A 72,089-nucleotide genomic window follows, 5' to 3' on the forward strand; every position below is an offset into this window, starting at 1 on the left:
CATCGAGTTCTGTGCTGACAGCTTGGAGCCTGGAGCCTGCTTCGGATTCTGTGTCTCCCTCTCTCTCTGCCCCTCCCCTGCTTGCCCTCTGTCTCTCTCTCTCTGTCTCAAAAATAAATAAACGTTAAAGAATTAAAAAAAAAATATTACCTTTCCCACCCCTAATGGTTCATATCCCCTTATCTGCCTTTATTTCTTTTTCCATAGCACTTATTACTTATACTGTTTATTTTACTTAATTTTTTTCCCCACTGCTTCTCTCCAAAATAGAATTTAACTTTCTCAAGGACAAGGATTTTAGTCTTATTTATTTATATTTATGTACATATGCATGTATCACCAATACCTTAATAAATATTTGTCAAATGAACAAAAGATGAGTGAATGCCGTTATCAAAGTAAGAATTATCCATCATTAGAAGACCAATAGTTTTGGTTAAAGTAAACTCAAGTAGCTGGACGAAAGCCAACTTAGGTATTTTCTATAAGCTCATTGGAATCAAAATTATTAGAAATAATGCAAAATAAGCTAATTTCATTGTCAAGCATTAAGGAGATTTTTGTCATAAAAGTCTCCAGTGTTAAATCTTATATATCACGGTGTTACATTGGTAAGTTTTGGATGTATTTTGTTGTTAGATAAAGAAATAAGCAAATATACATCTTTGAAGGCTTAGAGGCGGTATGAACAATTTTCCGAAGCCATGTGAAAGTTGCCTTCCACTGGAAAAAAAAAAAAAAAGTGATAATTTGGCCAATTCAAGTAAGAGTAAATTATAGGTAAGATAGCTTACATCTTTAAAAGGAAGAGGTCTGTTGATGATATTGGGAATAAATAAAGTATCTTTACTCTGTAAATAATTAGTACTCTAGTTAGGATGACTGTATTTGATTAGGAAAACTCTTTTCAACTTGAAGTGCGTGTACCTACCTGTCTATGGCCTTGCTCTGTAATGTAGGACTAGGCTTCTGCAACTCACATTGCTTTCCTGCCAGCTGCCTTCCTGTTACGTTTTTGTCAACTGGGTTCTGGAGAGAGTCTGCAAAGCTGATGGAGGGAGATCTGACCGAGCTCCTTTATTTTTGTTCCTGTGGCTTTTGTATCTGGTTCCTTTTCCTGCCACAGTAGTTCCAGTTGATTGAAGTTTGCATTTTTTTTTCTTGTATGTGCAGAATCAGCTTCACGGCACTTTCGGATTCACAGCTGACTAACACCTTCTTCTGAGATGTTCAGGTCCAGGCGCACAAGATCCCTCTTCTGAGCTCTTTCTTGCAATTCCTCCTCTGGGATACCTTTGAGTTCTCTCTTTGCCCCACTCAGTTGCTTAGTTAATAACCTCTTACTTGGTTAAGATTTGTTTTGTATATTACATTCTTTAAAGTAACTGTCACGATTCTGTCTTCTGACTGGTCCCTCACTGATCTCTCATCCATTCCTACTCCCTGTACAAGATACCAACCGTCAGCAGGTTGTTCTGAATTCTTCAGCGTATTTTGCTTTGCTTTTAGAATTGTGCATGCATGCAAATACACGTGCACACACACACACACACACACACACACACACATACACACACACCATGCAATCTATACAGTCTTTCTGATAGGTGTGTAGAAGTAGCTTATTGTTTTAATTTTCATTTCCCTAATGACGTATGGTGTAGAACATTTTTCCATATGCTCCTTTACCATCTCTATGTGTTCTTTAGTTCAGTTTTAAAGGTATCTGGCCCATGTTTTAATCGGGCTGTTTGTGTTCTTATTGTTGAGTATTAAGATATTTTGTATATTTTGAAAAATCCTTTATGAGATGTGTCTTTTATAAATATTTTCTCCCAGCATGTGACTTGTCCTCTCATTCTCTGAAACACTCTTTCATAGAGCAGTTGTGCCTTTGGTACTACATCTAAAAAGTAATCACCATATCCAAGGTCATCTAGATTTTCTCATATGTGTTTTTCCTAGGAGTTTTATAGTTTTATGTTTTATATTTAAGTCTATGATCTGGGGCACCTGGATGGCTCAGATGGTTAGGCATCCGACTTCGGCTCAGGTCACAGTCTCGCAATTCATGAGTTCAAGCCTTGCATCAAGCTCTGTGCTGACAGCTCAGAGCCTGGAACCTGCTTCAGATTCTCTCTCTCTGCCCCTCCCCCACTCACGTGCTCCCTCCCTTTGTCTCTCTTTCAAAAATAAACATTAAAAAAATAAAAGAGAAAAAGTTAAATCTATGATCTATTTCAAGTTAATTTTGGTGAAGGGTGTAAAGTTAGTGTCTAGATTCTTCTTTTTTTAATGTGAATGTCCAGCTGTTCCATCCCCATTTGTTGAAAAGAGTATCTTTTTCTCCATTGCGTTGCCTCTGCTTCCTTGATAAAGATCAGTTCAGTATATTTCTGGGCTCTCCATTCTGTTCCATTGATGTATTTGTCTGTTCTTTTGCCAATACCCCACTATCTTGATTACACTAGGTTTCTAGTAAATCTTGAAGTCAGGTAATCTTAGATCTCCAACTTTGTTCTTCAATATTAAGATGGCTATTCTGGGTCTTTTGCTTCTCCATATAAACTTTAGAATCAGTTTGTCAATATCCACAAAATAATTTGCTGAAATTTAGATTGGGATTGTGTTGAATCTATAATTTGAATTGGGAAGAGTGAGCATCTTGACAATATTTAGTCTTTTTATCCATGAACCCAGAATATCTTTCCATGTATTTAGGTGTTCTTTGATTTTGTTCACCCGAGTTTTGTAATTTTCCTAATATAGTTCTTGTACATATTTTGTTAGATTTACGACTAAGTTTTTCACTTTGGGGAGGTTCTATTAAAATGGTATTGTGTTTTTAATTTTAAATTCCACTTACTCATTGCTGGTATATAGGACAGTGATGGACTTTTGTATATTAACCTTATATCCTGCAACCTTGCTATAATTGCTTATTAGCCTTTGGAGTTTAGATGAATTTAAAAAGTTAAAGTATAAACATGTATATAGAAAATTAAATCAAAAGTGTATAGTATAATGAGTTTTCAAAAAGTGAGCACACTATGTATCAGCATCTTAGAATATTTTTTGTTCTTTTTCAGTCACTTTTCCTTCCCAAAAGTACCCCTAAATGTTGGTATTTTTGAGCCTATGTTTTTCTGTCGCATTTGTATCTACAATCTCTTATGAAAATAAAACCTTTGCGTTTCTAAAAATTTCTATTTGTCCTCCTCTGCTTCCTAAGACCTAGATTTGATATTTATAATTTTAAAAATCATTTTAGGCTCCAGATTTTTTTTAAATGGTTTTAAAATTTTATTTTTGAAATTTAAAATTTTATTTATTTGTCTTGTTTATAAAAATTATGTGTTCTGAGCAACTGCATTAAACTCTAGAAATGCATTGTCACCCTTGGTGATGTAGTTCTAAGATTTACTAGTTGCTTTTATCTCTAGTATGTTTTTATATCCAAAGTTTTAGATTTTTCTTTTTTTGGATATATACATGTATATATCCAAAAAAAAAAATATATATATATATATGTGTGTACATATATGTATACATGCAGACACACACACAGACACACACACACACACACACACACATTAATTGACTAGGAAATATAATTGAGCAATATTCTTTTTCAGAAAAGCAAACCTTTGGTGTGTTTTCTGAATCCTTACACAACTGAAGAAATGTTTAGTTGGTCTTCATGTGCAAATGATAATATGGCTTGTTAAAGGATTCAAGATTCACAGCATTTTCTTCAGAACAATGTAGATATTTCTTCATTGCATTTTAGTATTTAGTATTTTATGATAAATTCATCATGTGTTTATTTCTCTTTCCTTTTTAATAAAAGAGTTTTATCTTTCTAAAAGTTCTTAGTGGTATTTTTTAGAATTAACCTCTGAGTTCAGAAATAATAGCAGGATATATCTAATAATATACAACTACTTTCAGTATTCTTTTTTAGTGTTTAGGTGGCACTTTAGTTATGAAAACTCAAATCTTTCTCAAATAATTCATATTTCACTTGTCTTTTCCTTTATATTATCAAAATGGGCTTTTAAATTACTAGTTGGAGGTTGGGTGTATGTACATCTTGTTATTCTGTCCCCCATTGTGTTTTTATATTGTGTTAATCGTATTTTTATTTGTCTAAGAATTTTTTTTTTTTAATTTTTTTTTTTTCAACGTTTATTTATTTTTGGGACAGAGAGAGAGACAGAGCATGAACGGGGGAGGGGCAGAGAGAGGGAGACACAGAATCGGAAACAGGCTCCAGGCTCCGAGCCATCAGCCCAGAGCCTGACGCGGGGCTCGAACTCACGGACCGCGAGATCGTGACCTGGCTGAAGTCGGACGCTTAACCGACTGCGCCACCCAGGCGCCCCAAGAATTTTTGTTTTGAAAAAAAAAAAAAATTTTTTTTTTTTTTTTTTTTTACTTTCTGATTGTGCCTTTTTACCAGCCTGCTTTTATTATATGACTGCACATTGCCTTCAATATCATAAGGGATATTCAGATTTGGGGCCACATATTCTTTTCTTCCCTTTGTTAATGCTGTTTCCTTTGGGAACCATTTGTTTTGCTTTTATGGGGTGACTCCTTAATTTTATGCCTTTATTTTTTTTAATTTCTAGTGACTCTTGGTTGTCAGTATACGTATACTGACATATACATATACATACACATACATATATGTGTATATATGTACACATATAAATGTCTAGAGTAGTTGACATTAGCAGCTGATGTAGAGCTACACAGCAACTGTGGGTTCATTTTTTCTAGCCATGAATGAGAGTGTTATCTGCAGAGTCCTAACGGAATGAGGGGATGCGGGCCAGCTTCTTTATAGATGCATAAGCCTACATCCATTGTGGTGGCCTGAAGTTGTCTGGGGAACAGCCCCTTTTTCCTTTGGCTTTAATACCCATCAGGAGCCCACCAAGAGCTCACAGCCTGATACTGCTCCCTGAACTGGCTGACTCTGTACTTGAAGATTTGGGGGGCTTTCTTATAAAAAGTATTAGTCACTTTTCAGCCACATCCTTGTTTTCCTGGAATAGGTCACAACTCAGTTTGGTCTCACCCTCAGTTCAGTCCCACCTGCGTTGGGTCCTGTAGATAATTTCCAATGTTTCTAGTCTTCTGGGAGAAAAGTCCTTGGCCTTTCACTACTTCTATCAAATATTACTTTTATTTTGCCTTTGTCACCTCAGTGAGATGTTTGGAGGATGAATGGGTAATTTTTTAGGCGTGTTGTTTTTAACCCGCATTGAATGAATTTGATCGGTTTTAACCAAATCCAACCAGATGGGACAAATTCAACCTAGTATCATTTGTCTGATGAAGACGCAATGCGTACCTGGTACACATGCTTTGAAAATTTGGAAATTCAGGAAGACTGACCTATTGCTAACACCTGTCATGGGGAAACAGGATCTTTACTAGATGCTTTTGTATCACTCAGCTCTGGGCACGAAAGATATTTGATCTACAGTCTTGGTGTTACCCAATTACTGAGCCTAGAAAACCAAAGCTGGCTAGATCAGCAATTTGAAGCAGACCATCATTTGGCATATCTGACAGTTATTCTGCCTCAAGTTTTGGGGGAGTCTCTGAAAATCAGGTTCCTCATTCAGCTCTGCTAAAATTCATCCTGCTTGAATGGGGCCCTAAACCCATGACTGACCCGTAGGTGGCTTTCTTGAAAGGCTTCGAAGCTATCCCAGTAATTCCAGCTGCTGCCTGGAATCGTGTCCTAATCCAGAGATGTGCTCAAGCAGGAAGCTGTGTCTATTTGGCATTGATTCGCTATCCAGAAGCTTCAGAGATTCTGACCTGGCTGTTTGGGCTGGTTCATTGGACATTGACTGGAACTTTTACACACAACAGTGTGCTTGCTAACTACTTTATTTGGAGGTCAGATTCTACTTCCACATCACAGACTCAACCTTTGCTCCACAAAATCCCGTGTCCTTTGATGGCCCATTGTTGAAATAGAAGCAAGTTTCTTGATTAAGGCAATTTTATGGTTGTATTCAGGGGGTGGTTTTAACAATGTCCTTGATGGTCAAGAATGGTTATCTATGGGTGTTAGTATTGTCAAAGATTATCTCTCTTTTTTAAAATCTACAATAAGGGTGACTACCTTTTAAAGAATATAAAGGGCTAAGGTTATTTTGAATTATTATTGTCAAGAATTAAAACTCTACCTAGAACAGACAGCAAGGACACTAAAAGATGAAATAACAGTCGAAAGAAACAGCTTTGCAGATTGAGAATCAGTAACTTGGGATGCCTCCCTGCCTGTCACTTCTCTCCAGAGACTCCCAGGCCGGTCTCTCTAAGGAGTTATCAGAACTGGAGAAATTGAAGCCGTACGTCATTAGTAGAGGGTAGAAATTTAATGTGCTATAAATAGTTTTAGTGACTGTGGGGTTTGCTACGTATGTTTCAGTGGTAGAAATGTTTAAATATTTAAATTCTTGACTTTGACAAATTAATAATGTATAGTCTATTGACATTTCCAAAGGTCTGTTCCACCCCAAATCACAGTACCTGCTGAATAATTAATATTTAAAGCTTTTTATTCTTCCCCTGCTCCCCTGCTGGTGTCACTCGAGTTTTGGACCACAGTTGGTGCAGTAGGAATAAGATGAATTTTGTCAGCTTTCTTATTCGAATCTCAGCATCGTCACTTATCTAGGCTGATGAAGTTGGTCAAGTCACTGAGTAGTTCCAAGCTTCTGGAACTGTTAGCGAAGATAATAATATGACATCTAATAATGCAGGGAGTAACACCTACCTCACAGGGTAAGGATTAAGAGAGTAGGATCTGGAATTATGTCGCATGAGTTTGGACCCCCACTGAATGCCTTGCTGCGTAACTTGTTAATGGCGCTAATCTCTCCCTGGCTCAGTTTCCTTGTGGATAAATTGAAGAAAGTAATGGTAGCTTCCTCACAGAGTTGAAAGCCAACATATAGACACATAATGTTTTATTTCAGAGTTTAGCACATGATAAATATTTCATAATTTTAAATATTTTAGGACCATTGTAATATACTAAAAATTCTAGCTATTGGTTTTTCCTATCTTTCTCACTTTCTTCTTTCATTTCATTTTCTACTTGTTCTGTGCACACTGGGCACAATCACATCCCTCTATCTACTATTTGTCTACACCACATGTTGATGGGAAATCCAGACATAACCAAAGCAGACAGGCTGCCACACAGGCAGACAACGGGAACTTGAGAGTCTAGGACTGGACGCTTACTGACTGTATCGTGCTTGGACAGTTTGCCAAAGAAATAAGCATTTATTCCATTTTTATTCCGTTTTTATTTTATTTTGTGTCCTTCAAAACTAGTTGACTCTTCTTGCAAAAGTGTGACATATTTTGCTAGAGGCCGTATATTTTGCTTACTTACTGATTTTACTGTTACTGTGAGAAGTCGCCCTTTTTGTAATGCAGCTCTCGAGTAGATGGTACAGCGCGGAAAGAAGCTACTCGTTTTCTGTACATTGATCTCGGGCCCAGAAACTATTCAGTATTATTTTTCATTCTACTAGCTTGCTTGTGGATTGCTTGATCTACCACATATTTATTATTATGTAGACCGGGGCGTGCAGACTTTTTCTGGAGAAGGCAAGATGGCCAATTGTTTGGTCTTTGAGGGTCCAGCAGTCACTGCTTTTAACTCTGCTGCTGTAGGTCTAAAGCAGCCATAAGCAATATGTAAACAGATGGGTGTGGCTGGATTTGGGCTACAATAGGCTTCGTTTAGCCCGTGGGCTCATAATAATCATTTTATTTATAAATTAGGACGTTTTGTTCTTTTAGCCATACCTTAAGCCTTTTGCTTCTTTTTCTTATATTTTATGGGCTAGGATTTCTAGCATAGTATTATGTAGTGAGGCCAACAGTGGGAATTCTTGACTTTTTTCCCAAATTTACTGGAATCTGTTAGAAAGTTTGATATTAAGAATAACATTATCTTTGGGGCGCCTGGGGGCTCATTCGGTGAAGCGTCCGACTTCAGCTCAGGTCATGATCTCCCAGTTCGAGGGTTCGAGCCCTGTGTGGGGCTCTGTGCTGACAGCTCTGAGCCTGGAGCCTGCTTCAGATCCTGTGTGTGTGTGTGTCTCTCTCTGTCCCTCCCCTGCTCGCACTCTGTCTCTCTCTGTCTCTCGAAAGCAAATAAACAAACAAAAAGAATGACATCATCTTTGAATTAAGAAACTTTCTCTCTATTCCTATTTTGCCAAATGCATTTATATTAAATAAATGTTTCTATTTACCACTTTTCTGCATCTGTTGAGATAATCATCTCATTTTTGGTCTTTATTGATTGATTTCATAATTTTTAAATATCTTTGCCCTAGTAATAAAAGTCCAATGCACTTATGATGTGTTAGGTTTTTTTAGTGTCTATTTATTTATTTATTTATTTATTTATTTATTTATTTATTTATTTTGAGAGAGAAAGAGAGAGAGAGAGAGTGCTCAGGGGAAGGGCAGAGAGAGAGGGAGAGAGAGAATCCCAAGCAGCCTCTGCGATGTTGGCACAGAGCTGGAGTCGATGCGGGGCTCAGTCTCCCAAACCCTAGAGACCATGACCTGAACCGATATCAAGAGTCGGATGCTTAACCAACGGAGCCATCTAGGCGCCCCTATGATGTGTTAGTTTTATACACTCTTGATTTGAGTTGACACTATTTTGTTATTGTTGCATTTATACTTATAAATGATTTGGATCTTTTTGCACTCCCCTAGCCAGGTTTCAGAATAAGGTTATAGTAACATCGAAACATCAGTTGGAGAGCTTTCTCTATTTCTTTATTCTGTTTTTTTTTTTTTTTTTTTCAACATTTATTTATTTTTGGGACAGAGAGAGACAGAGCATGAACGTGGGAGGGGCAGAGAGAGAGGAGACACAGAATTTGAAACAGGCTCCAGGCTCCGAGCCATCAGCCCAGAGCCTGGCGCGGGGCTCAAACTCACGGACCGCGAGATCGTGACCTGGCTGAAGTCGGATGCTTAACCGACTGCGCCACCCAGGCGCCCCTATTTCTTTATTCTGAAAAAAAAAAAAAAAAGTTTGTAAAAACAAATAGAGAGTTTTGGGCTTTGTGGAGTTAAAGTTATCTTGTGAAATTGGTTGAGGAGAGATAGTTTTTGTCTTTTTTTAATAGTTACTTATTGAGAGACAGAGAGAGACAGAGCATGAGCATGGGAGGGGCAGACACAGAATCCAGAGCAGGCTCCAGGCTCCGAACTGTCAGCACAGAGCCCGACGCAGGGCTTGAACTCATAAACCATGAGACCATGATCTGAGCCAAAGTCAGATGCTTAACTGACTGAGCCACCCAGGCGCCCCAAGGAGAGATAGTTTTTAGACTGCTGATTCAAGTTACTTAATGGCTGCTGGCTTGTTCAGAATTTATTTGTTTTTGAGTCATTTTGGTGATTAAAATATTTTGGGGAAATTGGCATTTCATTAGTGTTTTCAAATGTGTTGGTACAAAATTGTTTATAGTATTAACTTAGAACTTATCTATAGCTATGGGGTTGCCTGGCTGGCTCAGTTGGTAGAGATTGTGACTCCTGATCTCTGGGCTGTGAATTTGAACCCCACATCCAGGGGTAGAGAGTACCTAAAAAAAATAAAACTCTTTTAAAAAAATAAAACAAAATAACTTATCTATAGTTATGTTTCTTTTACATTTCTTTTTCTTAAAATTTTTTTTCTTAATGTGTATTTATTTTTGACAGAGAGAGAGAGAGGGACAGAGCATGAGCAGGAGAAGGGCAAAGAAAGAGAGGGAGACACAGAATCAGAAGCAGGCTCCAGGCTCTGAGCTGTCAGCACCGAGCCCAATGTGGGGCTTGAACTCACAAATCACGAGATCATAACCTGAGCCGAAGTCAGATGCTTGACTGACCGAGCCACCCAGGTGCCCCTCTTTTCCATTTCTAATTATGTTAATTTTTGGCTTCTCTGTTTCCTCTTGATCAGTCCTGCTAGAGATTTGTAAATAGTACTCACCAAGGAACTACATCTTGATTTTGTTGTTTTACTTCTCCCCATTAAAAAAAAAATGCAGTTTTGCTCTCATGCTTAGTCCCTTTCCACTACCTTATTTGGATTTGTTTTCTTGCTCTTTTAACGTCTGCTTGGTTGAATACTTCATTCACTTATTTTCAGTCTTTTAAAATGCACATTAAGGCTGCATTTCCTCAAAGTACTCACTTAGCTGTATCCTACAGGTTTGATATTTGCTATCACTTAGTTACACATATTTAATAATGTCTAGTATTTAGGAATGTGTTTTTTGGTTCCTGTTGTATGGTGGTATTTTAGGACTTTCCTGGTAAAATTTTAATTTGATTGCATCATAGTGAAATAATACCTTTATCGTATCAAGTTTGGAACGGTATTGAGACTTTCTGTGTAGTCCTGTGTAAGTTAGAAGCATCTGTCCTACGTTTCGTGTATTCCTTGGGGTGCTGAGGTGGTGTGGGCTGAAGGATCAGGGACACCGGCAGGCTGAATGATGCCGCGGGTCTCAGCGCGTCAAGGAAGAAAGTCTGGTTGCGTTTGTCAGGAGTCTATTGCCTTTTCATTTGTCAACCTATCAAACTTTATGATACAGGTTTCTGTCGTATACCGCATTGCGTTTTTACATTCCATACCTTGGCATCAGGTATGTATTTTACTTAAGGACAATTTACAAATCAAAACAGAAACTTGCAATAAACTCCCTTTACAGTTGTGGTTGTAAGAAGCCTCAAATTCCCTTAGGCTTGATTGATAAAACATGGCATTTCTCCTATTCCTACGATAATGTTCGGCAAACTTTATGACGGAGGGAAACAGCTGGTAAAGTGGGTTCATCGAAAGGTGAAGGTAATATAGTCATAAAAAACAAGACGATAATGATTTTAAAAGGGATAATAGTTGTAACAACACCATTAACCTTTTGCTTCAAATTATCGAATGTGTGGTCTCTTTTAGAGGTCTAGTCAAAGGTTTTCAGTAACTGCAGTAGGGGAACAAGAAGAAACAACATAGAATTTGCCATAATTTTCCCCTTCAAATTACTCTTTTCCCTAATCCATTAGGAAATCAAGACCACTGCTGGGCTTGGACTTACTTTGAAAATTTATGTAACTTGCTTCATAGTAGAGAGAATGTTCAAGGATAGATAGATAGAGATAGAGAATACATATAGGATATTATATGTGTGTGTATGTATATATATGTAATATCCATATAGTAGACCAGAATTCAAATACCTGCTGGTAAGAACAGATACCCTTGCTGAGGGGAGAAGGCATTTTATGAAGCTTAAGCATAGAACAATGTTTCCTATTCTAGGTTTATCAATCCATTTAGGATTTCGTATGCCATTTGGGCGATAGTGTAATTTAGCGGAAATTAGAATTAGTCTCCTTTTAGACTTTGTGATTGTACAGCTGATGGAGGTTACATGCATGTGGCAGAGGTGAAATTAATTGCGGACTGCATGGCTCAATGAAAGTCAGATAATGTAAATATTGGTTGGGCCTAATTTAGATGAAAAACTATGATAACAGAATGTTTGTTGAGGGAAGGAGAGTTATCGAGACTGGGGCTCTCAAGCTGGTGTCCAGGGTCACGCCGACGTTCTTGGGCTCCAGAGGTTTTGCAAACCTCTCCAAATAGTACGCACAATTTTGTAAGAAGATACCTGAGCAAATTGTTTTGGGAGAAGTTCTAGAGGGTTCAGCAACTTCTCAAGGTTATGGGGGTTATGGGTCTTTAACCCCCATAAAGTTTCAGAACAAGTGATCTAGATTTTTCTTTCTGTGTTTACCTTGTTGCCTGGTAACGGTTCCATTTTTCTGCTTCTAGAAGTTTCTGTAGCTAGAGATTTGAGATTTGGTGCTTCTCCGCTTTTTCCTGTCCTGTAAAAGGCTATTACATGTCTTTTTGGCCACCTTCTCAGAGTGGCCAAATTTCTTATAGGAAATTTACTTTTCAAAATATTTTTAAACATTTATTTATTTTAGAGAGACAGAGAAGGAGTGGGAGAGGGGCAGAGAGAGAGGGAGACACAGAATCCAAAGCAAGCTCCAGGCTCTGAGCTGTCAGCACACAGCCCCACACAGGGCTTGAACTCACAGACCGTGAGATCATGACCTGAGCCGAAGTCGGGTGCTTAACTGACTGAGCCACCCAGGCGCCCCTAGGAAATTTACTTTTCAAACCAACCTTTGGGATACATGGTCCATACGTTAGATAGCACTTGGAAGTTTAGGGAGATGCTGGAAGAAGGGATAGTGATACAGTCTGATTCATCTTGGAAAATCTGTGGCAAGTCTCCTACGCACACATGAGTCCTTCAACTTTGTGTGTATACAATATGATCCAAATATAGTTGACCTATTGTTAAGGCCTTTGCTTGTTTGTTTTTATTTTTTTAACTTTTTTTTTTTTTTTTTTTTCAGACAGAGAGAGACAGAGCGCTAGTTGGAGAGGGGCAGAGAGAGAGGGAGACACAGAATCTGAACCAGACTCCAGGCTCCGACCTGCCAGCCCAGAGCCCGGTGCGGGGCTTGAATCCACAAACCGTGAGATCATGACCTGAGCTGAAGTCGGACGCTCAACCGACTGAGCCACCCAGGCGCCCCAAGGCCAGACATTTTTCAACTTTAGAATGTTATTGTCCTTCTTGTTCTGGGTTTCACTAAGAACCTTGGGGAAAAGGCACAGAGCTTTTCCTCAGAGACATGCTCATTCCTACATTTAGGGCACATAATCTGAGAGCTTCCATAAATCCTACAAAACATGTAGGTCCCAGAGGAAGAACTTCCGTTTTAGGTTCTGCTCATTTCTTGCCTGGTTGTACTGCCCGTGACTTTGGTAACTCCAGCTGAGTTTCCAGGGTGGTCTTTTTCAAAGGCCAACACAATTATTTTGCACCCCTGCTGAAAACCTTCTCGTGGTTTCCCGGTGCTTACAGGCTAAAGTCCATAAAGCCCAATCTCATCCAGGCACTTGAATGCTTTTCATGACCATCTTCTTGTCTACGTCTCCTGCTGTTGCCTACCTCTCTCTGTATACCCCAGTGAACACCCTGCCTCTTGCTTGCCTCTGTTACATGCACACATCCTGCCTAGTTGTTGTTGTTGTTGTTTTCTGGAACGGCCATGCTATTCTAGTACCCAGTCCCGCCATTTGCTTCTCCTGGCTTGGCTGGCTACCCCTTGAGTATGCTTGGTGATCACCCCCACCCACCCTTCAGGACCCTTTCGCCTCTTCTCGGATGAGGCCACTGTGGCACCCTCCCTGCCCACTCACACCTGGTATGGCGGCTGTTGGCTTTTGTGCACCACTGTGGGCTTTTCTCATTGTAGTTCTTAGCACACTGCAGCTCATTTCTTTGTTTACATGTTTGTAAGGTTACTATAGTCAGAAACTAATTTTTTATTCATATCTGTAGCTGAGTTCCTAGTCAGTTTCTTGTTTAAATTTTAGCTTTGTTGAATGAATGGTTCATCTGGGCTTGTGGGGTACCATGGAGAATTTATTAGCAGGAAAGATGCAAAAAATCTGAAGGGAGAATCATTAGTAGATAATATATAATCACTCTGATCCAAGATAGTCTATCAAGAGATTAATTCTCTTTCTCTCTCTATCATTTTTTTTTTGAATAGTATTGTATAGGGGAGTGAAAAGAATATCTTGTTTCTAAAAGAATTAAATTCAGGGGAGCCTGGGTGGCTCAGTCGGTGAAGCATCCGACTTTGGCTCAGGTCATGATCTCACTCTCTGTGAGTTTGAGCCCTGCATCAGTCTCTGTGCTGACAGCTCAGAGCCTGGAAACTGCTCCCAATTCCGTTTCTCCCTCTTCTCTCTGCCCCTCTCCCGCTTGTGCTCTGTCTCTCAAAAATAAATAAACATTAAAAGAAATTAAAAAAAGAATTAAATTCAAATTCTGAATTTTTCATTTATTAAAATTTTTTTAAATGTGTATTCATTTTTGAGAAAGAGAGAGAGAGAGAGAGAGAGAGAGAGGGGGGGGAGGGGCAGAGAGAGAGGGAGACACAGAATCCGAAGCAGGCTCTGGGCTCTGAGATCATGACCTGAATTGAAGTCGGATGCTTCACCGACTGAGCCACCCAGGTGCCCCTGAATTTTCTATTTATTATTAGGTGACCTTAGTGGAAGCCCATTGTTCTACTTAACAATTATACCCTTTGCCTCCAAATTAGAGATCATAAATACACTTTTTTTTTTTTTAATCTTAGAAGAAAGCTGTTAGGATGGAAATAATACCTGCATGCATGTATTGCTTCGGGTAACATGACATAGAAGTGTGAGTAGCATTTGTTATTAATATGCTGCTGGATTATAGAACCGTTACATTAATTTGAAAGTGAATGCCAAGTAAGAGGGTCAGACCAGGAATAGAAAAGAAGCACCTTCATCCCTACCCTCTTTTCTGTACGCATTGCAGGCATCACCAATGGATAGCAGAACTCTTCATCCTGGAGGCCACACTTCGTTTCAGACTCCTTCTCAAGCAGTCGTGAACTACGGTTGATGATTAATCAAGCCGTCACTCATCAGGTTAAGCTATTAATCAGAGCTGGCTCAAGAGATAAAACCCAGGTGTTGTTTTTAACACTAGAGCCCGTGACCTGTGAAGGAAGCCATGAGTAAGGAAGAATCTCGTTAGTGGTCAGAAGTCCACAGACAAATGCCCATTTCTCTGTCAACAGCACCTATGTTGTTCCATTCACTGTCTTCCTTCGTAATGGTGGGATTTTGTCTGGGTGCACGGTTCCTCAGAATCAAAATGGAATATTCTGTTCTCTTCTCTGCAGCTGGATGTGGCGATGGGAGGAGGGGTTTCGGCCAGTGGGACAGAAGCCACTATGTTCAGTGGCAGTTTCTGGGAACCCTTCTCAGGAGGCAGTCACACCAGCTCTTTGCCTCTTCTCTTCATCTCTTCCCGCATTCTGCGGCTGGCATGCGGACTCGCCCCGAGGAGCGATGACAAACAGTGAACTGGGGGAACACCCTGCTTCTCTCTTGTTTAAGACACCGTTCAACAGTCAGGGCAATCCAGTGAGAGTCTGCCATTCCCCCTGCCGGTTTGTTTATTTAACCCCCCTCATGGGGAGTTCCAAGCACCTTCAGATATTAAGGCAAAACCCATTTACTGTAGGCATAGAAAGGCCAACAGAAAGACTTTTGTATACTTTTCCAGGTTGGAAAAACATGGCACGTTGATGTCCACTGGGACAGTTGCCATAAGCAGCAGCAGGAATGTGATGAGGTAATGGAGCGACGCACTGGGCAACTGGGATGTCGGATTTTGACTTGGGCCCCGTGTAAGTTGTCTGAAATTGTTCTAGGTACATAGAGCCTCAGTTTTCTATTCAATATGATGTGTACAGGGGCGCCTGGGTGACTTAGTCGGTTCTGCCCCTTCCCCATCTCGCGGTCTGTGAGTTCAAGCCCCGCATTGGGCTCTGTGCTGACAGCTCAGCGCCCGGAGCCTGCTTTTTATTCTGTGTCGTCTCCCTCTCTCTCTCTCTGTGTCCCTCCCCCGCTCATGCTCTGTCTCTGTCTCAAAAATAAATACACACTTAAAAACATTAGAAAAAAATGATGTGTGCACCTGAGGGAAAACGGGGAAAGGTTTGTGCTGGTGTGGGAGGTGGAGGGTGTGGGGGTATGAAGCAGGGGCAAGACCAGGAGCCTCTCCAGATGGGAGCGAGACCTTGCCACCAAAGTGGGGACTGACCCGTGAGCTGGCAGAGGCCCAGTCAGGGGACTTGTTAACAAGGGACAGCAGACACATGATGCCTTTGTATTGTGACTTTGCCACATTCATACACGTAGTCAATATGCCCCGTAAATTTTCAACGGTGAATAGCTTTCTGCATTTGTTACGTGCTGCTTGCTTTAAATTTCTGTCACACAGCTCCACATTTGCCCTTGTCTTTCATATACTCTGTTTACGTTTGAGCATCTATATTTATACTGACTACAGTAAAAAAAAAAGTATATAATAAAGTCATTCGACATCAAGAACAGCTTTTTATCTGCTTTGTCAGAACATCATTTAAACAGCTACATTCTCTTAATGCACAGTAGTTAAGTAAACTCCAAGATTCTTATCCTGCAATAACCCATTAAATCATCTTAAATACTATGTCATAATGACAACTCGATGCAACCAGATGTGATATTTGGGGATTTAAAAGAAATAGTTTTCTAAAGACACAGCCTCCTGATTTTACATTCTCGAGGCCGTGTGCACAGCTGTTAAATCTCACTGTTCTACTTTCTGTGAGTGTATATCACTTATGTTCTGCCTCACGCACGGCATTACCGAAGTGCAAACGAAATGTTCCCCAGGACATTGTGATAGGCACTTTCGTGAGCTCTGCATCGGCCATGATTTAGTTCTCGAGGTGTGATTTTCTCACTCCGGAAATGCACGAATGCGTATGAGCCTGATGCCACACAAAAGCATTAATATCAGGTCGTGCAAGATGCCCCATGGTCTGACAGTCACGGTAAGTCAGCTGAACCCAAAAGGCCAGAAATCACCCCCAGGCTAGACGTAAGGTACCGCTGGAACTTACTAGCCCACATTTGGGTTAAGCACTACCTCGTGACAAGTGTTTTTAACGCCATCAGCACAGTAACCCAAGACCTCCCGTGTCAGCCCTGCCATTAATTATTTCTAAAAGGTGTCGGCTTTAGAATCTTCGAAGTTTCCATGTCACGTGGGATCGGGAGTGAACTTTTGAACTTCTGATTTTATCAGCTGGTATAAAAGTTGGCACAATTCAAAACTGTGTATGTGACGAACCATCAAAGAGAGAGAACTCATCTGACAGACATGTTATACACTGTGTGCAGGGAAAGATAATTCCACCATCAAGCAGGAATCCTAGAAATTAGGTCATAACAGGCAGTGCAAGTGGGCCCTAATGAACCCGGATTCATATCTGTGGTGAAATTATATGCTGGATAATGTCCTTGGAAACGCTGCCATATTTCAGTCTGGAAAGAAGCCCATTGCTGATACAACAAATCAATTGATAAGAAGTGTCTTTATTGCACTCAATAAAAAAACAGCGCAACCCCAAATAAACATACACGGCTCATAAAACAAATTGCTCACCTAAAATGAATTACACTCTAAGTTTTTTTTTTAAGTAAATTACACAGAATATTCAGTGATGTTTCCACCCACTAAAGAGTAAGATTATAAACGGCACTAAAAGTAAATGTTTCCACGTTTCTTTTTAGTTTAGTTTTTGTTGTTGTTGTTGTTCAATCTACAGGATTACCAAGAGCAAAATGCAAAAGGAAAAAAAAAAGTGGTAGAAATTGCCTGTTTCGTGAAATATAGGAAAAAATATACCATCTGTGATTTAGCACAGTCCTCAATATTCCATCTGCGATCTGAATGCGGTTCTTAACAAAAGCTGAATCCATTGTCGTTCAATATGATGTTTTGAAAAGTTTTTCCAAGAAGACGACTTTTGTAAGACGCTGGTATTTTTGGCGTGGAGTTCCTTCTGAATGAAATAGTCGATGTTGCTCTTTGCAACTGTGTTAAGAACTGGTTTTTGTGACACACAAAGGCTTGCAATTTTGAAAAGGTAGTCGGCCAGAGCTGCCTTCCACCACCTTGTCCCCAGAAAACTTCCTGAGAGAAATGTAGTTTTGAGCCCTGTGTGATAGGTTTGGATTTCTTCATGTGTTAAGATTCAACAAATATTTATTACCAACAATCTTGTCAGAGGGGTTTACCCGTGTGAGTCCAAAAGTATCAAATGGTGTTACTGTGCTGCCTTAGGCATTGTAGTTTTGTTCAGTATTTTTGTTTAATGTTTATTTAGTTTTGAGAGACAGAGAGAGACAGAGCACGAGTGGGGGAGGGGCAAAGAGAGGGACACACAGACTCCGAAGCAGGCTCCAGGCTCTGAGCTGTCAGCACAGAACCTGATGTGGGGCTTGAACTCATGAACCGCGAGATCAGGACCTGAGCTGAAGTCAGACGCTCAATGGACTGAGCCACCCAGATGCCCCTAAAAAAACTTTTTTAATGTTTATTTTTGAGAGGGGGGGAGGGGCAGAGAGAGAGGGAGACACAGAATACGAAGCAGGCTCCAGGCTCTGAGCTGTCAGCACAGAGCCTGATGTGGTTAATTAGACAACACAATGGCCCGTCCTGTAGTGACCACCAATGTTTCCTCAGGGTGATGCTGTCACCTATGTGCTACCCCCTGATGAACCCATTAGGTGATACGAAACCACACGTGGGCACTTCCATCCGTCACCGTCAAATAACATAAAAATGGGGTTTCTCAATCTTGGCATTACTGGCACTTTCAACTGGATAATTCTGTGTTGGGGGCTGTCTTGTGCCCTATAGGGTATTGCGCAGCATCTCTGCCTCTACCCATGCGATGCCAGGAGCACCCCCCTCCCCATTATGACAGCCACAAATGTGTCCAGAGATTGCCACGTGTCCTCCAGGGGAAAAAAAAAAATCACCTTCGGGTGCAAACCACTCCTATGAAAGGAATCATTAAATTTTCACATTAGCAATTGTTAGAAACTGTTGTTTTCTTTTTTTCCTTCCCTCCTTCTCTCTGCAGGGTAACAGCTCATGATTCGTACCTAGCTTCTTGCAGTAAATGAAAATGTGATGGAGGTTACTACCGAACGCAGAAAGGAAGAAAAAGTGGGAAGTGGTTTAGGAGACGCGAGGGCTCCAAGAACTGTTTTGCAACGTGTGAAGAGCAAACAGAGGGGCGACAGCTCCAGTGTCATTGAACACAACCCAGTTCTCCAGCCCCCCGGGACTGTTCTGAAACTAACCAGGTTGCCACAGACCACACTTCCTTTCTTCACTCTGGGTCCTTGGTGTGTGTTGGGGGTGCGGGGGGGGGGGGCGGGGGTGGTGCGGTCCAAGCCCTCTTTGGTCTGGAAAAACACTCTTCGTTTTGCAGAGCTCGGCTCCAGCGTCTTCTCCATTTTTTTCCATGAGGGTGTCTTAGGTCCCACTGGTAACGCGAATTTTCTCTTTCTGTTTCCACGTTGTGAACTTGTGTTAATTTCAACTTGGTGCTTTTCATATTCTGCTCAATATTTTGGTTAAGTGGTTAGATGCCTGCCTCTCTCAAGACGTTATAAAGCCTTGGAAGCTAGGCTACCATCATTGCTGCCTGTGACATCTGGTCAAGCGATTGCATTTGGCTGTGATTAACAGAAATCTGCTTCAAGGAAGTGAAGTGGAGGGGCGCCTGGGTGGTTCAGTGGGTTGAACGGCTGACTCTTGGTCCTGGCTCAGGTCATGATCTCACGGTTTTATGGGTTCGAGCCCCACGTCAGGCTCTGTGCTGGTAGCTCGAGCCGGTTTAGGATCCTCTCTCCTCTCTCTCTGCCCCTCCCCCACATACACTATTTCTCTCTCAAGATAAATAAACTTAAAAAAAAAAAAAACCTTAAAAAAAAAAAAAGAAGAAACTTAAGTAGAGAGCTTGTTTCCCTTATATTATTAGAAGCCTAGAGGTAGGCAGCTGAAGTCACCGGTTCAGCAACTCAACGTGTCTCAACCTCCAAACTTCTTGGAGGCAAGATGGCAGCGGCTTGGCCAGCCACCATCTCTGTGATCTCTGCGTTCTCAGCAGGCAAGAGGAGGGTTCTTCAGAAACCAGCACACTTCCCTTCTATCTCTTCGGTCAGCACTGACTCACATGGCAATTCCTAAGGGTAGCAGAGGTGAGGAGATTGAGTTTTAGAGTCTGTTGTAGAAACTGGCAAAGGAAAGCAGGTTGGAATCAGTTCAAATTAGTTGCCCTCCAATGGCTGACCACGTGCTACTGCTCGTGCAGGGTATGTGGGGCTAGACGATGCCCCAGCGAGAATTCTTCCTCCTAAGGCCCTTGGCACAGGAAGAACAAACACCATCTCAAGTATTCCACAAAACTATAAATTCGGCCTTAATTTGGCCATTGCTTTCAAAAAAAGAGCTCAATAAATATGCATACCTCCTTATCTTTTGCTTTCATTCTTCATGGCGCGGGGGTTGGATTTAATAAAAGGAATATGCAGGACAAGGCACAGAAGTCCGACTGGGAGGGATGTGGGGCAGAAGGAAGGCACTGGTGACCGATCTAATCGTGTGGTGCCGTGAACTACCAGGGCCAGGATGACTTTGAAGGCAGAAAGAAATCTGGATGGCCAACATGACCTATGGTGTCACAGTGGGACTTAGATAAAAGGGGTCACATGTTAAAACGTGATTTTAAGATTTGTCTGCCAGAGCAATGCAGCACTATTATTTCTTTTTAAGACCCACCTGAAAACTCACATAAAGACATCTAATAGCTATTTGAGATTTAGTGTACCTTATCTACTCTGGTCTTATGGCTTAGCCAATGGAAAGCCCAGTTAGCCAATGGAAAGCCCAGAAATTTGTGCTTTAGGTTGTGTGCTTGTGTGTTTTTTTTTTCTCTGCTAAATATGCATATGGAGATATTTAACCTGTAACCACAATTTTCCATAGAAAACATTCATTTTATTTTCTTCTTCAGTCAGTGTGACAATTTAACCAAGAATGGCCAAATTGTTTTCTTTCTTTTTTTTTCCCCTAAATCAAACTCTTGTCTATTCAGTAGAAGATCACTATGGGGTTCCATTAAACAAAATAACACATTCTGTTCTGATGTTTAGTAGGGCAGGCCTCAACTTCACTGTCTCTGGGATTCATTCACGGGAATGCTCACTAGAGAAACATTTTCCCCCATCAAAAGATCTGGAGATCCACATTCCACCTGCCTCCCCTTTCCCTGGAGATTTCTTTTGCTTCCTCTGGTCTTTGGTATGATAAATGACACAAGGCTCCTATTAGCATGTATACAAACTCAGAGAAAGAAAAATGGAGGGGTAGAAAAACAGTATTTCCCTTTTTTCATCTAAAACAATAAACTTATAATAAAATAAAATAAAATAAAATAATACATTTATATTTAATTGATTTCGTGGGTCTTTCCTCATGAAACGGTAAACCCTATTAGGAAAAGAGACACGATGATAAATTATTGGGGGGAGGATCTTTGCAAAGGTTTGTCATTGGTTGGTAATAACGGTCGTGAGGATGTAAGATTGATCACACCTGGCCGGCTCTCGATTCATTTAGCCCAATTGCCTGTCGTTGGCAGCTGGGCCAAGAAACACAAGTGTTCGCGATGTTTCTATTACATGCAGTTTGTCCCTAATCATCCCAGTGGACAATTAATGCTGCGACATCTATGCATTTGGCCAAAGCACAGATTTATGTTTGCACTACCTGCAAGCTCCTGAGGAAAAATAATTATTGTTTTGTTTGTGTGGGCTTTTTTTGTTCTTTATTATTCCCTTTCAGGCATCCTGGTATTCACTTGAGTGCTATTGCTTTAAGGGATGAATTACACTGTAGAATTCTTGTTTGGGAAAGCCAGCTAACATTCCTCTTATCCTTACTCTTGTTGGTTTCAAAATTATTTCATATCATAAAAGCAGTGCATTCACATCCCCAGAAGTACACAGAATAGGGAAAAATGATAAGAAACTATTCATGGGCTTGGGCAGGTGCAGAAGGCTGTGTGTTGTAATATTGATGGCAAGAGTGAAAATCTGAGAACTAACTAAATGTCCATCAATAAGGAAACAGTTACATAAATGTTGTCATGGACACGTTAGGAAATCCATGCAGCTATTAAAAAACAAGTAGGTATTTTGTGTATTGATACCTAAAGTTCTTTTTTCACGACCAATTTTTTTCTTTTTTGGTAAAGTTTATTTATTTATTTTGAGAGAGAGAGAGAGCACAGTCAAGCAAGGGAGAGCAGGACAAAGATGGGGGAGAGAGAGAATTCCAAGCAGGAATCTCCTCTTTGACAGCAGGGAACCCCAGCCGGACGTGGGGCTTGACCTCACAAACCGTGAGATCATGACCTGAGCCGAAATCGAGTTGGACGCTTAACCAACTGAGCCACCCAGGCACCCCTCAAGACCAATTTAATTGAAAAAAGAAACATCGCAGAACGACACAAAAAGTGTGATAACATTTATATTACTAAAAATACTAAACATTTATATATTCCTGTAATTATGTATTTACGTGAATGCGCAGAAAAAAAAATGTCGAGAAAGATGCTCGCTACCCTGGAGAGGCCGGGAAATGGGGAAAGGTTACAACAAAAATATATTCAATTTTGTCTACATTTGAAAACAAGTACAAAAGAATTGCTTAAAATGAAGGAGGGAAAAAAAGATCCTGAATCTCCTTACTCTAACAAAGAAATGCCATCAGAATGTTTTGTGATTTTTCCTTCTAATCTTTTTTTTCATTTGTATATATCTTAAATAGTGGTGCTCTGAGGGAACATAACATTTAAACCTGTAACAGTGTCTAAAATCAGAGAGGGGTGAAAAAGAAAACCAGTGTCCTGGTAAATCCGCTGTTGACATTGTCCTATGTAATTATGTGTTTAGGAAATGCGAAACATCCTTTTAGCGAAAGCCTCCTTCCCTTTGTCTGTAAGCACCCTCCACCTGTCCTTGTCTTTCCCTCCTAATTTCCAAAAGACTTCTAAAATTTCCTGACTTCCTCAGGGAGAGGAAAAGAAGTATATACCAATAGGTGTAAAATAATTACCATAACAAACAATTTGTGAGCTTTTATCATATAACTGTTAGCCACTGTTCTAAAGCACTTTGTATTAACTGACCCATGGACTCCCCATAGATCTGTGAGTTAGGCTCTAGGGTGACCATTCTACCGAGGAGGAGATTAGGGACAGAGAAGCTAAGGAAATTGTTGACAGTTACACAGCTAGAAAGTGGTGGACCCCGGGTACAAATCCAGGGACTATAGCTCTAGAGTCTCCATGGTGGCTTCTACCACACTGCCTCAATGTTAGTAGATCCTTAATGGCAGAAACACATGATGCCATGTGTCTACCTGAGTCTTTAAATTTTACATAAAGGAGGTCACACCATACCTGCTATTGGGCACCTTGCTTTTTTTCCCTTTAAAAACTTTTTTCCCCCCAGGGCTAATTCAAAAGAATCGTATTCTTTTAATAGATTGCAGAGTTTTTTGGGGCGCTTGCGTGGCTCAGTCGGTTGAGCGTCCGACTTCAGCTCAGGTCATGATCTCAGGGTTCGTGGGTTTGAGCCCCATGTCGGGCTCCGTGCTGACAGCGCAGAGCCCGGAGCCTGCTTCGGATTCTGTGTCTCTCTTTCTGCCCTTCCTCTGCTCATACTCTGTGTCTTTCTATCTCAAAAACAAACATTAAAAAAAAACCAAACAGATTGCAGAGTTTTCTATAGTAGGGATACAACTCTATTCATAAATACTATAGTCATTTTCTGTTTCTTTTTTTGGCGTTGTTTTTCACTTGTATTGTTTTATTTATGTTTTCTCCTTCTTCTGAGGTCAATTTTGTACCTTGTATTTTTTTCTAGAAAATGCTTCATTTCCTTTTTCTCTGTTTGATATTTCTTTCATTTCTGCTATTACCTTTGTTATACTCTTCCATCTATTGAAAGGGCATATTTTATTGTTGATTTTCTAACTTCTTGAACTGGATGCTTAAGTAATTCATTTTTACTTAGTTCATTATGTAGGTCTTTCATGCCATGAATCTAGAAAAGCACGTTTTTCTCCTCTGATATTCTGTTTAAAAAAAATCCATGAATAATGTAAGATATTGTTTAAAACTTTCTAGTTGGTTCACTTTTTTTCTCCTAATTCACGCCTACACTTTCTGCCTTGTATTAAACTTCTTGTTCCTGCCTTGCATATCCTGGTTGATGACTGTCACATCTTCATATTTTATATTATCAAGGTTGATAACCTTAACCTTGTCTACTCGTAACATTTTCCATAGTAATTCGGTTTTCATTGTATATTCAGGTACATTTAGTGCTCATACGCAGCATTTTGTATCCAGAATTTAACAACAAACATGATAAGTTTGTTATCATTTTCATGAAAGCAGGCATGGTCTTATTTTACACGTATCATGAGGTACCTGGCCGTCGCTTCAACATTGGATTTTAGATTGTTTCCAGTTTTCCCTTCTTGTGTGTTACACTGCATTCACTGCTTGTAAGGATTTATCTCCAACCCCATATTCTGCGTTATTTCCACAATTAGAGGAGGGCTCACTAGGTGGGAGTGGGAGTGGTTGTTTTGAAGCCCAGGGTAATTTATATCTCTGCTTTGAGCGTCCCCGACTCTTGCAAGAATCATGCTAGACTGCCCTCCCATGGCAGCCACTGTAACTACACTCACATTTCAGTTCTCCCATTGCTTCTATTGGGAGCCAGAACCACACCAGTGAGTGCATTCAGGGAGCCACAGCTCTCCTTGTGGTGAGGGGGCTTTCTCCTTATTTCCAGAACCCTTTTTCTCGATGTTCAGCATATTTCCTGGGCTGAATCTCAGAACCTTTCTCCAAATTGACCCTGCGAGTTGAGATTGACAATGTTGCTTTAAGAGAACCGTAGAGTTTGGACTTTAAGAATCCGTTTTGGAATAATTTTTCCAGAAGATAGTGTTCGTGTACTCTCATGTATAAAAATCTGCCTGCGATGGTTTACTTTTACACAAAACCCTGAAAATATTTTCATTAAGTTATTACCCAGCAGGTGTTAAACTCATATAGAACACGTGACCTTTGTGCTTAAAAAAAAAAAAAAAAAAAGGCTTTCTTACCAAAAGCAGACAAACAAACACACAAAAGACTCTCTTAGCTATTTTCAGTAGTAATGGGCTGTTGGGCTGGGGTTGACTCATTGACATGCCCATAAGTGAGGTGAGAGAACAATCTGTCGCTATGAAATAACTTTTTCCTACAATGGTGCTGGACGCAAGGTGACCTGAACGGAGCTGACTCTGTGATCCCCAAATCAGTTCAAGCCAGTACATGGAGCCCCAGTCTTGGCTCTTCCTACCACCTTACCTTCTACACCCTGCCAGCTCTTTCTGCCAAATATCACTCAAAACCCATCCTTTCTTTCCCTCCCACTGCTAGTGTCCTGCCGGATCCAGGCTGCCTCAGGGTCTCACCCGGGACTCCGGCACTGGCCTCCCACCTATCTCTTCCCTTCAAACATGCCCTTCGAGACCCTTGCTTGGTAAAGCAGTCGGGAGGATTTTTCTAGCAAGGAAATATTTACTTAACAGCCTTCAGCAGTCATCAGCTCTTGTGGTTACGTTCAAACTTATGGAAAGAACAGGTTATGCTCTCTGTCCTGCCCGTGGGTTTTTGTGCATACTCTTTCTTCTTCTGGAACGTTCTTCTCTCCCTTCTCCAACCCATTCTTAGTCCTAACCTTATTTGTTACTTCTCCAGAGAAATCTTCCTGCATCTTCCAGGTTCCCTGGATTTGTAGCTCCTATGGTTCCCTGGCCCACATTGTCATGTTGTATTAGTTCCAGCTGATGAGTCCCTAAGTTCTGTAAAGTCGGGTATCTTGGTCTTGTGTACTGTATCCACTAGAAATTTTACTTGACTGTTAGTCACCGAGACTGAACAGAATAAGATAAAAGGATGTTTTTCTCACATACCACAGTCCTGAGAAGAAAAGTACCTTAGAGCTGGTGTGGGGGTTCCACATTCCCCCTGGAGAACCAAGCTTCTTCTATTGCCGCTCTGTATCCTCAGGCATTGGGTTTCATCCTTAAGGGCGCCTCATGGTCCAGTATGGCTGCTGGAGCTCTAGCTATTACAGCCATGATCCAGGAAGGAAAAAAGAAGAAGGAGAGAAGGACAGAGAAAGCCTGCATGGCCATTTGTGTCCCCTTTAAAGAGCTTTCCCACAATCCTTCCTGAGAATATCTGCTTCTATCTTGTTCGTCAGAACTTGGTTACCTGGTGATACCTAACTATAAGGTTGGTTGGGAAATAGCCTCCACCTAGGTATAATGCCACTCCAATCGAAGCTGGAGTCTATCACTGGGAAAGAAGATGGGAATGAGTATTTTGAAACAACCAGCAACTTCTGCTCTTGTCGGTGTAGTATCTCAAGGTCTACCTATTTGGGTTCCCAGTAGACGTCATGAGACCATGAATGTGTGTCACTCCAACCAAGGGAGCAGACAGCCCTGGGACCCAGAGGGTAAAGGAAACCAAAAGGTTAGGATAGGAAATGTTATACTGAGCTCGACAGAAACCGTCTCCCTTGCGACAATGAGCGTGGCCCATCTGCAAGTGACATGGTGACCCCTGTTTCTCCGAGCTGCTGTTTGCTCCGGGTCCAGCACATGGAAGCGGGGTTCTAGGCTTTGCCCGTAATTAAGAAGCTAGAGGGCTTCGTTCTCCTCACTTACCCCCGAAATCATTTTCTTCAATTGTTTGTTAGGGCCTGTGCCTTCTCTTCTACTCACCTGCCGCAGGGGGGCAGGGGCCGAGGGAGCCTAACAAGGTAATAAGATAATGTCCTAAGTGACACATATGTGGACCCTCAGGCCTGATCGTCAGTAGCTTGGCACCCACCTGGGGCCAGCTGCCTACGGCGGTGCCATTCAAGCTGCTACGTGCCTGTGCCTCACCTGGAGCCCTTGTGAAATGCACGTCTGACTCAGTCGATCTGGTGTGAGGCCTGAGTTGGGTGCTCTGCTCTTTGGAACTCCAGGACCAGCTCCGTCTGACCGAACTCTGCAGGGGCGGGGGGTGGGGGGGGCAGCTGTGCGGTGAGCCAGGGGAAGCACATTCCCTACCCCAGTGGAGCATGTGCTCCCCAGTGCACTTGCCCACATCCCTCTGGGGAAGCTCTCTCTCATGCTTTGGGAGTGTGGCTTTGACCTTCTTCGTGCCTTTGCTTTGCTGGGTCAAGTGGCATCCGGACCATCACTGATGGCCGGATCATTTTTTAACCCTTGTATGGCGAGAATCTCCACTTCAAATACACGGAAACCTTAAAAAAAAACCCAAAAACAAAAAACAGACACTCATGGAAAAATAAAGTACATAAAATTGGAATCACTAATAACCAATAAAAACCTTGCAGGACTTGGCGTGGATAGCTCAGCTTTCTCTCACTGCCCGTTCATCTTTGCAAGGAGCTTACATGCAACAGACCCCCAGCCTTCACCTTGTACCCCATGCTCTGAGACCTTTTCTAGGCCAAGGCAGGAAGGGCAGAAGCAGGGATTTTTGTTGGGTTTGTTTTTCAACATTACGTTACATTTTTCTGATTATGAAAACAGTAGGTACTTATTTGAAAGTGGGGGGGGGGGGGCTAGACAAAGTCGAAGGAAAGAAATCTCTCACAATTTTGTTTTTCAAAGGCAATCGTTTCAAACATGTTGATGTCTTGAAAATTCATTTTTGTATTTCAAATTCTGTACATTTAGACTTTCTCTTTTTACAGAACTGTGAACTCCTGTGACAGGCAGTTGACTGGAAGATGGGCCAGGAGAAAGGCAGGTAAGAATTCAGGCCTGTGTAGACATTCCCTGGCGGGAGCCGAGGCCGGTTTGCCAGGGAGCTGGTAACCAGCCTGATAGCTGGGTACTGCAGTACTTTTCTGTCTCTTTCCCTCTGTTACTAATGTGTAAATGGAAGTAATGACCTCGACTTCTTAGCAAAGTAGAATACCACAGAGGCATTAAACAAATGAATAAGTTTTCTATTTAATCTTTGTAGCAAACTTTGAAGGCAGGGACCCATGTTATTCCCATTTTATAGATGAGGAAACAGAGGCCACGACCTTACTGGGTTATGGTGATGATTTTTTTTTTTTAACATGCAATATACATATAAGCATATGTAAATTCTGGCACCATTTGTTATAATTGTGGTGAGACTTGGTCTAAGCACTAGAGTTCTGGGGTGATTTGGAGGGACTCCCAACTCAAAGTAGGAAAATCAAATATGGCCTCTCAGGAATGGGCTATGTGAAGAGAGTGGGGGTGGGAAGGGATCAGCTTCAGGCATTATGGTGCACTCGTTGGTTAGAATGTAAATTCTTTTTGGGAGACTCTAGGGACATCCACAGGCTCTTTGCATTCTTTGCAGTAGGCATGCAAAATAGGTGTGTTGACTGTAATAGCAATACAATCTTCCAGAAGCTAAATCTAAAGCCATTGTTAACCCCAACAGTCACTTGCGCAGACTACAAATGGGATCCCTCTGGGTGTAGACGTCAGGCACAACGGAAAGGCACCCTCCCTAGACCCTGCTCTAAAGCCTGTGCCTTTGGGCTTGGCCCCCACTTGCCTCTTGTTGGGTATCGTGTTCCGTGCACCCACTGCTCACCACTACCCATCAGAAGTCCCTGGTCATGAGCTCCAGGCTACTGGGGCTTGGGCCTTGAATACAATGACCCCATCTGCCCCATCCCAGACACTGGGGTGAGTAGCAAGTGTGGGTCCCACTGGCATGAAGGCATAATGACCAACACTGGATACTTTCAAGAGTGGGTTTCGGGGCACCTGAGTGGCTCAGTCATCTGGCATCCGACTTTGATTCAGGTCATGATCTCACGGTCCGTGAGTTCGAGTCCCGTGTCTGGCTCTGTGCTGACAGCTCAGAGCCTGGAGCCTGCTTCGGATTCTGTGTCTGCCTCCCTCTCTCTGCCCTCCCCTGCTCATGCTTTATCTCACTCTCTTGCAAAAATAAATAAACAACAACAACAAAAAGAGTGGGTTTTGGTGGGGGCAACAGGAATCAATCTCTGAAGGCCCCAAGTGCCTGAAGGGAGTGGAAGAAAAGCAACTCAGTGGATAAAACCGGCAAGTTGAAATACCCACAGACAGGCTTCTCTCCTTCCCAGAGATTTCCCACAGTGGCCTTGCTTAAACATGCCCCTTCTTGCACCTTGAGAATAACTTCAGGGAAAATAATTTTATTTGTCCCTCATTATTTTTATGTGACTAATAAATCACATATAATTCTGGCACTTCTTCCTAATAGCAATTAGAATAAACAATAAGAACCATTTCAGCTGCTCGACAATTAGGATTCTAATGAGTGAAATGGAAGTCGTGTGATGCAGATTTGGACAATTCATTAGTTGGAAGCATAAGCGCTTTTAAAAACGAATGATGTCTTGAGCTAAATTATTCAAAACACAGCGAAAAACTGGACGGGAGGGACAGATGCCAGAAATAGGCCATATTCTTCACATTAGAGGGAAAAACGAGACAAATCCTAAAAAGGATCTAAGAATCGAGAGTCAGAATGGTGTGAAATCTTACTATCACTGAAAGGTACAAGCGTCACCACGTATCTGTGTAAGGAGGCGCACTTTTTTCACTGTGCTGAACAGCTTTGGCACTTCGCCTATGTCCCTGATGGTTAAGTGGGTATTTCTCAGCTGAGAAAGATCAGTGAGGTTGGACCACTTACCCGGAGCTACCCAACCAACTGACCGAAATGCCTATCCTTCGACCTGTGCCCCCTGCCCCCCCCTCCTTTTTTTAAGTTTATTTATTTATTTTGAGAGAGACAGAGAAAATGAGTGGGGGGAGGGGCAGAGAGAGAGGGAGAGAGAGATCCCAAGCAGGCTCTGCCTTGTCAGCATGGAGCCCGGCGTGACGTGGGCTTGAACTCATGAACCGCGAGATCATGACCTGAGCCAAAACCAAGAGTCAGACGCTTAACCTACTGAGCCACCCACATGCCCCACACCCTGCCATTTCCAAAGGCCAAGGTAAATTTCTCCTGAGGGGACATTTTAGAAATAGTAGAAATCGGGGCACCTGGGTGGCTCAGTCGGTTGAGCATCTGACTTTTGATTTCAGCTCAGGTCATGATCTCACAGTTTGTGAATTTGAACCCTGTGTTGGGCTCTGCACTGACAGCACAGAGCCTGCTTAGGATTCTCTCTCTCCCCCTCTCGGCCTCTTGCCTGCCCCCCCCCTCAAAATAAGTAAAATAAACTTAAAAAAAAAAGAGAAATAACAGAAATCAATACAGGAAATGCAAGAATGGAGGTAATCTGTCTCCTTTCTTCCTTCCTCTCTTTTAAGTATAATTTTCTATAGAAAAATGCACAAATTTCATCCAAGTATACACTTCGTGAGTATTACATATGTACACACCTGTGTAGCCACTGCTCAAATCAAGAGCTAGAACATGTCCATTATCCCAGAAACTTCCACTGTGCCCTTTCCAAGTAATCACACTGCAAAGGCAATTGTTGACCCTCTTTCTATCACCATAGGAAAGCCGGCCTGTTCTTCATATAAATGGAATCCTAGAGTATTTACTGTTTGGTATCTGGCTGTCTTTACTCCACATAAAGCCATGCTGTTGCACGGATCAGCAGATCGTCCCTCTTTATTGCTGTGAGCGATTCCGGGGTATGAATATACCACAGTTGGTTCTTCCATTCTGCTCGTAATAGGCATTTGGATTGTTTCCAGCTCTGGGCTATTATGAATGAAGTTGCTCTGAGTATTTTCACTGCACCCACGTTTTGTGGACATCCACACTCCTCCCTACGAGGGAAATTCCTGGGTCACAGGGTAGGCTATGTTGAAATTCATTAGAGAGTGCCATATGACTTTTTAGCTAGTTCCTTTAAAAAAATTTTTTTAAACATTTATTTACTTTTGAGACAGAGAGAGATAGAGCAGGAACGGAGGAGGGGCAGAGAGAAAGGGAGACACAGAATGGGAAGCAGGCTCCAGGCTCTGAGCACAGAGCCTGACGTGGGGCTGGAGCCCACAAACCGTGAGATCATGACCTGAGCCCAAAGCAGGAGGCTCAACCGACTGAGCCACCCAGGCGCCCCTAGTTACTTTTTTTTTTTTTTTTAAACATTAGCACTTTATAAATGTTAATTGTCCAACTTAGACTTTACCCACAGGCAAGAGTCACAAAATTTAGAGCAATTTCATATCTTTTGGTTCCCTGGTGACCAGTTGTTCGAATCGCATTTTAACTAAGGAAAAACTGGTTAAGGGCATCAGAGTCCCGTGTTCATCAAGTTTTGCCTGTACGTGTCTGTTAGGAGGTGAGTGTTACAAAATAAATAAATAAATAGATAGATAGATAAATGAACGAACTCATGAATGAATGAATGAATGAATGAATGAATGAATGAATGAATCAGTCAATCAATCAACCAATCAGTCAATAAGGTGCTGCACTCAGCAAACACAAACAGCCCTTGGACTGAGCAGAACCTGTTGGCTCCCAGGAGCGATCCTGCGGGAACGGCACTGCCCGCCGCCTCGGGCTGCCTGGCCGCGCAGCGCCACCTAGCGTCGGCCGCGCTCGGTGCCGGGCTTGCTCAGCGCCTCGTTTCCTCAGGGTGTAGGAAATCACCCAGCGTCCTGGTGACACCTTTTGCCAAAAGCCGGAGAACTCTTCTCAGCATCCTTGGCTTTCACCTTGCACGGTCCCCAACCCTTGTCGTAAGGGCCCCTGAGGGCGTCTCGCATCTCGGGCCCCAGTCCTGGCTGTACCCTGCGGCTCCAAGAGCATCGCGACCATGGACAGCAGCCAGGGCTGAGCTAAACTGCAGGCGCGTTCCCTCCTCCCCTGGATCCTTCCCACTGCGCACCCCTCTGGCCCTCCTGGACCTCTCTGGTAGGTTGGAGACTGATTTTAAAAAGCCTTCAGGGAAGCCAGAAAGGGGAACTGACACCGAGAACTTACTTCTCTTGGGCTGGGTGGGCCAGGTTGTGGGATATTTATTTAAAAGGCGAAAGAAAGGTTTATAAGATCTGAAGAGAAACTAGAATGTATGTGGGGTATTTTATATTTGATGTCCCAACAAGCCTCTGAGGCAGCTATCATTAACACATTTTATAAATGGGGGAAAGGGAGATTCAGCAAGGTTAAGTATTTTTTTCCAAGGTCACACAGCCATTCCAGAAAGAACCAGATCTCCAACTCACCACTAGCTGTTTCCTTCCAGGACAAGGGCACTTTTTCTGATTCTGTGCCTCCCCCCTGCCCCCACCCCGTTTTACTTCCTCCCTTCACCATTCACATCTTGTCCTTCTCTCCTGGATGCTCATAAAATGTTGCTCTTCCTGTTTTAAATTTGTTTTAATGTTTATTTATTTTTCGGAGAGAGAGAGAGAGAGAATGGGGGAGAGGCAGAGAGGGAAAGAGACACAGAATCCGAAGCAGGCTCCAGGCTCTGAGCTGTCAGCACAGAGCCCGACTTGGGGCTCCAACCCACGAACCGTGAGATCATGACTTGAGCTGAAGTCAGACGCTCAACTGGCCGGGCCACCCAGGTGCCTCTAGCTCCGCCTGCTTTAGAAGCCACATGTCACATGTTTGGAAGGAACTCCAGTTGGCCCTTACAGACCCCTGCCTGGTTCCTGGCCAGCTGTCCCGAGTCTCCTTGAGAGGCACGGTCTAGTTATGGACGTGCCCAGATCGCCACAACCCTCCCTTGCAACCTGCGGCTCTTTGCTTGTACAGAAAAAGAATCCCTCTGTGATTCGAGACGTGTGGTGCTTGACCTCCCCCTTCCCAGGAAGTGATGCTTATAGTGAGGCAAGCACAAAAGTAAAAATCGAGAGCAGGAAGGGTGCTCGAAGTTCATTTAGTTCTGGTGCTGCCGCATACTGAGGGAGGAGGAGAGTGTCCTAGAGACGGATCCAGCATGATTCAGTGGTGTGGAGAGCAGAGCCAGGCGGGTTACCGTGTTATCCGGTGTACAAGAGCTGTCCCCGTGTGGAGAGAGACATACGGGGTGTCCACGGGGAGTGGGGTAGGAAGATAGGCACAATGAGACGTGAGGGGAACAGTCACCTGCCCGAGGGGCCTTGTGGGTCTACAGGTGGGCCCTTGACCATCAGGGTAGAGGCGCTCTATTGCAGATTGAATTGTGAGCCCCCCACCCCCAATTCATATGGGGAAGTCCTAACTCCCAGCACCTTGGGAGGTGACCTATTTGGAAACAGAGTTTTATAGAAGTGGTCAGGTTAAGATGAGCTCGCTGGGGTGGCCCTAATCCAATATGACCGGCATTATAAAAAGAGAAAAGTTGGAGACAGGCCCACAGGGAGAACACCATGTGAGGATGAAGGCAGAGGTCAGGGTGAGGCTTCAGCAAGCCAGGGGCACTGAAGATTGCCAGGAAACCACCAGAAGATAGGAGAGAGGTCTGGGGCAGATCCTTCCCTCACAGACCCTGGAAAGACCCAGCCCTGATGATATCTTGAGATCACCATATCTTGATCGCAGACTTTCAGCCTCCAGAATCAGGAGACACTGAATTTCTTTCTTTTTTTTTTTTTTTTTAGGTTTATTTATTTATTTTGAGAGAGAGAGAGTGAGTCAGAGAGAAAGTGAGAGAGAGAATCCCAAGCAGACTCCGCAGAGCCTTGCAGAGTCCGACACAGGGCTCGAACCCACAAACTGTGAGATCATGATCTGAGCTGAAACCACGACTTGGAAGCTTACCCAACTGAGCCACCCAGGTGCCCCGTGAGACACTGCATTTAAAAAAAAAATTTTAGGGGCGCCTGGGTGGCGCAGTCGGTTAAGCGTCCGACTTCAGCCAGGTCACGATCTCGCGGTCCGTGAGTTCGAGCCCCGCGTCGGGCTCTGGGCTGATGGCTCAGAGCCTGGAGCCTGTTTCCGATTCTGTGTCTCCCTCTCTCTCTGCCCCTCGCCCGTTCACGCTCTGTCTCTCTCTGTCCCAAAAATAAATAAACGTTGAAAAAAAATAAAAAAAAAATAAAAAAAAATTTTAATGTGTGTTTATTTTTGAGAGAGGGGGAAGGGGGAGAGAGAGAGGGAGACACAGAATCTGAAGCAGGCTCCAGGCTCTGAGCTGTCAGCACAGAACCCAAACACGGGGCTCGAACTCGTGAACCACGAGATCATGACCTGAGCTGAAGTCAGACGCTCAACTGACTGAGCCACCCAGGTACCCCGAGACACTAAATTCCTGTTGTCTTAAGCCCCCTTCCCTAGCCTGTGGTACTCGGTACAGCAGTCCTGGGAAGTGAACACGCGCTGTAAGGTGCTCCCCGAGTTAATGAAGGTGGGGACAAGCTCATATATGAAGAATATTGTCCTGTTGTTACATACTTCTCTGTAGGCGAGGGACTGTGTTCTGCATTTGCTAAAGATTGCAGTCTCTGTCCCCAAAAATCTGCGTTCTTCCCACCTAGAAATGACTACTAAATGACCATTGGAAATGTTAAATTCTTGTCTCCCAAACCATTTCAGCTGGAGGGGAAAATAACCTACAATTGCAGGGCCATTTGTCATCTGGGATGACAAATTTAAGGAGGCTCCCACTCTCAGGCGCTGACTGCCCACTGACACTGCTCGGAGATTCCACGCCCCCTTAAACTCTGCACCCTATATGCCTCTTTTGTCTTACCCTGGTCTAGACCCTGTACATTTGTACCTGGAGCCACAGAGAAGGAAATAAACCTGTAGATATCTAGAAACCGATATATGACTGCAGGAACCGCTGTCACAAAACCTGAGATGATTATAGAAAAGCTTCTTCTGGGGCGCCTGGGTGGCTCAGTCGTGTAAGCATCTGACTCATGATTTTGGTTCAGGTCATGATCTTGCAGTTTGTGAGTTTGAGCCCTACATGGCTCAGTGCTATCAGTGCAGAGCCTGCTTGGGATTCTCTCTGTCTCCCTCTCTCTCTGCCCCTCCCCTGCTTTCTCTCTCTCTCCCTCAAAATAAATAAACTTAAAAGAAAAGAAAAGGTTCTTCTGGACAATTACATAAAATTATTATTCTTTATCTGAAACAAGTTTAACTGGGTGTCCTGTATTTTATCCGGCAACTCTACCTGGATCCAGGCAATTCCCCGGAAAGATTGCTGATATATATATATTTTTTCTGGTTCAGGTGTTTTATTTAATTTTTATTCTTATTATTTTCTAATTAATTTATTTTTTAATATAATGCATTGTCAAGTTAGCTAACATACAGCGTATACAGTGTGCTCTTGGTTTTGGGGGTAGATTCCCATGATTCATCGCTTACATACAGCACTCAGTGTTCATCCCAACAAGTGCCTTCCTCGATGCCCACCACCCATCTTCCCCTCTCCCCCTACCCCTCCATCAACTCTCAGTTTGCTCTCTGTATTTAAGAGTCTCTTATGGGTTTGCCTCCTTCTGTGTTTGAAACTATTTTTCCCCTTCCCCTCCCCCATGGTCTTCTGTTAAGTTTCTCAAGTTCCACATATGGGTGAAAACATAGGTTATCTGTCTTTCTCTGACCGGCTTATTTCACTTAGCGTAATACCCACCATTTCCATTCGTGTCATTGCAAATGGCCCGATTTCATTCTTTCTCATTGCTGAATAGTATTCCATTGTATATATAAACCACATCTTCTTTATCCATTCATCAGTTGATAGACATTTAGGCTCTTTCCATAATTTGGCTATTGTTAAAAGCGCCTCTGTAAACATTGGGGCACAAGTGCCCCTATGTATCAGCACTCCTGTATCCTTTGGATAAATACCTAGTAGCGCTATTGCTGGGTCATAGGGTAGTTCTATTTCTAATGTTTTGAAGAACCTCCACGTTGTTCTCCAGAGCAACTGCACCAGTTTGCATTCCCACCAACAGTGCAAGAGGGTTCCTGTTTCTCTACACCCTCGCCAGCATCTGTTATTTCCTGAGTTGTTGATTTTAGCCACTCTGACAGGTGGGAGGTGGCATCTCAATGTGGCTTTGATTTGTGTTTCCCTGATAATGAGGGACATTGAGCATCTTTTCATGTGCCTGTTGGCCATCTGGATGTCTTCTTTGGAAAAGTGTCAGTTCATGTCTTCTGCCCATTTCTTCACTGGATTATTTGTTTTTCAGGTGTTGAGTTGGGTAAGTTCTTTATAGATTTTGGATACTAACCCTTTATCCGATATGTCACTTGGACTGCTGATATTTTTAAGTGCACACAATAGTATGATAAGGTATGGTGTGGCTGGTGAAAGTTTTGTCCCCGTTCTCTAGGGATTTATATTCCAGGTCCAAAAAAAGGCCATTAATCTCAGTAGATCAAGTGCCTCTAGTTGTTTAGGCAGGAATGTTTCACCTTGAAGAATTCCAGCCAGGCTATTTAGACCAGAGCAGGGCCCCATTTGTTGGCTGCTTAAAGAAATGGGGATAATATAGCCGCCTATTTGTTAGGGAATTTAAATGTGGTCCAGCCTCGAAGGCAAGTCTTTCGTGACTTAGAGCTGGTTCCTTGAGGCTTTCTTCAAGGGCTGGTGTTCAGGGACTGTCTTTGAATACAAATTAAATTTTCTTTAAAAAAAATTTGTTCTTAAAAATTGCCCAAGCAATTCTGGCTGAGAAGAGCATCCTCATGACAGATGTGATTTGGACTGGTGTCCTTGGCAACTGTACAGGACAAGGGGAAGCCAGGGTCCTCTTGTTGGGAGTGCTCCTGTCCATCCACCCACACATCCATCCTTCCATCCATCTGCCAAACACCTGGGTTAGACACAGATTGAGAAGAGACAGAAATATGCTACAGTTGTATTCTTCAAGGAGCTCACAGTCTTTTAGGGAAGACAAGCACATAAGTAGGCAATTATAATAAATTGTGACTTTGTTCTGATAGAGGTAGGCACAGTGGATTGTGGAGATATTCAGGTGCAGATTTAATTTAAGTGCAGGAGAGGAAAGAAGAACCACTTTCAGGAGGAAATGATGCCTTAGTAAGTCTGGAAGTACAAGTAAGAGTTACGTAGCTAGGTGATGTATTAGAAGGTCGAGGCAAGAATCATTGGTCATTATTTGGGTAGAAAGTATGGGGTGCGGGCATGTGGGAAGAAGGCAGAGGGAGGAATCAAAAGTGAGTCCTAGATTTCTGGCTTGGCACCTGCCTCCTTAGGTTTAGACCTTCAAAGTAGTCACTTCTAGAAGTGAGTCACTGGACCACAATGAATGTTGGGAAACCTTCAAGATGTTCATTGTCTGCGAGCTTGGTAGATCCCATACTAACCAATGACAAAGAGTCACGTCTACTTCCTGGCATCCAAGACCCAGGAATGCAGACTGAGTTATTAAATACCCACATGTCTGACATCACCCTACATTTAAAAGTTTTCTTTTTTTTTTTTTTTTTTTTTTTTGCCCGCTACGTTTGAATCCATAGTGTCAGAAGTAGAGCGTATCTATGAGATGGCAGGTGAAACAGAATGGGCGTAGGGAAAAGGAAGTTGGCTATGTGTTCCTACTGGGTGTAAGAGGGCTGCTGCTTCCAGAGAGCTGCCCAGAGAACTTGATGCGTCAGTGAAATTTGGCAGATTGGGTTTGAAAATTGGACTGCGTCACCGGGAGGCACACGGTGACAAAATGGGTGGTACTGAGTTCCATAGATTGTATTTTTGGGCAGAATGTCCTGGATGAGCTTACAGATTGTATTTTCCATGTCTTCATGACTAATGTTTGCAATTACTAATAGCTGGGGACAGTTCCCACTGGAACAGACGTCTTCAGTATTTTTTTTAATACAAAATTAGTCATGTGGATTCCCTGGGACTTGGTGTTTTATTAAGTCTCTCTTTCTCTCTCTCTCTCTCCGTCCCTTTTCAGAGGAAAGCTCTGTTCTGTACACGCCTAAAAGATTTTTTAAAAGTGAGATGTGCATTCAAAGCAACGCGGACGGGTTTCTGCTCAGAATTCAAACAAATGCCTTTTCTGGTCAAAATGACGACAGGATCTAAAAGACAACTCTTTGATCAACTATCAGATGATACTTTTGTTCTACACCAGTGCAGCTTGCAGAATGTTTATTTGGCAATAGAAAAAAGGTCACCATTTTAAGGCAGTTCAGAAACCAAATGTTCCCATAATATGGCAGTTTTCTCCCTTGGCTTTGCTGCTTTGGAATCTGTGCTTTTGACAAGCTCAAGCTCTCTTAGATGTGTGGTTGGGGGGGGGGGAGGGCGGAGTCGGTAGTGGGAGATCTGTTAATTGCAAAAAAAAAAAAAAAAAAAAAAGGGAGATCTCCCCTGCAAGGAAACTATTTATATCACAAGGTGAGTTATTTAAATAAGAAAAGGAGGTGGTGGGGAGAGAATATCTCCGCTAGGTGCGACATATGTAGAAACAGAACAGCAGCGTGTGCACAGAAATTTGAATCAGGTTGTGTTTTTTACTATCCAATCCTTGCTTTTAAGCAGCATTTTACACCCCCTCCTGAAACAGAAACCTCTTTAATTAGTTCCTGCAGAAGTACCTCTCTACTGCCACCTGTTGTTCAGGAGAATATCAGAGCTCCATGGGGGTCCCGGGAGCCCGTTTGAACTCCTGAGGTGCGTCTCTGTCCTGCATGGTCATCCTTGCTGGGACCCTTTGAGGCACAGGTTAGGGAGGTGATGTAAGCTCGGATCATCCAGAGCTAGCCGAGAGAGCTGGAAAATGCCGTATTTTCTCCACACGGAACAAGCTGTGCTCTTAGTTGCTAATCATTATTGATTTAGAATCTTAAAAAGCCATGCCTCCCATTTCAATAAAAGCAATGAGAAGTATTTTAGAGGTGGAAATTGCCTCTTCAAACAATATTAAGGAAAGAGAAAGGGAGTGGATGCAATCCAAGGTTGGGATTGTGTTAAAAGCTATCTCGGCCTTCTGTATGCTAATTACAAGTACTGGGGAAAGTTGAAACTAATCACAGCAGAGGGTCAAAGCCCCAGTCACTGCAAGTTAACCCAAGTGGCCCACTGTATACATTATATTTATTTTTGCTTCTCTTGGGTATAGTAAATGTGTCTGGTTTTGTTCATTAAAGCCTCAGATTGGGCTTATTTGGCTAACATCTGTTAGGACGAGGGTCTTACTCTTAATTGGTACCATCTGGAAAGGGGGAGGAACACACAGAGGATCTTCATAATGGATTGAAGGCCCAGCCCTTCTATATCTTGCAAAAATACTTTTTGTTTTTAAGCTAGTATTATATACATATATACATACATACATGCACATATATACACATACATATATACATACACATACATATATATGTACACACACATGCACACACACACACACACACACACACATATATATGTATGCACACTTACTCATGTGAAAGACTATAATTTTACAATCCAGCAATATAACAAAAAATGATTGGGGCGCCTGGGTGGCTCAGTCAGTGAAGCATCCAACTTTGACGCAGGTCATGATCTCGCGGTTCGTGGGTTCGAGCTCCAAGCTGGGCTCTGTGCTGACAGCTCGGACCCTGGAGCCTGCTTCGGATTCTGTGTCTCCCTCTCTCTCTTTGCCCCTCCCCAGCTCGCACTCTGTCTGTCTGTCTGTCTCTGTCTCGAAAATGAATAAACATTAAAAAAATTTTTTTAAATGATTGGTATAGGAGATTCGCATCATTTAAGGTACCAGCGAAATGTGTGCGTGTGTGTTTGTGTTTAGGGATGCTGAGTATCTTCCTTTTCTGGGATGTGCCCTCTTTGCAGCTCCCTAGTGCTTATTCTGAGGCATCTCTTTTCCCTCTTCCTCTGGCTCTGGTTTCCATAGCTGCGGTGGACAGGTCCTCCTAACTTGCACACAGATGTCATTCTGCACTCAAAGCCACAATGCCACAGGCCATACCAGTGTTGCTGGGCTTTAGCTCTCTCTTTATGTAATTTGAGAGCTCATTAATAAGCACCATTTTGTATGATTGAAAAATAGAAAGGGCGTCCTGGCGTTAAACATTAAATCTGAGAAGAACTGAGTTAGGAACACAATGAACTTCTTTTTTTCTCCTTATGTCGATTCTAGTCTGGGGATGAGTGGAGACCCAGACACTTCCTCTACTCAGCCCCCACCAAGCCTCTGCAGGAAGCAGAAATCCGAGTAGACCCTTAAGATTGATTTCCAGATGCATCTGGGTGATGGAAAGGCTTCTTCTAACATTCTAATTTTATCCCATTTAATTATTGCCGTCCTGTCCTTGCCGGGAAGCTTACTTGTGTGTGTGTGTGTGTGTGTGTGTGTGTGTGTGTGTGTGTGTGTGTGTGTTGACGAGGGTGACGAGCTTTTAAGGACTGGCCTGGGGAGCTCTTCACAGGGATTCGGGGTTGGGGGGAGGTCCCACCCCTTCAGAGTTTCTTCTGCAGGTGACTACATTCCTGTTACCCTAGAAAACTCTGGCTGAAATGGGAAGTCACCTCTCCAGACTCCAAACTTCTCATACTTTCGGGCAAAGGGAGTCAAATAATGCTGCCGTGACGGACCCTGGAGCTGGACTCTGAGTGGTGATATGCATGACGGTCTCCTTGGATGCTTCCTTCCTCACATTGCGGTTGGTTTCTTTTCATGTTTTGAAAGAGTGGCAGGAAACTGCCCTCTGTTACTCGTGGCTGCCTTTTCATGGACCCACCTTGGCATCGGCATAAAGACAGACTGTGTGTCCCTTCTGGAAAAGTTTGAAGAGAAAAGTGTGTATGTGATTAAGAGGCTGAATGTTCTATGTGGCTCCAGTATGTCCGGTAATGTTTTTCCAGCCTTCAATTGTCTTCTCATTATTTCTAGAGATAGACACATGATAGTCTATCTCTATTCCCACAGATTTGGTTAGGGCTTTATATGTTTATAGGGTCAAGTTACTACATTCTCTAGGGGGCCAATTCTTGAATTATTTTGATACTTTTTGGAGCCTCCAAGGATCCAAGGTCCAATACTATGACAGTTTTTCAGGACTGGCTTCAGGAGGTAAGATCTGTGTAGGAGTTGAGGAGGTTTCTTGCCATCTTGGGGGACAGCCTCCAACCGTCCATGCATTCCAGTTCAGTGGAAGTTTTCCCAGACTCGGTGCTCGGGAACAAGGCAGGTGCACACCCTAGTGTCTTCGGGTCCACTCACATGTGCATGGATGTCTTTGAGCAAACGCAGCTCCGTGCCTGGGACCAGGGTCTACAGATACTGTGCCTGGCAGTGGAATCATTGCAGTCACGGGGATTGCAAAGGAAGACTCCAGAGTGGCAGGCCAGACATTTGCTGAGTCCAGTTGTAGCATTTCTCCTCCTCCTCCTCATCCTCCTCCTCCTCCTTCTCCTCCTCTTCTTCTTCTTCTTCTTCTTCTTCTTCTTCTTTTCTTCTTCTTCTTCTTCTTCTTCTTCTTCTTCTTCTTCTTTTAGAGAGAGAGCATGAGCAGGGGAGAGGGGCAGAGGGAGAGAGAGAGAAAAAGAGAGAGAAAGAGGGCATTTAAAAATTTTCAAATATGCTTTTTTAATCTCTAGAGATAGATAAACCACTGAGAAATGATTGATTTGCTTCTTAAGATGGTGGCATATCTTCTGTTCCAAAGTTCTTTGTTTTCCATTTTTTTTCCAACATTAGCAATGGTATCACAAAATAAGAGCTTGCATTTCAAGAATATAGCATAGGAAACATTTAAAATTTGTGACTGTACTTAAAGATAATGACTCAATATTCACCAAAATTGTGTGCCATATAGTTGAGAAGTCACTCACAAAGATGATGGGATTTTTATCGATTAAAGCTGTCATGTATCTGATCTTAAACACAATTTACAATTCCCATGGCTTAAAACTAAATGGTTCTTGGTTAAGTACAAAATTTTAAAGGGAGGTTCACATTGTTGTTTTTTTTATAATGTCATATTTATTACTATTTCAATTGTGTCTATTTCAAATCTGCACAATATGAATTTATATAAAATATAAGTCACCCCCCCTGAAATAAATAACTGCCCAGTATTTTTGAAAGTATAAAGGTCTAAATAGAAGCTAAAGTTTTAACTCAGGGCTTAGTTGTGTCTTTTGGTTTGCCCTTAAAGAAAACACTTTTTTTTTTAATTGTGGTAAAAAATATGCTTAAAAGGGCGTCTGGGTGGCTCTGTCGGTTAAGTGTCTGACTCTTTTTACATCTTTTTTTTTAATGTTTATTTATTTTTGAGAGAGAGAGAGACAGAGCATGAACAGGGGAGGGTCAGAGAGAGAGGGAGACACAGAATCTGAAGCAGGCTCCAGGCTCTGAGCTGTCAGCACAGAGCCTGACGCGGGGCTCGAACTCACAGACCATGAGATCATGACCTGAGCCGAAGTTGGACACCCAACCAACGGAGCCACCCAGGTGCCCCTAGTGTCTGACTCTTGATTTTGGCTCAGGTCATGATTCAAGTCCCACGTCCAGCTCTGTGCTGACAGCATGGAGCCTGATTGGGATTCTCTGTCTCCCTCTCTCTTTGCCCCTCCTCTCTTGTGCTCTCTCTCTCTCTCTGTCAAAAATAAATAAACATTAAGAAATACACATACAAATGTTGCCATTTTGACTTTTTAAGTGCAGAGGTCAGAGGCATTAAGTACCTTCACGATGTTGTGTAACGACAACCACCATCCATCTCCAGAATTCTTTTCATCTTGCAAAACTGAAACAATCCATTATCCATTAAATGATAACTCTATTTCCAACTCATTTAGCCCCAGGCAACTACCACTTGACTTTCTGCCTCCAAATTTGACTGATCTAGGTACTTGTTATGGGTGGAATCATACAATATTTGTCCTTTCGTGACTGGCTTATTCCACTTAGCATAATATCCACAAGATTCATCCATGTTGTAGCAGGTGTCAGAATTTCCTCCCTTTTTAAGGCTGAGTAAGATTCCATTGCTTGCATAGACCACATTTTGTTTAACCATTCATCTGTCATGGGTCACCTGGGTTGCCGACATCTTTTGGCTATTGTGAATAATGCTGTTATGAATGTGGGCGTATGTATATCTGCTTGAGTCCCTCTTTTCCATTCTTGTGGGGTATATACCCTGCTTTCCCTTTTTGTGCCACGGTACTTTTCCCTCATGCCGTTCACTCTGCTTGGGATAGTCTTCCTCCCATTCACCACCACCATCGCCACAATCTTACTCGTGCTTTCAAGGACCGGTTTTAATGTCTGTTCTTTGGACTACCTTCCTGCAAATTCTCAGCAGAAAGCAGGCTCCCTACTCTGTGTACCCTTAACACTTTGTTCCCATGGGGTGAGTATGGATTCCAGGGAGAATGAGTGGGGCAAGGTGAACTGTGTCCACCACGTGGAGGTTGTTGACAAGAGCCTTCACAGCAAAGACCAGGCCCCCTGCCCGATGCCATCAGGACAGTGTTGGTTACCATGCAGTCCATCTCTGAGAGGTACTCCTGGTCTCCTCGTGAAGACAGGACGTGTTCATATAGAAGACACACGACAGGTACCCTCTCTTCCTTGGTGAACATGATATTAGCAGACCGTGTCGTTCTAGTTCATGGTACCGGAAGCATATTACCGGTGTATTTAAATTCATCCAGATTTAAGTGAGTACATCCTCTGTGTCCTGCACTGTGGAGGACACAGGTCTTCAGGCAGTTTGCAACTGACATGATCCCAAAGAAGTTGCATGAAATACTTTACTTCCCATCCCCATGTTGGAATAATTGATGGCCCATAAGAGGTGCTACCCATGCTTTTGAATGAATCGATGAGTATTTTAGAATCTTGTAGAGAGAGATATCATGTTTTTACTCGATCACAAATGATATTTCCTAGCATTGAATAGTGAAACGCAACCCAGACTTCCTTTAACAGAAGCCCCTGAGGGTTTCACTGAGGACTCAGTGTTGCTGTCTTCACGGTTCCCCTTGGGGGAGGTTGGGTAGGGCACAGGGTGGCAGTAGGCCCATTTATCAAAGGGGTGGCCCCCACCACTTGTTCGAGGCTTTTTGACCAGGATTCTGTGCTGTCTCTCAACCTCTGCATTTCGTAGTTGGACCCCCTTCACAGATGGCGCCCAGCAGGCTCACTGGCGGCCGTCTCAAAACCTTAACCATTTTACTGATGGCTTCCAAAATGACAATGACCTCTATAGCTGTTCCCTTCCTAATACCCCTGATGGTTTCAGTATTCTGCGTATTGAAGATCAACCACATGAAACATTCATAAAATCATGAAGCTCTCAATAGGTAAGCCAATCAGGGGGTCTCCCTAGAGGACAAATTTGATTGACCCCTAAGAAGCGAGGTCCCCCCCCCACTTTTTCCCACCACCAACTCTAAGGTGTGAATGTAATTTGATGGGAAAGCAATGGAAGGTTAAGGCAGAGGCAGGCTGGTTAGATTAGACTGTGATTTTCACGGAACTCTTTGTTAACAGCACGAATGATGAGTTCAGGTGACTGATGTTGATGAGCTGGAGCCATTCAGTTCAGTTTTGTTTTCGATTCAGAAAAATTGTACTGACTTTTCCCCATGTGCTTAATGGTGGGCGATGAGAAAGACACAGGGGGGTTCCTCCATGCTTCAGGTTTCCCGAGCCAGTGAGGATTCAGAGGGTCATCACCTGAGAAAATCACGGCGACAGCAAGAGCAGTGCCAGCATTTACGTCACTTGCCTGTGTGCCGGGCACTGTGCATATTTGTATACCTTATCTCATATCATCCTTGAACTGATGGAGACTGCGATTATTATTATTCCTGATTCGTGGATGAGGAGACGAGGCCCAGGGAGATAACTTCACACGCCTGTGTTTGCACAGCTGTGAAGTGGGGAGACCAGGATCCCAACCCGGGTGATCTGCCTCCAGGGTTGATGCCGTAAACTACGTCGTGCTGCTCCTGCTTCTACTGAGGGCAGCCGGGCCTGACTGGGTGCTGACTCCTCACAACTCTGTTGTGAAAGAGATGCTATTGTCATCTCCATTTTAGAGACGAGGTAACACATGCCCAGAGAGGGCCGTGACCGACCGAGGCCACACAGTCCAGGGCAAGGCCAAGGTTTGAGTTCCCTTAGTTGACCTCATCAGTGTTCAGCCTGGGCACATTGTGCTATCCCCCTCCCCCCCCCCCCCCCGCAGTGTCTGTAACAACCATTGTCTTTGTGGGTTTTTTTTTTTTAATATTTACTTATTATTTTTGAGAGACAAAGAGAACGCGAGTTGGGGAGGGGCAGAGAGAGAAAGAGACACAGAATCCCAAGCAGGCTTTGAGCTGACAGCGCAGAGCCCGATGTGGGGCTCAAAATCCACCAGCCACGAGATCATGATCTGAGCCGAAGTCGGACGTTTAGCCCACTGAGCCACCCAGGCGCCCCTTGTCTTTGTGTTTTGAAGAGAGTTGGCATGATCTCTTCTTTTGCAGAAATCCAGCCTCTTAGATCTGTTTTGCACTGCTGGTGGGAATGCAAACCAGTGCAGCCACTCTGGAAAACAGTATGGAAGTTCCTCAAAAACTTAAAAATAGAACTACCCTAGAACCCAGCAATTGCACTACTAGGCATTTATCCACAGGATACAGGTGTGCTGTTTCAAAGGGACATATGCACCCCCATGTTTATAGCAGCACTATCCACAATAACCAAAGTATGGAAAGAGCCCAACTGGCCATCGATGGATGAATGGATAAAGAAGATGTGGTGTATATATATATACACACACACACACACACACACACACACACACACACACACACACAATGGAGTATTACTTGGCAATCAAAAAGAATGAAATCTTGCCATTTGCAACTACATGGATGGAACTGGAGGGTATTATGCTAAGTGAAATTAGTCAGAGAAAGACAAATATCGTATGACTTCACTCATATGAGGACTCTAAGAGACAAAACAGATGAATATAAGGGAAGGGAAGCAAAAATAATAAAAAAACAGGGAGGGGAACAAAATAGAAAAGACTCTTAAATATGGAGAACAAACAGAGGGTTACTGGGGGGGTTGTGGGAGGGGGGATGGGCTAAATGGGTCAGGGGCATTAAAGAATCTACTCCTGAAGTCATTGTTGCACTAGATGCTAACTAACTTGAATGTAAATTACAAAAAGAAAAAAAAAAAAAAGAAAGAAAGAAATGCAGCCTCTTAGGTCTCTGCTGAGCCCTAGAGCAGGTATCCCCAGTGGTGGCCTGACCAGGACATCAAGAGAAGCCTCACAGCCCCCACCTCCTTACTTGCTGGAACCTTTCCAAGAGCCTGGGAGGGACCCTACAGTGGGGTCGTGTGTGTGTGTGTGTGTGTGTGTGTGTGTGTGTGTTTGTCAGAGAAAAGTAAATAAGATTTGTGTAAAATGTGAAGAAGAATTTTGTACTTTTTCTTAAAGAGCCCCCAACAGCCGATTGTATAAACCAGTGATTCCCAAAGTGTGAACCCTCTCGAAGTGGGGGCCAGCAATTTGCCCTGTATCTCAGGGGAATTCTTTAGAACTGCACATTCTCAGCCTCCCATCTCGGGAGATTTAGCTTCAACTCTGAGCAGCAGCACCCTTCCCTGCAAGGTGAATTCTAAACCCCTGTAGCTAATTTTATACTGGTAACTTCAAATTCTCTGTCTTAAAGGGCACACCCAAATGGTAGCCTCAAGACCTCCACCTGGGGGGCTCCTGGGGGGGCTCAGTCAGTTCTGTGCTGAGCTGCTGTGCCAACAGCTCTGAGTTTGGAGCCTGCTTCAGATTCTGTGTCTCCCTCTCACTCTGTCTCTGTCCCTCCCCCACTTGTGTGCGTGCTCTCTCTCAAAAATAAAGAAACATTAAAAAAAATTTTTTTTAATTAAAAAAGAAAAAAAGACCTCCACCTGGATCCACACTTCGTCACAACTTTAAAATGTGCCTATTTCTTCCCCTAACACTGAGCTCGTTTCTGTCTGGGCAACTTGGTGTTTTACGCAAACTTTATGATATTTCTAAAATGTTTGAACTTGACAGGAAGCCACACGATCATACGGCTCACCCAGAGAGAAGGATTTGTCTATGCATCAGGAAGGTAACCTCAACGTTCAGTTCACCTGTTGTAGCAGCTCGGATTGCCCCTGGCTCGCAGGCAGGCTGTAGCCCGACACCCTCTGAAGTTCAAAGAGGCCCAGAGAGAGGGCTTCTGAGAGTTATGAGAGGTCTTCCTCAGCCTGTTGGGGAAAAGCAGGCAGCATGAGGGTAGCAACCTCCTCCAGCAAGACGTCCAGGCCTCCAGGTTGAACGCTCTGCGGGGCTCCGTCCAGGACGAGCTCCCACGGGATGCTGCCCCAGGCCGGAGGATTGCTCTCCAGAGCAGCAGGAGGTGGGCTGGAAGGATTGCAAAGTGGTGTTGTTGCCGTGTCCTTGGAGAGCTCTTTTCCCGTGGAAGAGGACCTGGAGCGGAGGAGGAGAAGCGAGGGGGTTCGGCGGGGGGGGGGCTGTGAAACAGGTACAATCCACCTACCAGCTTCCCTGGGTATTCACTACTCTATGGCCTCTTGGTCAGTTCTTAATACAAACACTTTTTATTTTTATTGAAATTGTTTTTAAAAATGTTAATTTTTGAGAGAGACAGAGTGCGAGTGGGAGAGGAGCAGAGAGAGGGGGCGACACAGAATCCCAAGCAGGCTCCAGGCTGGAGCTGTCAGCACAGAGCCCGACGCGGGGCTCGAACTCATGAATCATGAAGTCATGACCTGAGCTGAGGTTGGATGCTTAACCGACTGATTGAGCCACCCAGGCGCCCTTCACCAACACTTTTTAATTTTTTTTTTTTTCTTGAGAATCTACTGTTCAGAGCTGTGTAGTAAGAGTTACCTTCAGGAATGTTCTGTGCAATACCTTTCTCTCATAGTGAAAACTAGATACCATGAAGATCTCAAATCAGAGGACGCTTAATATATGTAACCATTAAAATAACAGTTATTAAAATGATGATAGAGAAGATTGCTAAATGACAAAGCAGAGGAATGCTCATGATTGTTGGATTTTTTGTTAGTTTGTAAGAGTTTGCAAATTACTATGGCCAGTTCAATTCTGGTTTTTGTTTTGTTTTGTTTTTTTGTACATTTTGTATAAAGAATGAACAGTGGAGGGGTGCCTGGGTGGCTCAGTTGGTTGAGCCTACAACTTCGGCTCAGGTCATGATCTCACTGTTCGTGAGTTTGAGCCCCGCATTGTGCTCTGTGCTGACAGCTCGGAGCCTGGAGCCTGTTTCTGATTCTGTGTCTCCCTCTCTCTCTCTGCCCCTCCCCCACTTGTGCTCTGTCTTTCTCTCTCTCTCTCTCTCTCTCTCTCTCTCTCAAGAATAAGTAAACACTAAAAACAAAGAATGAACAGTGGAAATGTACACCCCAAAATGTTAACACAGTTATCTTTTAAACATGGTGGAATATTTGGTGCTTATTTGTGTGTGTGTGTGTGTGTGTGTGTGTGTGTGTGTGTGTGTGTTTTACTTTCTTCAAAATAATGTACATTGAATGACTTCTACTTTGTCATCACAGAAAAGAAATGCTCAACTAGCTAATTGGATGGGAAGTACCAGTTGTTAAAACAGCATGGCCATTTTAATGCTGCTGGATTTAAGCAAGACTCTTCAGTGTGTGTCAGTCGAGAGACTGAGCGTATAAATCGGCAATGGCCAGACCATGAATAAAATAGACCTCTGACCCGCAACGTGCAGCAACAAATCCGGGCAACTAAGTCAACCGCTGTACCAACGGACTGTGAATAGTCAGGACTTGATCAGTAACTGACACCTTCCCTAATTTTTGTCCCTGCTTCCAGTTGAGGGCCAAGCGGAGAAAGCCAGATACGCTTCCCTAACCAATGATATAGGATGTCCCCCTTCTAGCTAGCCTGTGTCCAGCGTCCCCATCACCAGTGCCTCCAATGAGGCCACACCTGAAACCTTCCCTTTCCCCACCGCGGCACACGTGTTCTGTTCTGTCTGCCTTTGAATCTCTGCCAAGCGCCCGTGATTGTCGCTGACTCCCTTGAACTCAAAAGAGAGAGCCTCTGCTTGTTCTCATGTGGGTGGTCTCTGTTTATTTCCACAAAAATTTGGCCTTTTGGAAAAACATGTGCGTTAAAAAAAATTATTCACTCTATGTGTAGCATTATGCTATCACTACTACAAAAAAAAAAAAAAAAAAAACAAAACAAAAAAAAAAACAAAACCCAATTCCTCCTTGTACAGAAATTTTTGAATCTCAAGCCAGTCACTAAATCCGAATGGTCCAGGATTGTTTGGAGAGATGAGGGTCCAGCTCATGGGGAATGAAATAAACACTGAGTCTGAGATTATTATTATTAAGATTTCCAGGTAGGGAAAAGTAAGTAACGTCAGGAGTAGAGATCGCTGCTTTTTGCTCTTCTGTGGGATTCTAACGTTCCCTACCTACTTGCCAAGTCTCATTACCTTGTCCCTCTAGGATGAAATCAGCTTACAGAAAAATTAAGTTTGATTTAGTGGCAAACTGGTATTTTCTACTGTGCAAATTGTGTAAGTGATCAAACTTGGATGGGTCAAACTTCATTATTAATACGAGTTACTAAGTCTTGTAGACAGTTTTCATCTGAGAGAAAGCTAGAGCTAACTTCAGAACCTTTACATGAGAAGAACGCCAAACAATTTGGAAAAATGTGTTGAAATCCTGCAGAAAGGACTGAGACACTGTGTGAATATGAATGAGGGATTCTGGTTATCTAACAGGTTTTCAGAAGACATCTGTGGTGAAATACCCTGATATGAATAAAACAAGGGTAATTTGATTCCTGTGTTAACGGGCATGTGTAGGTGGGGGTGGGGTGACAGGGAGAAAAGTCACAAATCTAAGCCACCGAAGAGAAATGATGCTTCCATATTAATGCCAAGCAATTGTCTTGTGTTTTCAAAGTCAGACAATGAAGGTATCACATATGTCATTGATTCAGATGGCTACTTTGTATATGGTGGGTCCTTAATACATGTGTAACAAATGTATTAATTCAGTACAATAATCTGGAGATCAAATGGGATTATACAATGTCAGAAAGGCTTCCCCAAATTCAAGCTGACTAATAAAATTTGCTGACTTTTTTAGGTGTGGGCTGTTTTGCATTACGAGTGACCATTGCATGCTTTTGCCATACCCTTGGGTAAGTGCTTGCAAGTTCAGAACTGGGTGAAATAGAAATGCATTAGACAAGAACAGCGGTGACTTATGTTTTTTTTTTTTTTTCACCAAATTTAAATGTTTGGCAAAGAATTTGTTGACTTGAAGGCTTAAGACTCAAATCATTAAGCAGTCAAGGATGGAAGAAGTTGGCTTTATTGTCACAGAGAATACTATAGATGGACTAGAGGTACTCCTGTCCTTACAGTACTGAATCAGAAGGGCTATATTCAAAAAATGTTTTTTATATTCATTCATTTTTTTAAGAGACAGAGAGTGAGAGAGCAGGGTAGGGACAGAGAGAGAGACACACACACAGAACCTGAAACAGGCTCCAGGCTCTGAGCTGTCAGCACAGAGCCCGATGTGGGATTCGAACTCATAACCCTGAGATCACGTCTGGAGCAGAAGTCAGCCGCTTAACCGACTGAGCCACCCAGGCACCCCGGGGTGTATTTAAAGTAGGGCCAGTTTCATAGGTAACTGGGGTGGTGTCATCATATGGATTTATTGAAAGGTCCGCCTTACCTATGACAAGGTACTAATCTCACCCACCTTCTTTGACAGCTATCCATGCTTATCTAAGCAATTGTAGTGTTTGCTTTTAGAGGGTCAAGCAATGATGGCCAATAGTTTCCATCCGAAAGAAGTGGTTACTTGGAATCCTGTATTTAGATTTGTAAGGTTGCACCTGGGTTTAGAGGGAACAAATGTAGGATTGTCAGACAGGACCTGGGAAGGGTTGTCTTGGATCTAAGACTTTATTTTCAGAAGCCACTGTAACAATATTTACACTGTAGCTCTTACTTTAACCATTTAACTGTTTTAGTAGCTACAGATTAGTAGGGTCTACACAGGCTAGGCATGTGTGGACAGGATTGGGAGAACAGATCCCATTGCTGGACACTGCCCAAATGAGGAAGACTGGTCTGGTTTGAGGTCCTTCCTGCAGTCGGGAAGACAGGGTGCCTGGTCAACTGTCAGGAGGTAGGAAAGCACTTGGAAGGAATAGCAGACAGGCAGAAGGAGACAGAGTCTGTGGGAGGCAAGTGCCGATCAGAGAACTCACATGGCCATTTTATTTTTCCAGCCCTGATTTCATCACCTTCTCTGGCAACCGAGGCTGAAATTCTCAGGCTTCCCACTTCAAGGAGGGCAATGCTTTCCACCTTTCTTCCGACTCTGAAACTTTTTATTTTCCATTGTTCTCAATGCAGTCAGACTGGATGTTTCTTTGTAGCTCTTAAAGGAACAAAGAAATATCTGGGTAACGAAAACTAGATGCAGGTCTCTGGGAGGTAAGACAGTGTGGATATCATTCTGGGAACTGCTAAAGGCAGAATGGTATGTATTGATTTTCAACTAGAATTAGGTGGGTAAGATCGTCTTTCAAAGTTGGCTAAAAAAATGAACTTGTCCTTTCTAAGGTCTAATTAAGATCCTCTGTCAGAAAACATAAAAAGAACTGTATATAATATCACTGGGGACAATGCAAACCATTGGCTCCTTTTGCATTTAATAAGATGTCATGATAAAAAGAAGTTAGCTTTTTTTTTTTTTAAACCAAGGAATTGGAAAATAGAAAAGAAGCTCTTCTCATTAGATTATATCTGAGTAACCCTCTTGGTCTGATATTTGCAACATATTTGGCGTAAAATTCATGGATCAATATGGGTTCTGAGGCAGGAGGTTACCTTTCATGTTGATGAGATTCAGGTTCCCTTCCGCTATCACGTTATTAATGGACGTTATTTGCTCATCAACCATTATGTAGAAAAGTTTCTAATCTAGAAAAGTTAGAAGAAAGAGCATATTAAGAAAGACTTCTGGGTTAAACTTTTTCTCCATTTTCCCCCTTTTCCCCCAAATGAAAGAAAACTGGACCAACAAATGGTTCTTGGCTACATATGGATGCAATATGGGTCCAAGAATGCTTGATGACAGAAAGCAGAGTTGTAATCTATTCCAAATGGACCATCATCTGGATATTTGAAATGTCATGCTGTAAACAGTGTTCCCTTGTCTTATAGGATGTTATGTAGGGTTGAATGCAGATGAAAGCATAAATTTATATCATGAAGTAAAGTATAAAATGAATGTTAACCTCCTAAGTACTTCTTTTTTTCAATGTCAGTTTCTGTTAACTGCCTGTCTTCTTCTAGCAGTGCACCTCCCATCTTTAATCCTTTGGCCATTTGATGACCCCCATCATTTCTCTCTCTCCCTTCAAGAAAGGGGTAAGAAATTTAGAATTCAAAGGAATTTTGGAACTCGTTTTTATAAGCCTTATTTTGTAAATCAGTTCAACCTTATTTCGTAAATCAGAAAACTAAGATCTAGGGAAGCTATATAGTCCCACAGCTCGGTAGGTAAGCAGATGATCCAGGAATTTACAGACTCCTAGGGTGGGATAATTTGCATGGTGTTATGTTGCCTTTTGGTAAATACCTGTCTGATCCTATAATGTTTCCATCCCTAGCAGAGGACTGATTTCATCAGCTTGTCCTCATAACCACCATAGGTGTTCAGAATTAGCTACTTGATTATGTGGATGTTATTCATTCAATTTTCATTCATTCACTCATTCATTTAGATAATACTTATTTTCCTCAAGCTTTTATTGTAAAGATATACATACTCAGTGCGCAGAGCACCAGCAGCCTCAAAATTCACATAAAGGAGCAAAATTCTCCTTTCCTCCACCACATCCACTTCCCAGAAATGTTCCTTATGAGAGCACTCTGTATATCCTTTCAGACATGTTTTTGATGCATAAAAATGTTATAGTACATAATATATATATGCACGTATTAAAAATGGGAACATACTATACATGTTTTCTGCAACTTTCCTTTTTAACTTTTCTCACATAATAATGCCATGCACACTTTATCATATCATAGTTAATTTGCTCCTGTGATCAGTGCATGTGTACATGTTATGTATATTTTTATCTATGTAGCAATCCACAGCTTGTATGCTATGGGAGGTTATCTTACCGTTCCTCTGTTGATGGGCATTTTATGTAGATCCCAATTTTCATCGTGGAAGGCAATGCTACAAGGAATATCTGTTTTTGCATTTCTGCCAACACATCTGTAGGATGCATTCCTAGAAGGGGAATTTCTGGGTCCTTCAATGTATATCTATTGCGTAACTATCGTGTGCAAAGCGCCGTAGGTGATAGGATGCAATCTTTGAAGAAGAGATGGTTCCTCTTCCATGAAGCTTGTGGTTCAGGTAGCAAGAAGTATACACAAACAATGGATTTCAAGTAGAAAATCATGAGGGCTGTTTAGAAAACTTGGTGGTTCTGCCATGGGAGGATAAAAACACTTTCTAACCCAGCCTGTGCGAAGTAACAGTTATCTGGAGATGGGAGTCTCAGTGGAAATGCATTGAAAATTTCTGAACAAGATTGCTAGGATGAGTTGAAATGTGGGAATGTGGAAGGTGACTTGTGTCTTGTGAGAGCCGCACAAATGTCCAGGAAATGTAATTGTTGGTGTTGAACTTGGAGGAAGTATCGATATTGGTGAGGGCGAGAATTGTTGCTATCCATTTGATGATACAAGACTGAAAGGACTTTTGTTTCCAAGATCTTTTCTCATTGTTTGATGGAGCAAAGTTTTATTTTGACTCAAGGCTAACTTGCTGTGGGTTTTTGCTTTACACATGAGTGGGGTCAGCTACAGGGAGCCTCTTCTTGAATCCGGACCATTTTGGTAAATCACACATTCGTCTTCAGTGTAGCTAGAGTTTAAGAACGAGCGCTTGTATTTTTTTTTTCTTTTTTCATTTACAAACCCAATCCGGTTTTCCTAGGGAAGCTTCTCTTGAACCTTCAGCAGCTGTAGTCAAGACATCAGTGCTCATCAGAATCTTACAATAGGATGCAGATTTATGGGTTTTAAAAATCGATTCAAGCATGACATTATTCTTATTATCATTTAAATATTTATTCATTTATTTTGAGAGAAAATGAGAGAGAGAGAGAGAGAGAGAGAGCGAGCAGGGGAGGGACAGAAAGAGAGAGGGAGAGAGAGAATCCCAAGCAGGCTCTGTGCTGTCAGCGCAGAGCCTGACGCGGGGCTCGATCTCATGGCCTGTGAGATCATGACCAGAGCAGAAATCACGAGATGGATGCTTTACCGACAGAGCCACCCACGTGCCCCCAAGCATAAAATTATTTAAGTGGAGATGTAGATCATAAGCCTTGTGCTCTAACGCGTTCATCTTTCCAGTGAGGAATTTGGTGGGAAAAAATTCAGTACGATATTTGACAGAAATTCCTCCAGCCACATCTTAGAATCCTTTTAGCTTCATGGCCTTGAAGTTACCTCACCTAATGCATAATACAAGCTCAGCCCCCACTTGTAACACTCAGCAAGTTCAAAGTACCCATCAACACGCAGTGAAAACCCACAGGAGAGAGGGGAAGGTAATCAAATACTGGAGAAACTAACCCTAGGCAGAATCAATGGCAATTTTCAGAAGAAAAATTGGGGAGACCTTAAAATATTTTGATCATGCAAAGCGTTTTTCAACTCCTGATAAGAGAGAGCAACGCATTAAGTCGCTGGCAGTTGGAGAAGGAGTCATATTCTGGTCCTTCCATTGCAAGGTACCCGGCAGAACAGAGCGTTTTCCATTCTGAGGGATGCAAAGCAGCCAGCGGTGTTTAAATGCTCCCTCTGGTCTGGGATGTCTTCATCAGGCAGTCGGGAGGCCTCCCCAGGAGCCCCTCAGGCCTGGGTGTCCAAAGAGCTTCTTCAGGAAGCACCATGAGCTGATCTTGCAAGGGTCCCCATGGCCTATTGTGAGTCATGTCAGGCCCCAGAGCCTGCATCCCACAAGCAAGAAGCAGCAGGGGAAAAACAATTTTGGCTTTTGCAGGTGTCGGACTGCAAAGAAAGAACGGTTGGTACAAGAGGCAACACCCCCTTTTAAAAAGTCAGCTTGGGTGATTGAAAGCCAGGCTAGGAGTTTTCAGATAAAAAGGATTTTAGTAGTGATGACCACTCCTATAGAGAAACCCTCTGGAAACGGAACAGTTAACTTGTCAGAAATATACAAAAAAAAAAAAAAAAAGAAAGAAAGAAAGAAAAAAGAAAGAAAAAAGGATGTGGTTGGTTTTCTTGTTTCTTTTTAAGTTTATTTATTTACTTTAAGAAAGACAGAGAGTGTAAGTTGGGGGAGGGACAGTGAGGGGGACACAGAGGATCCAAAGTGAGCTCCATGCTAACAGCAGAGAGTCCAATGTGGGGGCTCAAACCCACAAAGTGTGAGATCATGACCTGAGCTGAAGTCAGACCTTCAACCAACTGAGTCACCCAGGCGGCCTGATGTGGTTGGTTTTCAACTAGATTTTACCTATTATATTATACTGGAACATACCCTAGAGGTTTCTTTAAATTGTGATTTCTTTTTATTTTTTTTTTAAGTTTATTTATTTATTTTGAGAGACTGAAAGTGAGAGCGAGAGAGAGGGAACCAGTGGGATAAGGAGAGAGAGAGAGGGAGAGAGAGAGAATCCCAAGCAGGCCTGCACTGTCAGCATGGAGCCCAACGCAGGGCTCGAATCCACGAACCATGATGAGATCATGACCTGAGCCAAAATCAAGAGTCAGATGCTTAACCATCTGAGCCACCCGGGTGCCCCTAAGTTGTAATTTCTTTATTATTAAAACTAGTAACCGAATCTAGGGTGCCTGGCTGCCTCAGTCAGTAGAGCACGTGACTCTTGATCTCAGGGTCATGAGTTCAAACCCCACGTTGGGCATGGAGCCCACTTTAAAGAATAAGCCAACAGACTAGTAGCTGAATCTAGTTGGTGTGGTCGTGGGTTAGGACACTGTGGGTTCAGAACCAAGGAGAACCTGGTTTCAGTCTCACTTCTATCCCCACCATATTTAAAACCAGGCACAGATCACTTCACTGTTCAGTGCCTCAGTTTCCTCATCTGTAAAATGAGATCCATAATAGAATCTCTCACATAGGTTAATAGGAGTAATAAATGAGCTGCTTTCTAGGATGTACTTAGGACAGTGCTCAAAAACGACTAATTGTCACAACGAACACTAGTCATAATTCGTGTTGTGGTTTAAATATCAATTACCATTAAAATATTACTGAGTATTAATTGTGTTCCAGAATTAGCAGCTTTTAAGCCAATATGACTAATTATTGTTGGGTTTTAATAAACTTCACTTCACATATTCACAAAATAAGATTTAATTCTTACTCAGGTCAATTCGTCGCCATTATATATACCAATAGATCGCCGACTTTAAAAGTAATTTAATTTAATACCTACATCATTCAACATCTCTCTGATGATGAAGATGATGAAGAGCCTGGCTTTTGTTAAGCACCAAATAAATACAAATTATTTTTAGTATCATAAACGCATGCTTATCTAGTCTGACTGCCTTTGGAGTTCCCTGTGTTAAGATGTTGCTTACAAGTGTCTATAAGCCAGTTATCATGTGCCTGCTTTGTCTACACATGTTTATTTTGAGGACAGGGATTGTGTCTTCAGCACCTGAAGAGATAATGGCTCCTGCTGGGCATGAAGCATCTAGCATAGTATTTGGCACATAGCAGGTTCTTAGGCAATTGAATTCCCTTTACTGTGAAGCTGTGTTGTTGACTCATTGGATTCCTCTTCCATTGGGGAATGTGGTGCTCTACAGTCTCCATTAGTTTTGTGTCACCCTAGGACTTTCCTTGTACGTTTTATTCCTTCTCGTTAAGAAATTCAGGATTCTTGGAAGTCAGGGGACAACACAATAGCATCAGGCTGGCAAAAGCTATATCTACCAATGGCCTCATGGTGGTTGGGGACACAAAAATGCAAGAGTTTTGAGGCAGCAGGCACCACCAGGCAGCCTAGGTGGATGCTGGGGCAGACTTTTAATTGTTTATTGTTGCATCTCAGATTTACCGGGTCTGTTAATTAAAAATGTAAATTAATTAATAGTTCATCATGGCACGCTAACAGGAAAGGAGGGAGGTGGAAAATGTAGAGATGTTGAGGAAAAGGATGCTTCGTTTTAGAGAGGGAGTTGGATTAGTTTAACTGATCCTTGGGTACTATTCCAAATCATAGAGCGAAAGGGGGGTTGTTGACAGCCCAAGTTTGATAAATATACTTGGCATTAATGGCATTAGGAACTAAAGGAAATTAAGGGAAATTAAGGTAAAAAGGAAAGCTAGACAGTGCCCAGTAGGAGTTGGGTATAGCCAAACCCCAATGACTGGGGTGGCCAGGAGAGGATGTGGAAGTCACTGTACGGGACTTCCAGACTCTCTTAGTCTGCAGTCACCCCATTGGGGGACCAACACGTGGCAGAGTAGAGGAGGAGGAGGTGAACCATCACACGCACCCCACCCTGCACAGGCGGACCAGCCACTTTTCTCCCATCTAGGGCCTGCCTTGTTAGCACCAGCCCAACCATCGGGACGTTTAGCTGGACTCTGACAACAGAGATGGGAAAGTGTACCCGTGGGTTAGGGGAATCCGAGTGGGATGGTAGAGAAGAAAGGGAAGGGGAGTAGAAAACAGAAGGAAAGCTTTTCCTTCCCAGGGACCAGGAAACAGCTCAGAACCTGGCTGACTATACCTTAAATTTCCTTCCTTCCTTGATTGGCCACATTACCAAAGAAAGAAAGCACAACAATGTCTTCCTTCCTTTCGTGGTCTGAATGCTTATTTAAAGAACACGGCTTCCCATTTCCTGCTGTAGCCCCAGAGCCTGGTCTCTTGATTTCGTTTTCCTCTGGGACCCTCTTTCTCTCTGCTGAGTGTCTCCACACACTCCCCTGCCTCTTCCAGCCCCCTCTGCTTCCTGCCCCTGCGGCCGCCTTCATCCCCTGCCCAGCTCCAGAGGAAGAAAGGCTCCTGTCACTGTGAAGTCTAGGAGGACCACCCAGCAGGTTTTTCTTTTCTTTCTTTCTTTTTCTTTTTCTTTTTCTTTCTTTCTTTCTTTTTTTTTTTTTTAGCTTCAAGAGTGTCTTTTGACACTCTTCAAGAAGCCAGTCTCTCTGGCCTTGGTTAAGAGCGGGCAAGGGCTTTGGGAGATAGAGCGGAGAATGAGGACAGGAACAGTGACAGTTGTGGCAAAGCCCACAAGTGCCAGCAGGAGGGAAATGTTAGTCTGCCATTTCTGGGAGCTGCAGAGCATATGGGGAGCCTGGAATTGTTGTCAGCAGCCCAGATCAGGGCTGTGCCATCCTGGCAGCTTCCCTGGGGCTTTAAGAAAGCGTTTCCGTGAGCTCCCTTACCTGTGGTTGTCAGAGGAGATGGTCCTATGTTGTTTTTCATATCCTTCGATCTGTTCATCTGGGTATCATTATTAAAGGCTGCATTGTACTCCACGGTGTGGATGCACCGTACAATTTATCTAACAGAATCCTGACTTTAGGACATTTGGTTTGTTTCCATTTTTAAGAACTGATGCTAAACAATGCTATCACGAATAACCTTTTAATATACATTTGTTAGCAGTGTAATTGTTAAATCAAAGAACACATCTATTTCTAAAACTTTCGGTATGTAAGGCCAACCTGGTCTCTAGAAAACGTAAGCCAATGATTATATCCTTCAGCTATGTGATATGAGCACAGTTATCTCATTTATACATGTCATTAGATGTGCACTTATGTTTTAGCTCAGGAAATATTCTGAAAGATAAACACTATAATGTTGAGAATGGTTATTTCTGGATACTAGGGTTTTAGGAATATTTGGGGGTGGGGAGTGAGGGAGTTTGACATTATTTTCTTTTTTTCTGTAATGAACATTTTCTGGTTTTGTATTTAAAAACTTAAATGCTATCGTTCTCTCTAAGACTGGATGTCTTTAAGAGAAAATAATATCATAATGAATCTTAATTAATTGATTCTTAAATAAGAATTTTTTTTCCTTGTAGACTGATTGACTGTCAGGACTGGAAGGGAACCTGAAATTCAGCTGGTCTAACTACATTGTGTACTTACTGGTGTGGAAATTGAGTCTCCAGGAGATGGCCTGAATTGCTTCTATTCACAGAGCTACTCTAGGGCAAATCCAGACGCTGGAGTCCAAGAACATTCTTGACTGCCTGTTTATTAAAGCATTGTTCTACACTCTTCCTCCTGCTTTTAAAAAAGGAAAATCTAATTTGCTTTTATTTATTTCCCCTTTATTTTAAAATTATTCATACTAGCTAATGATTAGTTTACCAAAGCATGGCTCCAATATTTTTGGAGCTCCAGAACAGAGTTCTTAGCTTTGCCTAAAGGAAGGCTCAGTGGGTGAAGTATCTGACTTTTGATCTCAGCTCAAGTCTTGATCTCAGGGTCATGAGTTCAAGCCCCACATTGGGCTCAAAGCCCACTTAAAAAAAAACAAAAAACACAAAAACAATAGATAAGAAGAGCTATAAGAAGAACATGAATGAAGGCTCGGAAGACAGACTGGTGCTGCTTTTTTTCTTTGCCTTTTTAAAAATTGCTTTTTAATTTTCCAGTATCTTTCCTGTTCTTTGTCACTTGTCTGTAAGTTGAAAAAAAAAAGCTTCAAATTGTCCACACAGGACAGTCATTCCGGACCACAGAAAACTATCTTTACGTCTTCAGAATGTCCAAATGAGCTCTCTACCATTTAATGGGGATGGGAGTGGGGTAAATTGCTGCACCCCAGGAGGCCAGATGTGTGAGCAGAGGAATTCTGCTAACTGGCAATACTATATGACACGTGGAGCCTTCACTCTCTTTAAAGAATTTTGATAAGAGATGTTAAAAATGGAAGGCACACAGATACTAAATTCTGTAGCGCGTGGAGTTGCTAACCATTTGGGAAGTCGACGCCCCTACACCGCGTTCTATTTTCACGCAAACTCTAAAAGCAACATGTGGGTTTATTGTACTTGCTGTACTTCCATTTCATCAAGAAGTACAGGGGGATCCTGGAAATACAAGGGCTTCCTCTTGATGCGTCGTTAGCTGAGCTGTGAGAGGCCAGGCCACTGAGCATTTGACTTGAGTTCAATTCACCTATGACCTCCGAGGAATCCTGACTTTAGATGAGGAGGGTGGGTCTGAGGATTGCTGTGACTTTTCCCAACATGGTGCACAGCCGACCTGGTAATGGGACAGGTTGAATTTGGACGGGTATTAGTCTTTGCCTCTCTGCTTATACACACACACACACACACACACACACACACACACACACTTTACATAATAAATAATATAATGAAATATAAATGGCATAATAAAAATCGATTAAAAAGAGAGAGAGAGAGAGAGAGAGGTTTTCTCTCTATATGGAGAGCTTCTCTTTATATAGTAGCTTCCTGAAAATCAACGTACTGCAATACAATAGGAGGAAAAATACTCAGTGAAATCTTTCCTTTCTTGTAGTTGATGCAGGTTGGAAAATCACACTACTTAGAGTAAGAAAAATAAACATGGTCACTTTTTGGAAAAATAAGCAGGAGCTCTCCTGGACCCTTAGATAGGAAAACTCCCCATCCTAGCCCCCACTTGCTTTTGTTCATCATCCTGTGTCTGATTGCATGTTATCACCTTCAAGAGAACAGCTGGGTCACCGTGAAAGGGTGTTAATCTCCCAGTGGCTTCCCTAACACCTTATTGACAGCTCAAGTCAGGGTGGCCTACTTTGGCTTTGGTGAATCCGACTTGTCAAAATTCCTTTTCAACTTTATATTCATTAAAAAAAAAAAAAAAAAAAAAAGATGGCCCCTACAATTTCCCCAGCAAGATCTGTAATGATAACTATTCCGCATGACCTAGCAGCGTTGCGGGAGAGTGCTCCCGTTCCTGGGAGGCATACAGCACGGAAGTCAACTCCCACCTGCATATATCAGCGGAGCCTGGGGGTCTGTCTTTAGAAAGAAGCGAATGTACAACTAATGAGTTACAGACAGTCCCATGCATCGCACAGAGGAGCTCCGGTTCTCCGCTGGGTTGAAGATTTGAGCATTATTTCCTGTGATTTTTAGCTGCAGTGGAATGAGTGCCGTCAGTTCCGGGTTCTCTCTGGTACACCTGCCGGGACTTCAGCCTGCCCTAGATTGGGCCTGCCCTGGATCAGAACCGATCAATCTATCAGCAAAACCTGATTGTCCACTCATTTGATGAACCTTTGGGGTAAACAATTATGCTGAACTAGTAGGGAGGCTTGGGGATGCAGGACAGCGCCCTGTTCTTGAGATCACCCAGAGGGGACACAGCTGTATGGAGAGCTGACCCATGAGTCAGTGGGTGATTAGCTAAGATCTAGCTAAGACCCCTCAGGAGAGAGGCATATGATGAGGAATGCTATAAGGGAATGTCTGATGAGGGAAAACCGTTTGAACCTGGCCTTGAAAGACCAACCATGGGATGAGAACATTCCAGGCAGAGCATGAAGATTTAGGATGCAAAACCTTAACACGCGCCAGGGAAGGTAGGTAGGGTGACCAGCTGTCTTGGTTGGCCTGGTAAGTGAGCAGGTTCCTGGGGCTTGAGGTTTCAGTGCTAAAACCAGCAAAGTCCCGGGAAAGCTGGGACAAATTGGTTATCCTACAGGAAAGCCAGAATGAAAAGGAGGGTTGTGGCCGGACTGGAGAGTCATGGTCCCAATTCAGTGGGAGATGCTGCTGGTTAGGTAAAGCACCACATGGAGCTTACAATCTAGCCAATGAAGTAAGACTACCAAGGACAGAACAGTTTTAGCATTACAAAAGGATATTTGACACTGAGCGGACTTAGTGTGAATTTGTGCTTTGCACACAGTTAAGGGCATGGGCCAGGTACTAACTGGGTAGCTAGAATGAATTACGGACAAGGTAAGGAGGAGGTCCATAGGGTTTAGCTGAGACCTCAAAGTAGGGACAGGCAGATAGCGGCATGGTAGATAGGAAGAAATAACTTGAGTTTAGGCTTGGGGTTGAGGCAAATTATAGTGTGGGTAGAAGATTACCTACTACCTATTAGAAGAGAAAATGTTCCTGCCAAATAATAATGCAGGGACATGATTAAGCAGGGCTGAGGGGTCTATATGGAAGCTTGAGGCATTTTAAGAGGCCAGCATTTCCAGGAGGATGTTATCCAGGTGACTAGGCTCCTGAGGGTCTCAGGAAGGCAATGGGTTCCATGAGGTATCCAAGCTGGGAAACACCACATGCTGTCTCTCCTTAGTGGAGAGTCATGATGAATAGTAACATACTTCAGGCTTGGAGAAGTTCTGCAATAATGAAACAGAGCAAATTACCCTTTCTAACACAAGAGGCCACTAACCCTCTTTGGGGATGGGGTCAAGACTAGAAGGCAGGGATTTAATAATATTTTGTGGACAAAAGATTCTTTGGAAAGACTTTGAGGCGCTTTACTACAGATATGAATGAGTCACTTTTTTTTAAAGCTAAAGTGATGCTATTAATGCATTTCAGGAAGCTTGCCCTACCAACGATTGCAAAAAAGATCTGAAGAGGTACTATGGCAGCAAGAACTATAGAGGGACAGGTAGACCCGAGGTCAGATTTGCTGCTCACTCACTGTCAGAAGCCTCATGGGTTTGTATGGTTCAATTAAATTTTGGTTTGAAAGATCTTGGCACGAAGCTACCACATGGCAAACACTATATGGAAGCTATTGTTATAATTTTCATTTTTGGAGTGATAAATTGGAGCAGAAAGGTCAAACAATCAGTTTAGACTTTCCCAGAGTTGTCTTGCCTTCCTTCCCCAGACAAAATCCCTCACGCTAACAGTCTCGGGGTGCCATCTTACCTTCCCCGATGAGTGAACTGTTAAAAGACTAAGTAAGCGGCTCCCAGCAGTGGCAGAGCCCAGCAATATGCAGCCTGTTGTCTGTCAGACGATACAGTCGCAGTCCCAGTGAGGGGCCCAGCACGCACACCCCAGGAGAGAAAGTCTTGCTGCATGTGATATGGAAGATGCTGAAGAGGTGAGGGAAGCACCATATGCTGCTGGGCCTTTGTGTGTGTGTGTGTGTGTGTGTGTGTGTGTGTGTGTGTGTGTGTGTGTATGTGGGGTAGGGGGAGAGATAAATAACAGCAGAAGCCTGGCACAAGGCTCCAGCTGGAACACCCACCAAGATCTCTCAGGTCCTCCAATGGCGTTCTCCTGGACACATGCACATGGCTTTCTTCTTCATTATGGAATAAAAGAATGTTCTTAATTTTGGAACAAAGGAACAGTAGCAAAACATGCTCAGCCAAAACTAAAGTGAGGAGAGAGGGACAGGAGAAGACCCATATGCCCATGTTCATCCAAAGAAGCTATACTCCCTTTTGAAATTGGGGAGAAGCCATGTTGTACTGTGTGGCCAACTGTTGCCTACCAGGTCACTGTGCATCTCCTGATTTCTTTACCTGGATCCTGAAAAGTGCCAGGCAAGCATAATTCCCTTCAGGGGCACCCCATATTTGTACAAAGGAAGTATTTGAGAAGCAAGAGGGGACAGGCAGATTTGGTGAGTAAAGCTGAAACTCCATCTGTCGTTCTTGAGATGTTTTATGAGTTCTGCTGTCACAGTTGCATGAGTGTGGGATTGATCATTCAAACGGGGATGATTTTTGACAGTGAAAAGGTGCTATGTAATAATTACCTTGGGGCAATGAGCTCACACGGGCTATTCCAGGCAAACGGGAGTATATGGCCCCTGGTGTGGTCTGAATTGTGTCCCCTCACAAATTCATATGCTGAAGGCCTAGCCCTCAGTACCTCAGAATGTGACTGTATTTGCAGCTAGGCTTTTAAAGATGTGATTAACTTAAAACGAGGCCTTTAGGTTGGGCCATAACCCAATCTGACTGGTGTCAGAGGAAGAGACACCAGGGGGTGCACACAGGGGGAAGACTGTGTGAAGACACAGAGAGAAGGAGGCCATGTGCAAGCCAATGAGAGAGGCCTCAGAAGAAACCAAATTGGCCAACACCCCAATCTTGGACTTATGGCCTCTAGAACCATAAGAACCATAAGAAAATACATTTCTGTTGTTTAAGCCACCCGTCTGTGGTTATTACAGCAGCCCTAGCCAGCTAACAAAAGCACTTATTTTCTCTAATTTTCCTGATCTATAAAAATGGACGTAATATGCCTAACACTCAGGGTTGAATTAGACAACATATAGTACATCGCATTGTGCTATAATGTAACGTGTATACACCTTGACATATGTAAGCCTCCTTGAGGCCACATCCTGAAAGTCCTTGGTTTTACCAATTCTGGACGATGCACTGGAGTATTAATTATAAAAACAGTAGATATCTGCTAGTCCCATGTAGCCCTTGAAAATGATAGCCTGTTGGGATTTTTTTAATGTTTATTTATTCTTGAGAGAGAGAGAGAGGGAGAGAGAGAGAAAGAGAGCAGAGCAGGAAAGGGGCAGAGGGTGAGAGACAGAATCCTAAGCAGGCTCCACTCTATCAGCACAGAGCCCAACGTGGGGCTTGAACTCACAACCACGAGGTCATGACCTGAGCCAAAATCAAGAGTCAGATGCCCAACCAACTGAGCCCCCCAGGTGCCCCCTGAAGCTTTTTTTTTGTTTTTTTGTTTTTGTTTTGTTTTGTTTTGCTTTAATTTGGAACTTTAGTAAGAAAACAAAAGGACCAGTTGAGAATGACTAAACCCACATTCTGGAATGTGAACTAGAGATGAAATTCATTCTAACGTGGTTAAGTTAAATATGGTCCTGCATCACCGAACATTCAATGCTGTGCACTGGTGGGCAGGCTGTCCAGGAGTCAGCTGCAGGGTTACAGCATCACCTGTGGTTGGGGCTCATCTGCATGACTTGCAATGCCCCTTGCATTGCCCACATTGGGTTGACCCCCTTGTGGGGGCCTCTGGCGGTTCTTGAGGTTACCTGCCTGTGGCCAGGTCTTCCCTGCTTGTACACTGACTCTCCTGCCTCTGTGCATGTGTTCAGGTCCCATTGGCCATGGTTCCAAGCTCATTCTGTGATGATTCCAAGAAGGCCTGCTGTTATCACATACTCTGCCAGTGGCCGAGGCCGGTTACCAGAGGTCAGGGGGTACAGGGAAAGGTGGGGCGGGGGGCTTTCTCTCTATTTGGGCCGGGATTCTATGAAGCTTTTCCTTCTCATGTGGATGCTCTGGACTCTGCCCCCTTAGGACTCATGGTTTTTTCTGCATGGAACTTGCATATGGGGTAAACGCCAGCAGAGGGTCCCTGGCACGTTCAGCACGTCATCCTCCTGGTCAGACAGTTTCAAGAAGGTCTGTTGAACCATTGCACACAAGCCTCACTGAGCAGCGCTCAGAAAGCAGCAGGTGCCCAGCCCATGGTGGCTTTTCTTCCTGGGAATTATTCCAGGGCTGTTACCTTGTGCTCTTCTGTTTGAGGAATAAAGAAGGCCTCACTCCTCCCCGTGGGATGCATGAGGACATCTGTGACATACACAGAAACAGGAGGCCTGCTTCAGTCAGTCACATGACCAAGACTCCTCCAGCCCTACTCTCTGCCCAGGAGTGTTTAGTGGGTGATAGGCCCAGTGAAGGAGGCAGCAAGGACAAGGCAATAGTGAGCTTAGGCCTGAACAACACCCGGCCCCAGGTTCAAGTTCCTCTTGCCCTGATTAGTTTTCCTCTCTGGGCTTCAGTTCTCACTGGCTGAATCTTCTCCTTCCTCTTCCTCTTCTCCTTCCTCTTCTTCTTCTTTTCCCCTCCCATTGTTGATTTTCTTATTTTGCAGACTGGTTGTTCAGATGGCTGAATGTTTTCTGATACTTTCCCGTGGAAACATGCTGAGGTCAAAAGACAGCGCTGTACCCCACAAGAGGCTGATTCCTATGATTCCTATTTAGAGAGAAGTCTTATTAAAAGAACCAATGCCATTCAGTCTCTCAACAGTCACGCATGGCCTACTGTTTGTCAGGAACTCATTCATTTATTCACCTATTTATTTATGTATCCATTTTTTACCATCTTTCTTATGGTGTACCAGGTAATGTTTCTAGGCTCTTGGGATTTATCAAAAAAACCCAAACAAAGACAAAAAAAATACAGCCTTTACCTTTAGGGAGGAGAGTAAGATATTAATGTTTAGGAACAACAAATTATGACGTGTTAGAGCAGATCAGTGCTATGGAGAATATACAGCAAGGTAAGGAGGTGAGAAGCACCATGAGGCATGGGTGAAGGCAAATTTATACAGGCTAATCTGTGAAGGGCTCTCTGATTTGAATAGAAAACTGATGGGACGGTAGGGTGACTCTGGTGGAGAGCTGGAGGCGAACATTCTCAGTAGGGAACAACAGGAGCTGAGCTGGGGCCCATGGAGAGTTCAGGGAGACTGGGCAGGGTGAGCGTGCAGGTGAGTGCTGGGACGTGAGGCTCGATCAAGTAGGGCTTTGGGCAAGCAGAAGGACTTTGGCTATCGTTCCATCTGATTTGAGTCAGAGTGACCCGATATGACTTACGTTTCCAAAGGCTCACTTTGACTTTCATGTACACAACAGATGCCAGGGGAGAGGGCGTTCCAGAGTGGGTCAAGAAGACCTGTTAGTTAGAAGGCTATGGCAATAGTCCCGGGTGAGAGCTGATGGTACTTGGATGGGTGTTTTTATAGTCCACCTCTGCGGTGTGAAACGGTTAAATGGATGCCCTCCCAGCTCCCGCTGGGGGATGTTTACCAGTGTAATGCTGGTAGGATAGTGATCATGATAAACCCTCTTTGGGGTTCATTCAGCATCTGCCACATACTGGGAACTTTCCATACCTTATGTCTAATTATTATGAAAATACTCCAAGATAATATGATTGCTTCCAAATTACTAATGGAGAAACTGAGGCTCAAAGAAGTTAAGCCACTGGTCCAAGGCTATACATCTAGTACTTTTCAGAACTGGGCCTCTGTCCCAAACCCATCTGTCTCCAGATCTGCTGTTTATTCACTCTATCCTAAAGCATCTTGCATATTCCTTTTTCATATGGGATCTGTGAGATGTAGCACCTTTTGGTACTTGAAAATTTTAACAGTTCAAAAAGAAAGATTCCCATAAGCCAGACACCATATCTGCCTCTCTGTAAGTTTCTGGCAGATGACTGCCCCCTATCTCCATGTTTACCGAAAAAGCATACTGAATCCCTACCGAAAGGTGGATCTGAAATTTTGATATCCTTCTAGAAGTCTAAAGCATACTTTTCTGTTGGAAATGACACACGTGAATGTCCTGATAACACCTCATACTCTGATGTCATAAATATAAATGTAAAGAAAGAGAATACATATAAAATTTTTAAATAACTTATTTATTGGGTTTTACCTTTCACTAGATCAAATTGTGGTTAGTATGACATTTCTCTATCAATTTTGAAATAAAATTGGCCCACATCAGCTAAATATTTTACTTCTCTAGAACCGTAAATCAATACCCTGATCATTTTCATACAAGGAAAATATGCTTGACACAATATTGTATGTCCTTCAGGCCAGGTCTCCCCCAGCCAAGGGGAACCAAGAAATGAGATGGTTGTCTGCATAATCAGAACAAAATCATTTTACCCTCAATGATCTATGGAATTTAAGACAAAGTGTTTTGTATTGTGATTTACCCACCCATGCAGTTTTGTCTGTTTTTGATATTGGTGTTGGAACCTGAAGGCATCCAAGATTGTTTTGTTCTTCAGGTATTTTTATGCTCAACAAACTATCCAAGTGAGCCCAGATTTTTGCTGGAGGCTGTGGGTCTTTTTTTTTCCAGCTCGGAAAATCTTCAGCAGAATGTCTGAAACAACGTGGTCTGAATTGTAGGCTGAGTCTCTGGGAAGGTCAGATGGAATCCTGGAGCCCCTCCCCCTGGACCTGAGAGTCTAACCTCGTGCAGGTGGCTGCAGGTGTCTTTATGACTTCCTGTGTGTGTTTTGACTCAACATTCAGCCTGAAACAACCGTCAGGAAAAAACAAAGGGCTGTTTTCTTTTGTTTTGTTTTGTTTACTGAGGTCCTGGTTGCTGATCTTGAAAGGTTGGTATTTGTCAAGCGGATTTGGACAGGGGCAGAGTCAGGTGTAAGGGTGGATGGTTGCGGCTGGATCCCTAACAGATTGAAAGGGCAGTGTCCCCGAGACGAGACTTTTTATTCCCTCCTGGGAATGTTCTGCCAATGTGTTCGTGTAGAGTGTGGGACTCCTGTGATTTTTCAGGTTGGCCCCCCGCTACTTTGCTGTGTCTACCTGCTTCCTCCACCGCATGCTTAGGTAGACAATTCCTAAACATTTTAGCATCAGGCTCTATTTGAGGGCAAAGATGAGGTATCGCAGTACGATGTACATCCCTTCTCTCTTCCTTACAAAGTACAATCTGGTCAGGGCACCTGGGTGACTTAGTCAGTTAAGCGTTCGCCTCTTGGTTTCAGCTCAGGTCATAATCTCACAGTTTCGTGGGTTCGAGCCCCCCATCAAGTTCTGCACTAACAGTGTGGACCCTGCTTGGGATTCTCTCTCCCTCACTCTCTCTCTGCTCCTTCCCCACTTGCGCTGTCTCAGTCTGTCTCAAAATAAATAAATCAACTTTAAAAATACAATGTGATCTTACTCATAAATCTGAAATGCACCATAGACATATATCTTGCGTGGGTTCTATTCAACTCAAACATAAGGAAGTATCCTATATGTAGACTTACAAAGTATAGGTATCATCTGAAAGCTCTTTTTTTTTTTTAATTTTTAAATGTTTATTTATTTTTGAGGGAGAGAGAGAGACGCAGAGCGTGAGCGAGGGTGGGGCAGAGAGAAAGGGAGACACAGAATCCGAAGCAGGCTCCAGGCTCTGAGCTGTCAGCACAGAGCCTGACGAGGGGCTCGAACTCACCAGCCGTGAGATTATGACCTGAGCTGAAGTCGGACCCTTAGCCAACTGAGCCACCCAGGTGCCCCAAAAAGCTCTTTTTTGTTTTAATATTTGCTTATTTTTGAGAGAGAGAGAGAGAGAGAGAGCATGAGTGAGGGAGGGCAGACGGAGGGTGGGGGGCAGAAGATCTGAAGTGGGCTCTGTGCTGATTGCAGAGAGCCTGATGTGGGGCTCGAACTCACAAACCCAAGCTGGGAGATGATTACCTGAGCCGAAGTCTGATGTGTAATCCACTGAGCCACTCAGGCGCCCCCTACCTGGAGGCTCGTAGGGACGTGATCTTTCCAGGCCCACTGCAGACTGGACTTAATCAGAATCTGCATTTTAACATATTCCTCGGGGATTCTTGAGAAGTTTGAGAGGCACCGTCTCTGGGGACAGTGCGTATGTCTCTGGCTATGTGAACTTGGGCGCACTATTTAATCTCCCTTGCCTCAGCTTCCTCATCTACACGCGGGGATCAGCGGAGGCTAGCTGAGGGGAGGGATGTCCGACGCCCAGCCTGGTGTTTGGTGGAGAGCAGGGGTCACGGGGAAGCTGGGACTCTTCCTCCTGCAGGCTAAGTGCAGTGCTTTCTGGGAGTTGGCAACATGTGACCGTGGCCTTGGACAGACAGCTCAGGAAACGCAGCCAGCCTTGACTCACAGGGAGCGGCGGGCTCTGCTGTGATGCCAACCACCTGCCAGGCTCATCCCAGCCCCCACCCGGAGAACACTGCATGCAAGTGCCAATCAGCGGCAATGAACCCCAGTGGGCCCCCAACAACAGGTGTCTCATTAAACATCTCTCGTCCTCCCAGGCTTAGCCACTGACAGGCACCAAACTCACACTCAATCACGGCTTAATCACAGCCAGACTCCATTAACAAGTCATACTAATTACCAACTTCTAACAGTGTCTCCAGTTTGGAGGCAAAATACCTTATTCTTTTTAGATGAAAACTGGCTTGTGATCCTTCAGAAAGACCCATAATTAGGTCCTTTAAAAGTGGGGACCAGGGGAGGAGGCAGGGGTAAAGCTGATAGGCCGGGGGTGGGTGCAGCCCTGAAAGGGCACAATGAGAGGCTTTGTTTGTTTTAATTTTGTGCCTGCTGGTGGCCCACAAGGGTCCAATTAGCTTGTTACAGATGCTTGTACTGGTTCCATCCTCTTGTCTTGTCCTTCCTTCCTTTAAATTTTTTTTTTTTCCCTAGGAGGGATAAACTTGTAGCACAGATTGCTGGCCTGCAGGCATCCAAAGATCAACAACTCGTTTTCTGTGATCGAACCCCCCGTGAACCATGAGCACTCATTTGCAGAATTCCTAATGCATAGGCTGAAGCAGGGAGGGGGTGTGGCCTGTGCTTGAGGTGCCTCTAACAGGACCCAGTGCGTTTTTTAAATGACCAGGAGGTATGTATTCTTGGAATGAGGACAGCTTTCGGAGACTGGCTTTTATGCCTTTTTTTCAATTGTATTTTGAATCAGGATAAAGCTATTATCCTTGGTATTATTATTCTTTGCATTACCTTTTCCATCACAAAGCACTCCATTTTATTCTTTGAAAGAGATCTTACTCTTTAGAAGAACTCATACTATACTATCTTATGCTATAGAACTTATTCTATGTTATGTATAGAATATCCATTGCCAGTCAAATATAACAAACAAACAAAAATGAATTCCTTATTAGGTTGGATGTGCTCATGGACTCAGCCCATGGATGCTAGGCACTCAGGTGTCAAGGCCAGTGAGGCCAGCACCAGCAGTGGTGGGAAGGTTTAAGGCGAGAGGCAAAACTACCAAAAATATGGCAGAAATTTGGGTGATTACCATTTGTCCCAATCTTCTTCCAAGGTTCAGTCGAGGGGCTCTGTAGCCCAGACATTTGAATCAATTCTACCTTTAATTGAAGAAGTTGAGGGGCGCCCGGCTGGCTCAGTCAGCAGAGCATGTGGCTCTTGATCTCAGGGTTGTGAGATCGAGCCCCATGTTGGCTGTAGAGATTACGTAAGAATAAAATCTTTAAAAAAAAAAAATTGAAGAGTTTGGGATTGAACCAAAATAATGTTTTGAAATCTATGATTTGTGTTCCTTAATGGACATGGGATCATGGTTTTAAGGATTCTGATTTATAGAAAATGTTTCTTTTAAAATTTCTTTTCTAAGAATTCTAGAAGTTTCCATGGCTCCAACCAGCAAGTTTTTCCCTCCTTTCGTATATTCAGTCATTCCAACTCCAAATGACCCGATGTAGTTTCTGAGGTGGGGGAGTCCCACTTGAGTGCCACTTGATGGCACTCATTGGAGATGGTGACTGTAATCTTGGCCATAAAGCAAGTCATTAATTAATTGCACATGATTCAAGTCATGTATGTTCTCTAACCATAATTCTCGAACCAAATTAAAATAAATAAATAATAGAGATATATGTGGAATCTTCCCAAATAGTTGGGAAACAAGTAACATACTTCTGAAAAATGCATAGGTCAATAAAAAATGCAAAAGGGACATTAGTGTTTTGAATTGAATTAAAATAAAACATGCCATATCAGAATTTGTAGGATTTTGCTAAGGCAGAACTTAAGGAAAATTTAAAGCCCTATATGCTTTTATTATAAAATAAGTAAAGTCTCAATCAAAGTCTTCAGGTTCAATCTTACGAAAATAGAAAATATGCATCAATTAAACCCAAGGTAATAAGAATAAAGGAAATAATCAATATCAAAGTTAATGAAGTTAATGAAATTAATGAAATAGGAAACAGAAAAACTTCTAAATTAGTCAATGAAATAAAATTAATTCTTCGGGAAGATTAATACAATTGATAAATCTCTGACCAAACTGGTCAGGAAAAAGCAAGACACGAATTACCCACATTAAGAATTATGTTGGTGACATAGAGCAGATTCTACAGATATTAAAAATATGTGAAGACAATATTATGAACAACTTCAAGACAATAAATCTGACAGCTAAAATGGCCAACTGTCTTGAAAGTCATAAACTAACAGTGATCACTCAAAAATAGCTTTATACCTACCAAAGAAATATACTGTTTCGTTTAAAGCGTTCTCAGAAGACCATTTCAGGCCCAGGGAACTATGCCAGTGCATTTTACCAACGGGTGGTTTTCACATTGGAAAACATTAATTGATGTTATTCTTATGTTTTCCTAGTGAATAAGGAAAACCCTATGGCCATTCCATTGCATACAAATAAAGCCATTTGGAAAAAAGTCAACATCCAGTCTTTTTTTTTAAGTGTTTATTTTTCAGAGAGCGAGCGGGTGTGCGTGGGGGAGGGGCAGGGAGAGGGGGAGACCGAGGATCCAAAGCGGCTACGCTGACA

The 72,089-nt window shown here is 43.0% G+C and overlaps 1 protein-coding gene across 2 annotated transcripts; it reads left to right on the forward strand.

Annotated features, from left to right (window-relative positions):
• Positions 1–14,108: 14,108 nt before the first annotated feature.
• Positions 14,109–59,052, forward strand: LOC147580388 (uncharacterized). Of its 2 annotated transcripts, XR_015252847.1 has the most exons (6): positions 14,109–15,121; positions 15,264–15,387; positions 18,682–18,907; positions 27,455–27,510; positions 49,800–49,854; positions 58,805–59,052. XR_015252847.1 is itself a non-coding variant. In XM_086711452.1 (5 exons), exons 2-5 carry the CDS (start codon positions 18,732–18,734, stop codon positions 58,836–58,838), a joined length of 321 nt encoding a protein of 106 aa, XP_086567578.1. In that variant the 5' UTR covers positions 14,109–15,387; positions 18,682–18,731; the 3' UTR covers positions 58,839–59,052. The 2 variants fall into 2 exon arrangements, 1 of the variants encoding a protein (XP_086567578.1); XM_086711452.1 differs by having other exon boundaries at positions 14,109–15,387.
• Positions 59,053–72,089: the final 13,037 nt, after the last annotated feature.

This window comes from Puma concolor, chromosome B3 (genome assembly GCF_028749965.1).
Source record: "Puma concolor isolate L17-30 chromosome B3, mPumCon1.1.hap2, whole genome shotgun sequence".
In the NCBI taxonomy this organism is placed as follows: domain Eukaryota; kingdom Metazoa; phylum Chordata; class Mammalia; order Carnivora; family Felidae; genus Puma; species Puma concolor.

Excerpts from the sequence above, each read along its gene's own strand:
- LOC147580388 (XM_086711452.1), top strand. The coding sequence starts at position 18,732 with ATGGAGGTTACTACCGAACGCAGAAAGGAAGAAAAAGTGGGAAGTGGT. Across the intron at positions 18,908-27,454 it reads ACTGTTCTGAAACTAACCAG|AACTGTGAACTCCTGTGACA; the intron begins GTTGCCACAGAC and ends CTCTTTTTACAG. Across the intron at positions 49,855-58,804 it reads TGCTTTTGCCATACCCTTGG|ACTGATTGACTGTCAGGACT; the intron begins GTAAGTGCTTGC and ends TTTTCCTTGTAG.